The sequence below is a fragment of the Dryobates pubescens genome, chromosome 17, assembly GCF_014839835.1.
Source record: "Dryobates pubescens isolate bDryPub1 chromosome 17, bDryPub1.pri, whole genome shotgun sequence".
NCBI lineage: Eukaryota > Metazoa > Chordata > Aves > Piciformes > Picidae > Dryobates > Dryobates pubescens.
Window position 1 is genome coordinate 20,529,573 of NC_071628.1, and position 58,826 is coordinate 20,588,398.

The 58,826-nt window shown below is 65.1% G+C and overlaps 1 protein-coding gene across 3 annotated transcripts; it reads left to right on the forward strand.

Annotated features, from left to right (window-relative positions):
- Positions 1 to 2,016: 2,016 nt before the first annotated feature.
- On the forward strand, positions 2,017 to 55,706 carry ZNF609 (zinc finger protein 609). Of its 3 annotated transcripts, none has more exons than XM_054168910.1 (10): positions 2,017 to 2,177; positions 20,347 to 21,210; positions 44,323 to 44,548; positions 49,597 to 49,684; positions 50,373 to 52,725; positions 53,173 to 53,539; positions 53,624 to 53,799; positions 54,803 to 55,019; positions 55,116 to 55,194; positions 55,301 to 55,706. In XM_054168910.1, exons 2-9 carry the CDS (start codon positions 20,464 to 20,466, stop codon positions 55,187 to 55,189), a joined length of 4,248 nt encoding a protein of 1,415 aa, XP_054024885.1. In that variant the 5' UTR covers positions 2,017 to 2,177; positions 20,347 to 20,463; the 3' UTR covers positions 55,190 to 55,194; positions 55,301 to 55,706. The 3 variants fall into 3 exon arrangements, with proteins under 3 accessions (XP_054024885.1, XP_054024883.1, XP_054024884.1); XM_054168908.1 differs by having other exon boundaries at positions 55,116 to 55,185; XM_054168909.1 differs by having other exon boundaries at positions 20,350 to 21,210; positions 55,116 to 55,185.
- Positions 55,707 to 58,826: the final 3,120 nt, after the last annotated feature.

The following is a 58,826-nucleotide window of genomic DNA, read 5'->3' on the forward strand; positions in this document are numbered from 1 at the left end:
CCTGGCCAGCTTCTCTCCCACCAGCACCCCCAAGTCCTCCTCCTCAGGGCTGCTTTCTGTCTCCTCCTCCCCCAGTGTACTGACAATGAGGATTGTTCAGCCCAGGTGCAGGACCTGCACTTGCTCTTGTTGAACCTCATGAGGTCCCCCTGGGCCATCTCTGCAGCCTGTCCAGGATCTGACACCATATCCATGGGGCTCTTGTCCTCTCTGTCAGCAGACCCCTCTCTGGGGGGGGACAGGAAGCCCACCCCCTGCCTAAGCAGGGCATTAACCCCAGCCCATGATTTGGCTTCTTATTAAACCAGATCTGTCTCCTGCATGCACCCTGGTGAGAGTGGCAGCTGCTTTGTCAACTCCTTGTCCTTCACAGTGCTCCCAGCTGAAGATGTCTCATCCCCAAGGAGCTCACATTCTCTGCCATCATGGGTAAAATCCTACAGTCATGGAACTGGTAGGGTTGAACCTCAAGGCTCAGCCAGCTCCAACCCCTGCCATGGGCAGGGACACCTCACACCACAGCAGGTTGCTCACAGCCACCTCCAGCCTGGCTGCAAACACCTCCAGGCAGGAGGCTTCCACCACCTCCCTGGGCAACCTGTGCCAGGCTCTCACCACCCTCCTGGGCAACAACTTCTTCCTCACAGCCAAGCTGAATCTCCCCACTTCTAGTGCTGCTCCATCCCCCCGAGTCCTATCCCTCCCTGACACCCCAGAGCAGAGGGGCAGGAGCCTCTCCCTCCAGCTCTGGCAATGGGCACTGGCAGCCCAGAAGGCCAAGGGCAGCTGAGCTGCCCTTGGCCTTCTGGGCTGCCAGTGCCCATTGCTGGCTCCCTGTCCCAAACCTGATGCCTGCCCCCCTCAGAGGTGTCCCAGACCCCTATCCCTCCCTGACACCCTCCAAAGTCCCTCCCCAGCTTTCCTGGAGCCCCCTGCAGCTCCTGGAAGGCCACCAGAAGCTCTCCTGGGAGCCTTCTCCTCTCCAGCCTGCACAACCCCAACTCTCTCAGCCCGAGTCCAGTGGGGCTGAGGTTTCAGCAGCACTGGAACAAATGGGTGTCTCCTTCAGCGTCTTCCTGAAACCATGCTGGAGGAGGAGCCCTGCCGTGCCTAGGGACGCTGGCTCCTCTTGGGGCTGGGCCAGCCTGGGTGGGTGGATGGGGAAGGGGCTCCCTGCACCATCACCTTTGCTGCAGGACCGTGGCGGGTTCTGAACTCGGCGCTGCAGGGGTGTCTGCTTGGCTCACGCTTCCCCACCTTCCACCGGCAGCTTTGCCTCGCTCGGGGCTGGTTTTGGGGCGTCCCGAGGGAGGGCTGCGACACCCCTCCAGCCATGGGATGAGTATAGGTTTGTGGGGAGGACCTGTCGCCTCCCGCGGACAGGAGTGCTGGGCAGCTTTCGCGGGGGCAGAGACGGCCCACGGGCCAGCGCTGGCAAACCCTCTGGGGAGGCCGAATGACGGCGCGGGGCGCGACGCCACGGGGCGTGGAGGGGACGCGCAGGTCCTGGGTGCTGGCACCCCCCGCCCTCTGCCAGCAGTGCTTTCCGAGCGGTGCCAGCCCAGGGCGGGCCGTGCCGGCTCCGGGAGTTCAACCGGCGGCCGCAGCCCCTGTGCCGGGCGGCGGCTGTGGGGCTCACACGGCGCCCCCAGGGAGCTGACCCTCCCCTTCGCGAGGTGGCGCGGCGGCGGCTCCGGCTCGTCGCCCGGCCGCGGGCTCCCGATGCCGATCCGCTCTCCACGTTTTCCGGCGGCGGCGGCGGAGCCCCGGCGCCCCCTTTGTGCGCGCCGCGCCGCGCTCCGCGCCCGCCCGCCCGCGGCTCCGCCCTCCGCGTTTTGCGGCGCGCCCGCCCCGCCCCGCTCCCTCCCGCTCCGTGGGTTCCGGCTCCGGCCTGCCGAGGCCGAGCATTGCCGAGCGGAGCCGAGCCGCGCCGGGCCGAGCCGAGGGGTGCCGAGCGCAGCCGAGCGGAGCCGAGCGCCTGCCCCACGTCGCCCCGCCCCGCCCCGCCCCGCCAGGCGGACACCGGCGCGGCCTGCGCGGCGCGGCGCGGCCCACAGGCGCGGGTGGCATGGCGGCCCCGGCGGCCGGCCCGTAGCTGCCGGCGGAACGGAGCGGAACAGCGGCCAGGCGGCCCGATGGAGGAGACTTAGGGCCGCCCGGGACGGGAGCGGAGCCGGGTGAGTGCGGGCCGGGCCGGGCGCGCCGCCGCTGCGTGCGTGTGTGTGTGGGTGGCGGTGTGGGGGAGGCGTCGGTTAGGGATCCCCCGCGGCCGTTGGGCCTGGTCGCGGCCCCGCTTCGGTCGCCGTTGGGCCCGGGCTGTTTGGCCCGCCGCGGCCGTTGGGGGCCCGAGTTCCGCTCCCGGTGACCGTTGGGGCCTACCCCCGCGGTCGTTGGTGCTGGGACTCCCCCGAGCCCCCTTCCCCCTCCCCCCCTATCCCGCGGCCTTCGAGCCCCGGCGCCCGGGTTTGCTTCCCTGCCGTGGCTGTGCCCGTCGCCGCGGGCCAGGGACGTCCCTCCGTGAGCGCTGGGATGAGGGTGTGTGTCCCCCCTCCCTCCCCGGGGCCGTTGGGGATGGTCCTTCTTGGGGTGCCGGGGCTTGCGGGGGTGCGGGCCCCCCCTTTCCCGGGGGGCGAGGTCACCGCCCTGGCGGCCGCGGGGGTCACCTTCTCCGCGGCTGTGGCACCGGGAGGGACCCCCCCGGGGCGCTGGGGCCTGAAGGCTCCCCCCCCCCCCCCCCCGCGCCGGTGTTGGGATCGCCCCAGCTGCAGGGCGAGTTAGGGGCTGGCCGCCCGCGTGTCCTGGTGCCGCGGGGGCGTGGGGGGGGCGTCACGGATCGGGGCCGGGGTAGGGACCCCCGTGCGGGGGATTACCGCCGGGGCAGGCTCTGGGGTGAGGGTCGGGATTGGGGGGGGGGGGGGGCGGTGGGTCTAGGGTGGCGGCAGGATGCGGTTCCCGAGGGGCTGCCGTGTCCCTGGGAGGGGGGCGTGTGGTTTCTCGCCCTCCTGCCCCCCGGCTCTGCGCACGGAGGGCTGGGGGGACGCGAGGAGCGGAGGGCTGGCTCCTGTGGGACGCTGCCCCCCGGTTCCCGCGGGGGGGTTCCGGTGCGCCCAGGGGCGCGCAGCCAGCACGAGTTGCCTCGGTATGTTTATGAGTGGGGGACAAGCACCGAGCGCGGCTCCTCCTCCGGCCCCCCTCGCTGGAGGGGCTGCCCTCCGGATTCGGCCCCCCGGGCTCCTGGCGTGACGGTGCCCCGGTGCCACAGGCCGGGCGGCGGCTCCGCCGAGCCCCCCCGCCGCCGCTTTCGGAGCCCCCCGCTCCTGAGGGGCCGTGATGTCAGCGGGGGCGGGGGGGGGTGACACCGGCAGTGACAACGTGGCCGTGCCGGCGAGTGCCGCGGGTGGCTGCGGGGCGAGGGCAGGATGGCTGCTCCCTGGCGCGGAGCTCTCCCGCCCGTTGCGTGCACCGGGAAGGTCACAGGTTCAGGTCCGGTCTGCGAGGCTTGGCTCTCCTCCATCTCCCGGCAGCCCTCTTTTTTTTCCCCCTTTCTTCCTTTCTTTTTAATTTTAATGTATCCAGCGTTTCCTCCTCCCCGCTTTCTGGGAGGCCTTTTCCCCTCGGAGGAGGCGTTAGCCACGCGTGGCGTGCGGGGCGCACCGCGGAGCTCCCTGCTGCCCTTCCCCCCTCTTCCCCCGCTTCCCCCCGGCTGCAGGAGGATTGAGGTTGCTGGCATGCGGGGCCGGGGCGCGCAGCCTTCCTCGCCTGGACATCCTCAGGAAAGCCTGCTTCCACGCTTTGTGCCGCGGCTCCGGCGCTGGGCTGCGCCGCACGTTCCCAGCTCTTTGTTGGCGGTGCGCGGCCGCACGGGCACGGCGCTCGGCGGCCCCGGCCGCGCCGCTCCTATCGATCGGCTCTTCGCCGGCAGCGGTTGATAGGCTAGGGTTCGGAAGGCGTTGGGGTCCGCAGAGGAGCGGCGGCCCTCGCCCCTGTTCGGCCCCGGCTCCCGCAGCCGGGTTTTGTCCCCTGCCGGCGGCGGCAGGGCGAGGTGCGCGGCGGGGGCAGCGCGGCCGCCCCGGCGCTGCCAGGGGACGAGGATTTAATGTTTCACCTAACGTGGCCTCGTGCTCAGGACAAGGGCCGAGAGCCAGTCGGAGCCACCAGAGGGAATTAATTACCGGGCAAGTTGTAATGGTCTGTGATGGAGTGTGGCTGGCACACAGAGGGTGGGATTTCTGCTCTCCTTTCTCAGGCTGGGCCTTGGTTTCCCACGGAGGCTGGCCGTAGGTCGCCACGAGGCTGCTCCTTCGCTGGTGTGGGCACAGAGGTGTCCCTTAACACAGCTGTTGCTCCCTCCTTGGTGGTGTTCGAGGCCTTGAGCAGCCTGGGCTGGTGGGAGGTGTCCCTGCCCATGGCAGGGGGCTGGAGCTGGATGAGCTTTGAGGTCCCTTGCAACCCAACCCACTCTGTGAGTCCATGCTCACAACGTCCTCTGTGCCTGCTGAAAGTGTTGCTGTGGCTTTGGAGAGGAGGAGAAGCTGCTGTAAATGAGGGAGGTGGCCTGAGGTCTCCTTCTCTGGAGACATTGACACCCCACCTGGATGTGTTCCTGGGTGCCCCTGCTCTGGCAGGGGGTTGGACTGGGTGATCGCTGGAGGTCCCTTCCAGCCCCTGCCATTCTGTGACCTCCAGCTCCATGCTGTGAGCTGGGTGGCATCCACCAATGATCATCGAATCCCTGAACTGTCAGGGCTGGAAGGGACCTCAGGGATGATCCCCTTCCAACGCCCCTGCCCTGGGCAGGGACACCTCACACCACAGCAGGTTGCTCGCAGCCACATCCAGCCTGGCCTTACACCCCTCCCTGGGCAGCCTGTGCCAGTGTCTCCCTCCCAACCTCTAGAGCTGCAGGGCCACAGAGTCCCCCGGTGCTTGTGGCACCCAGCTGGTCGGACACCATGGCACCTGCTTCTGCTGCTTCCAACCCTTCTGCCCTTTCAACCTCTTCCTGGGGGGAGGAACAGGATTGCCAAGTGTGAAGGCAGTGGAGGGCTTCTCCCGCTGCGTTGGAGCTACCTGGCAGTTTGTCTGTCTTTGTTATGCGTGCAGAAGGAGGCAGGGCCCGAGCTGGCTCCCTCTGGTTTGTTCTCAGGGCCGCACTGGGCTGGGATTTGCCTACAGATGATATTGGCAGTGGCTCCTCCATTAAAGGCAGCCAGGAGCTGCCTCCCCTTCTTAGCCTTTCTGTGCCCTTTGCAAGGGCTTGTTGTGATAGGTTGAGAGGGAATGGATTGAAGCTGGAAGAGGAGAGGTTGAGGCTGGAGATGAGGAAGAAATTGTTGGCGGTGAGGGTGGGGAGGCACTGGCACAAGTTGCCCAGGGAGGCTGGGAATGTCCACTCCCTGGAAGTGTTGAAAGCCAGGCTGGATGAGGCTTTGAGCAACCTGTGCTGGTGGGAGGTGTCCCTGCCCATGGCAGAGGGTTGGAGCTGGCTGACCCTGGTGGTCCCTTCCAGGCCAACCCATTCTGTGATCCCTACCAGAACGTGGCTGGCAGTATGTCCATGCTGTGACAGGCTGGAGACCCCCAGCTGGGATCACACTTTGGGGCTCAGCACTGACAGGAAGGGGGTTGGGCACCAAAGAGGTGCTCAACGTTGTGATCAGTATCTCCTGAGTCCCTCCTTCCTCTTGCTCCTGCCCTGGAGTGGGGCTGCACCTGGGCTGGGTTGGGATTATGGCCCCTGGGCGCTGATGCAATGGCAGTCCCAGATGCCAGGCACTAAGCCTCTTTGTCCCCTTGATCCCCAGCATTATGTAAATGAGCTGGGCCCAGGTAGGCTGTCAGGGGGCTGTGGCAGGCTGCCTGCAGAGTTGCCTGTTGAGTATTGGCACTGCTGCTGCTGGGTGATGGCCCTGACCAGGGGCAGGGAGCTGCTGGCGGCAGGCAGGTGCTCAGGGGAGCACTTCAGGTGCCAGGTGCCCACTGAAAGGAGGTGAGGCTGCAGGGGACCTTGCCAGGGGCTGGTGGCAGCTCAGCCGTGCTCACTTGCTGCAGGCAGTGGATGCTGCAAGTGGCTCAGCAGGAGATGGGGCTGGCTTCCCACTGAGCTTGGGGTGAGGTGCATGGCGGTCCCTGCAGGCTTGTTGCAGAACGTGGGCTGAGTGGTTCCTTGGCCAGTCTCTCCAAGGGGTTGTTTAGAATGATCTTTGTTGTGTCCTTTTCATACCCAGCAGTGATTTGTTTACATTCTACTGCTTTTCTGTTCAGGAGCTGTGAAGAACGTTAAAGGCATAGCCAGGGATCAGTGCTGGGCCCCAGCCTCTTTAACATCTTCATTGCTGATCTGGATGAGGGGAGGGAGTCAGTCAGCAGCAAGTGTGCAGATGGCACCAAGCTGGGAGCAGAGGTTGGTCAGTTAGAGGGCAGAAGGGCTCTGCAGAGGGACCTTGCCAGGCTGGACAGATGGGCAGAGGCCAACAGGATGGCATTCAACAAGTCCAAGGGCCAGGGGCTGCACTTTGGCCACAGCAACCCCAGGCAGAGCTACAGGCTGGGGGCAGAGTGGCTGAGAGCTGCCAAACAGAGAGGGAGCTGGGGGTGCTGATTGACAGCTGCCTGAACATGAGCCAGCAGTGTGCCCAGGGGGCCAAGAAGGCCAAGGGCATCCTGGCCTGCATCAGGAAGAGTGTGGCCAGCAGGAGCAGGGAAGTCATTGTGCCCCTGGACTCTGCACTGGTTAGGCCACACCTTGAGTGCTGTGTCCAGTTCTGGGCCCCTCAGCTTAGGAAGGACATTGAGAGACTTGAAGGTGTCCAGAGAAGGGCAACAAGGCTGGGGAGAGGCCTTGAGCACAGCCCTGTGAGGAGAGGCTGAGGGAGCTGGGGTTGCTTAGCCTGGAGAAGAGGAGGCTCAGGGGAGACCTCATTGCCCTCTACAACTGCCTGAAGGGAGGTTGTAGCCAGGAGGGGGTTGGTCTCTTCTCCCAGGCACCCAGCACCAGAACAAGAGGACACAGTCTCAAGCTGTGCCAGGGAAAGTTAAGGCTGGAGGTGAGAAAGTTCTTCCCAGAGAGAGTTGTTGGCCATTGGGATGTGCTGCCCAGGGAGGTGGTGGAGTCCCCATCCCTGGAGGTGTTCAAGAGGGGATTGGATGTGGCCCTTGGTGCCATGGTCTAGCCATGAGGTCTGTGGTGCCAGGTTGGACTCTGTGATCCTTGGGGTCTCTTCCAACCTTAGTTATATTGTGATACTGTGAAAGCTACCACCAGAGCGCTGCATCTGCTCCCAAACCTGCCCTGTGCTGGCTTGTGGTGAAACTTCTGGGGGAGCACTGAAGCCCCCAGAGCCCCTGGGCTGCCTGCAGCTCTGCCCTGGGCACAGGTCAAGCGTGGGTGAGCTCTCCAGGTGCAGGGAGGGCTGCTCCTCTGCTCCTTTGGGAAAGCCATCCCTGGCTGCTTGGGCTGGGGTGCTGGAGGCCAGGGGCAGGATGCTGCTGCTGCGTGGGGCTGCCTGACTCCAGCAGGGCAGCAAAACTTGGGAAGGCTCTAGAGCACAAGTCTGGTGAGGAACATCTCAGGGACCTGGGGTTGTTCAGCCTGGAGAAGAGGAAGCTGAAGGGAGACCACATTGGGCTCTGCAGGTCCCTGAAAGGAGGCTGCAGTGAGGTGGGATTGGCCTCTTCTGAGGAGCAAGGACAAGAGAAGAGGAAACAGCCTCAAGTTGCACCAGGGGAGGTTTAAGTTGGCCATGGGGAACAATTTCTTCCCCAAAGGGTTGTCAAGGCCTGGCCCAGGCTGCCCAGGGCAGTGGTGGAGTCCCCAGCCCCGGAGGGGTTTCAGTGCCACGCCGATGTGGTGCTGAGGGCCAGGGTTCAGCGGTGCCCTGGCAGTGCTGGCTTAGCAGCTGGTGATCTTGCAGGTCTCTTCCAACCAAACCCATACTGTGATTCCCTGACTCCCCAGCAGAGTTTTGGGGGTGTTGGGAGTATCCTGAGGAGCTCCTCTGGGTGTGAAGGACCTGCTGTAAGGTCAAGGGTAGGCTGAAGAGCTGGCATGGCTGCCCGGGGAGCTCAGCAGTGGCCACATGCAGCTGCTGAAGCAGAGCTCTGCCCAGCATGGCAGCAGCTGCTCCACTGCATGAGCCTGACCTGGGCTGGCTCAGGTGAGCAAAGGCTGCTGCTTGGCTTTGGGGTGGAGAATGACACCAAAAAGATCCCAGTGGGATGTGACTCCTCCTGCCACTCCGTGGGGCCAGAGCCTGCTTTCCTGCCAGCGGGGGTCAGTGCCTGGAGCCCTGTCGTGGGTGGGGAGGGAGGGAGGGGTGAGCTCTGGAATCCTCCAGGAAAGAAGACATGGAATGGGAAACTTGCTGTGTGACTCCAGTTGCTTGTGTCTTGCCTTGGACTGCTGCCATTTCTGGAAAGGAAACTCCTCTCTCACTTCTGGGTTTGGGTGACAAACCAGCTTTGGAGATGAAACCCAGAGGGGGTTTTGCCTTTGCTGCAGCCTGCACACACAGAGGCTGCTGGAGCTGCCGGGGTGTCAGCTCATGGGCTGTGCACAGGGGGCTCTGCACGGTGCCACTCTGTGTGTACCTGAGAGGGGCCTGCAAGAGCTCTGGGGAGGAGCTCTTGCCAAGGGCTGGGAGGGCCAGGCTGAGGGCCAATGGCTTTGAGCTGGGAGGGGGGAGGCTGAGAGTGGAGAGGAGGAAGAAATTGTTGTCAGTGAGGCTGGGGAGACTCTGGCACAGGTTGCCCAGGGAGGCTGTGGCTGCCTCCTGCCTGGAGGTGTTTCAGGCCAGGCTGGATGAGGCCCTGAGCAGCCTGTGCTGGTGGGAGGTGTCCCTGCCCATGGCAGGGGGCTTGGAGCTGGCTGAACTCTGAGGTCCCTTCCAACTCAAACCCTTCTGTGAATCTGTGAACCTCTCTCACTGTCCCTCTTGAGCTGAGGAGCCCAGCACTGGACACAACCCTCCGGCTGTGGCCTCCCCGGGGTAGGGCAAGGAGAACCTCCCTGGACCTGCTGGCCACACTCTTCCCACTGCGCCCCAGCAGACCACTGGGCTTGGCCAGGAGGTCACAGTGCTGGTGCCGTGCTCAGGTTGCCTGTCCTGTGTGGTTGGAGCTTTCCCGTGGCCGCGGGGAGCAGGGCCCCGAGGGCAGCCCTTGCCGGCTGCTGCTGCTTCCCTTCCCTGCTGCCTGCCTTCCCCGGGCTCAGCAGTTTGCAGTGGCTCATCACCGTGAATTAGTGACTTTCTCGTCTCTACCCTGGCTCTGCAGAGGGCTTCATTGACCTGTGCAGCACACCTATTTGTTACTCCTCACAGGGAAAAGCCTTCCTTGGCTCCGCTCCTGCTGGGCCCGGGCCTGCCCCTGCTCCTCCTCTGCCTCCAGCCTGCCTGCTTTGTCCCAGGGAGTTCCCAGCCCGATGGGTTGGCAGCAAGGGAGATGAGAGCTGCGTGGAGGGTCCTCTGCTGCAGATGAAGCCTGAGCTACTGCAGCCAAGGTGCCCTAATTGCTCACTGAATGCAGGGAATTGAAGGCCTTAAGAGGCCAAGTGGCGGTTCCTTTGTTTCTGGAGCAGTGGAGAGATAGGAAGGCTCCCAGGGACCTGAGAGCTGCCTGCCAGTACCTGAAGGGATCCTACAGGAAGGCTGCAGAGGGACTTTTCCTGAGGGTGTCTGGAGACAGGACAAAGGGAGATGGTTTGAAGCTGAGGCAGAGCAGGGTTAAACTGGAGCTGAGGAACAAGTTCTGCAGTATAAAGGTGGTGAGAGCCTGGAACAGGCTGCCCAGGGAGGTTGTGGCTGCCTCCTTGCTGGAGGTGGTCAAGGCCAGGTTGGATGAGGCTTTGAACAGCTGAGGCTAGTTTAGAGGTGTCCCTGCCCATGGCAGGGGGTTGGAGCAGGTGATCTGTGAGGTCCCTTTCAACCTGAGCCTTTCTGTCATCTTCCCCTTTGTCTGAAGCCTGGGAAGGGGCCAAGGCTGCCTGTGTGCTGTTCTGCTACAAGAACAAATGAAGTTCGGAAGCTCTTCCTTCTCCAGGGGCAGCCTGAGAGCAAGTGAGCATCTGTCCAGGCTGTGCTGCTGGGCACCCCTCTGCTCATGAGGCAGGGTTGGGATTGGGAGGCACTGCTCAGCCGGGATCCCTCAGGTGCCCTTCCTTTGGGTGGGGAAGACAGAAGCGAGATGCTGCTTTGGGAATGGAGCCCTCCTGCACCTGCCTCTGGGAGGCTGCAGCCATGAGAGCCCCACCTGAGCACTGGGCCAGGCAGGGGCTTGGGAGACGGCTGGCAGCGAGGCGAGGGAGCCTTGCACCCCCAAAGGAAAGGCTCCAAACGGCTGGCTCCAAGGTGCCCACTCTGCCCCCACCGGTGCCCAGGAGCTGAGCTGCTGCCAGAGCTGCAGCTGCCTCTCTGCAGCCCTGCTGATGGCACTGAGCAAGCAGGGGGGAAAGGGTGAGCTCCAGCAGTTATTTATGCCCCTGGCTGCCTTTGGTCTTCAGCAGCTCTCCTTTCTTCCCGTGCCTGTGAGTGATGCTCCCAGGAGCTTCCCTGGCCACATCCATCTTGCTGCTTCCTCTGGCTGCTGACTTGCTCAGGCTGCTGGCAGCCTTCCAGCCCATGCGCAGCTCCAGCTGAGGTTTGCGACCTCCTGGGTTATTTTTGTGTGCTCTCTCCCCCCTCCCAGCCTGCTCATGAGGACAGGCCACCCATCCAGACACCTTCCAGCATCTTGGAGATCAGCTGAGCTCTGCACTGGGGTTAGCAGGGGGGTAGCCAGACAGGTTTGAGACCTGCAGGGCTGCTCTGGGTTCCTGGTGGAAAGCAGCTCTCTGCTCGAGGGATGATCAGCCCTCCGGGGCTGTCCCTGTGGGAAGCCTCCTGCTGCCAAACAGCTCTGCTCAGATGTCCTGGTTTGAGGCTTCAGCTTGTGTTTGGCAGCAGCAGCAGCCTGTCTGGGCTCTGGGTGGGCTTTGCAGGGGCAGCAGAGCACCGCTGCTGAGCCACACTGGCACTGCCTCACCTCAGCTGGACTCACCTGGAGCGCTTCCCCCTTAGACCTGGGTGGTCCTTGCTCACAGGGCTGCCTTTTGCCACCCTGTGGCTGCCAGCGGTCCATGGGTCAGCCTTTGGCAGCAGAATGCCATGAGCATGGCTCTCTGCTGCCCATTCTTGCCAGGCAGCTGGGGGGCTGTGTGAGCTGGCACTGTGGCTCCTGCAGCTGTGGGTCGTGCAGGGGATGCAGGTTTGGAGTGAAGGTGCAGCTGTGTCACTGCTTACTGATAAACCATCCTGTGTCTGAAGGGCTGGGCAGGGACTGCTCAGGAGGGGCTGTGGGGACAGGACCAAGGGGCAGTGGTTTGGAACTGGAGCAGGGCAGAGTTAGGTTGGACCCCAGGAGGGAGTTGTGCACAGTGAGGGAGGGGAGATACTGGCACAGGCTGCCCAGGGAGGTGCTTGAGGCTCTGTCCCTGCAGCCATTCAAGCTCAGCCTGGCTGTGTCCCTGGGCAGCCTGCTCCAGCTGGAGCTGTCCCTGCTGAGTGCAGGGCTTGGACAGGATGCCCTTTGGGGGTCCCTTCTAAGGCAGTGCAACTCTTGAAGCTGTATGATCATGACACAGTGGTGTCTTCCTGTGTGCAGTGAGGTCCCTGGTTCAGAGCAGCTCTGAGCTTGCAGTCAGCAAGCTGCTCCATTCTGTTCCCCACTAGATTCCTTTGCTTCCATGCATGGGGATATTCCAATTCCTCCTTTCCAGTACAGCCAAGTGTTACAAGATCTGGGCACCAGCTGATGTCAGTGGATGGGGATCTGAGTGCTGGGGTTGCTGAGAGACTTCTTGGCCATTGTCAGCTGTTGGAGATTTTGAAGTCATAGAATCATAGAGTCACAGAACTGCTTTGGTTGGAAGAGACCTTTAAAGTCATGGAGTCCAAACAGCAACCCAGCACTGCCAGCTCACCACTAAAGCCTGGCCCTCAGCACCCCATTCCCAGGGCCTTGAAATCCCTCCAGGGACAGGGACTCTGCCGCTGCCTTGGGCAGCCTGGGCCAGGCCTTGACAACCCTTCTGGGGAAGGTTTTGTTCCCATGGCAAACCTGACCCTCCCCTGGCACAATTTCAGGCCATTTTCTCTTCTGTCACCTGAGACTAGGGAGCAGAGCCCAACCCCAGCTCATTGCTGGGGGAGCTGGAGAGAGCAGTGAGGTCTCCCTCAGCCTCCTCCTCTCCACACCAACCCCCTCCCCAGCTCCCTCATCTGCTCCTCCCCAACCCTCTTCTGCAGACCCTTCCCCAGCTCTGGTGCCCTTCTCTGGCCCTGCTCCAGCCTCTCAATGTCCTTCTTGGAGTGAGGGGATGAAAGCTGACCCCGGATTCAAGGGTCAGGCTCAGCAGTGCTGAGTTCAGGGGGACAGTCGCTTCCTGGGCCCTGCTGGCCGCCCTGTGGCTGGCAGAAGTCTCCAAGGCCATGGATGCTGGAGAAGGCCTGCCCAGTGCTTTTGGATGAGCAGACTACAGTCTAGCCAGCGTCCAGAGGAGCAGCCAAGCCTGAGTCTTGCTGCTCCCTGCTGATGTCTGTGCCAGGAGCCTGGGCAGGGGACAGTGCCCTGGGATCTGCACCAAAGCGCCGGCTGTGTCTGTGCCGCCCGAGGCGTGCCTGAAGCTCTTCCAGGCCACGCTGCTGCTTTATCCCCCTGCTGGGACCTTTCCTGCACGTCTGGCTCCTGCCTGGCAGGAGGTCTCTCAGCTCTCCACAGGAGTGCTCCTAGTGCAGGCATGGTGCTGGACTTCAAGGGTGGCTACAAAGAGGATGAAGGTTCTCTCTTGACAAGGAGCCACGCGGAGAAGTCAAGGGGCAGCGGATGCGAGCTGCAGCAGGGGAAGTTTCATCCCAGCATTAGAAAGAGATTTTTTGATGGGAAGAACAATTGTTGAGTGGAACAACCTCTTCAGGGCTGTGGTGGAGTCCACAGCACTGGAGGTGTTCAAGATGTGACAGGACAGGCTGGGAGATCACAGAATCGTTTATGCTGGAAAAGGACCTTTAAGATGTTTGAGTCCAGCTGCTAGCTCAGCCCTGCCAAGTCCCCTGCTAGTCTCTCTGGGCCTTGTTTCCTGTGCAAGGTTGGACCAAGTGACTTTTCAAGGTCCCATGCAGCCTGGCCTGCTCAGCAGCTCTGTGAGTTGTATTGATGCTGGTGTGTGAGGGAGCTACCTGCTCAGCTGCACACCAGGGAAGTGACTCCAGCAGTGTGATTCAGTGGAAAGAGCTAAGTGCACCTGGGAGATGGTGAGCCTGGAGAAGAGAAGGCTCTGGGAAGACCTCAGAGCTGCAGTTCAGTATCTGAAGGGGACCTCCAGGCAGGCTGGGCAGGGACTGTTCAGAAGGGGCTGTGGGGATAGGAACAAGGTACAATGGTTTGGAACTGGAGCAGGGCAGAGTTAGGTTGGAGATCAGGAGGGAGCAAGGGTGAGGAGACACTGGCACAGGCTGCCCAGGGAGGTGCTTGAGGCTCTGTCCCTGCAGCCATTCAAGCTCAGCCTGGCTGTGTCCCTGGGCAGCCTGCTCCAGCTGGAGCTGTCCCTGCTGAGTGCAGGCCTTGGATAAGATGACCTTAGGGGGTCCCTTCCAACCCAGTGCCATGTCTGAAGGTGGTGTCTGCCTGCTGTCCTTCAGGGAAGCAGAGTGCTGTGTGCTGCCTTCCTGAGCCTCCTCCAGCTGAGCACCAGGCACTGGCTTGGTGATGTCTCTCCTGCTGTTGGCATTCTTGAAAGGGGATGCTCTGGCCTTGCCTGCCTGTGTGTGCAACAAGTGTCAGCTGTGTTTTGTTCAATACAGAGGTAGGGAGCTTGGGAGCCTGGGAGGGTTGAGAGCCAGCAGAATGGATTGCTGTGGGCTGCAGAACTGGGGGCTCTGTGGGCTGGGACTTTGCTGGGGACACTGCTGGGAGGATTGCAGGGGAGCTTGTTCCAGCTCTGCCCATTTTGCAGTGCAAAGGAAGGGCTGAAATGCTTCCTCCTTTCTGTGTGCCTGGCCTGCTGGTGGTGTGTTTGCCTTGCTGGGAGAGGAGGGGGGAGCAGGAGGGTCTTGCTAGGGGGGCGTTGCCATCGAGCCCTGTTGAAGGCTTTCACTGTGAGGGTGCAGGAGCCCTGGAGCAGGCTGCTTAGAGGGGTTGGGGAGTCTCCTTCTCTGGAGACGTTCAAGTCCCACCTGGATGTGTTCCTGTGTGACCTGCCCTGCTCTGCAGGTCCTTTCCAGGCCCTCCCACTCTGTTCTTTCCAGCCCTCGTCTGAGTGTCTGCTCAGTGGCTGTGATGGAAGCAGTGTCCGCAGGGAGCGAGCGCTGAGCTGCCGCTCTTCAGGTGCAGCCAGCCTGGGCTCTGCCCTCCCCAGCCCCAGGTTTGCTGTGGGCTTGCTGAGGGTGGGTGTGAAGGTCAGGAGGTTGAGTTTTGATGCAGCTGCACCCTTGGGCTGGTGATGGATGTGAAGCTGATGCTTGAGCAGCGTGTTGTCGGTAGCAGGTGGGTGTTGGGGGTGATAAATCTCCTGAGCTTTTCTCCAGGAGGGATGATAGCCTGGTCACACCTGCAGCACAGAGGCTTTTGCTCACCTCTCCCATCTTAGAGTCATGGGATTGGTTTGGTTGGAAGAGGCCTTTGAGACCACCAAGTCCAACCATTAGTCCAGCCCTGCCACATTGCTGCTGAACCATGGCCCTCCTTTCTCCAGGGCTTCTAAAGTCCTCCAGGGATGGAGACTCCCCCACCACCCTGGGCCAGGGTTTGACAACCCTTTCAGGGAAGAAATTGTTCCTCATGTCCAACCTAACCTCCCCTGGTGCAACTTGAAGCTGTTTCCTCTTGTCCTGTCCTTGTTCCTTGAGACCAGAGCCCAGCCCCAGCTCCCTGCAGCCTCCTCTCAGGGAGCTGGAGAGAGCAATGAGGTCTCCCTCAGCCTCCTCTGCTCCACACTAGCTCCCTTAGCTGCTCCTCTCCAGCCCCTTCCCCAGCTTCGTTGCCCTTCTTTTGAGCTGCTCCAGCCCCTCGGTGTCCTTCTGGGAGCGAGGCTCCCACAAGCGCCCCTAGGATGTGAGGAGCATCTTCCTCCACCTGCAGCCTCTGGCAGTGACCTCGGCTGTCCTGCTTGTGTAATGCCTGCCCTGAAACACTCCAGGCTGCTCTCCAGGCTGCCAGCGAATGACTCACGGCTCGAGTGCTGCCCTGCGTCAGGTTCATTTCCAGTGTCAAGGCTCAGGCTGCGGGAGCTTGGGAGCGGCGGCAGAAGTTGCGCGGGGCGGCGGCGCGGCCGCGGTGCACGCTGGGAGCTGTAGTCCCCGCGGGCGCCGCTCCATGTTCGCAAAAAGAAGGGTGGCTCCATTTTATTCAAATTGGGCTCGGCCATCTCCCTCCTGGCAGCTTGCTGGCGCCATCCCGCTCAGCCCCGGGAGCCCCCCGCGTTCTGGCGAGGAGGCGCTGCGAGAGCAGCTCCTCGGTCGCAGCCCCGCGGCGCAGCCGAGCCGGCAGCTCGCCCGCAAGCCCCGCGGCTGGCGGCGGCCGTGGGGGGACCCTGCCCCCGTCGGGTGGCAGTTCTGGAGGGTGTCGTGGTAAATCTCCTTTGTCTGCCGTGGCTTGACTGATGTATGGGGGAGAGCAAAGCCTCCTCCCCTGCGTGATTTCTTGAGCTGAAAGCAGCAAGTGAGTGAGGAAGCTCCTTTGTGCGGCTCTCTCCTCTCCTCTTGTGCGTGCCAGCTGGCTCGCGTTCAACCTTTCTCTTTTTTCCTCTCCTTCTCCCCCATCTCCAGAGAGAGGGGGCGGGGAGAGAGGGGGAACATCTTAGAAAGAAAGCTGCAGAAAAGGCATGGGAGTTACTGAACAACAACAAAAAAAACCCAACCCAAACAAGCCCAGCTGGGGGATTACAAACGCGGCGGTGGCGGTGGGAGCCGAGCGTGGCAGCTCGGGGAAGGCAGGAGTATTTTCCAGCCGCCCTCCACCCCAGCCCCGGCTCTCTGTAGTCGTAAAAGGAAACAAAAAGGGATCTTGTGCGGAGGCAGCGCATGGGGAGAGCGGCCGGCGGGCTGCCAGCCGCGGGAGGAAGGGCCCCGGAGCGAGCGGGGCCGGCGGCTCGGGGGGAGCCCTTCGGGGTCTTGGCGAAGCACGGGGGCCGGCGGCTCATCCATAGCTGCTCTGCCCTGGCTGCCTTTGCCTTCCCTGGGAGAGACCGCAGGGGTCTGTGTCCTCTCCAGCGTCACCCCCATCTCCCCAGACCCCTCTGCTGCCCTCCTCATGCCCCGCTGAGGGAAACGCAGCCGGGTCGTGGCGGTTTGCCCCCCCCCCATCTCTGCCGCTCCTTCTTGCGGGCATTCCTGAAAGTTAATCAGGGTGAAAATTGCAGTCGGTCGGGTTTGGAAGCTGCCAGAGGCTGATGGTGGAGCGCTGCAGGCTGGAGCACATGGCCGTGAGACAGTCTCCCTACGTGTGGGGCTGGCAGCTGCCAGGAGAAGAGCCTTTCTCCTGTGCCTCCCCACCCTTGGGCGCCGAGGTCCTTCCCCGCCTTGGGTTTCTCGGCCCGCGGTGGGGGCGGTGCGGGCCGGGCCGCCAGCACCCCGCACGTGTTGCAGCACAAAGAGCTGGGGGCTCGCCGCCGCCGCGCTGCCTTTTGAAGGCGAGCTCCTCTTGTTTGAGAGCCGTCTCTCTCTAGGTGTGCTTGCAGCTCCCGGAGTGAACTTTCAGGTCTGTCTCTTCATAGGCTTGGCTCCTTCCCAGCCCGTGGATGCGGATTGGAGAGGTCTCGGGCACCTAATGGAGCTGAATTATTCATGTCTGGTGCTGTGTGTGTGCAGCATTCCCAAGCAGAAAGCTGTCTCCTTGTAGGATCTGTGCTCCAGGACTGCTCTTAAAACGCTTTGTTGGCAGGTCTCCAGGCCAACAAGTGAGCACATGCTTTTCATGTTGCTCGGGGATCAATCCCAGGATGGCAGGAGGTAAGGGGAAGGACACGTTCAGAGCTGAATCAATCTCCTTGCCTGCTTTCGGAGACGCTGGGGCTTGTGGCTGAGGAGCAGGCAGGGGCTGCAGAGCACCTGGGGCTGCTCCAGCACGGGCAAAACAGGCCTTGGGAAAGGCACCTCTGGGGGCTGTGGGAGCCGAGGGTTCCCCCTCTGCCCAAAGCAGCAGCTGCGTGGCAGGGTGGCTGCCCCTCGGGGTCTTGCCTGGGAGAGGGACCCAAGACGCTGCTCCAGCTGCAGAGGTGGAGCCGGCCCTCGGGAGTGGGGAATGGGGGTGGGAGTCTCGGGGAGGGGGCGATGGAGCTGGGGGTGATATTCAAGGGGTACTCCACCCCCAGACTGCATAGTGGTGACCCAGCCTTCAGCTCTGGACCCCCCCAGTCCCACAGTGGTGCATCCTGAGCTGCCTATTCCCCCCCCCCCCCCCCCCCCCCCCCGCCCCCTGCACTGCTCTTGCAAGCCCAGCACGTTCTTGTCTGCCCTGTTTGCAGGTCCCTTCCTTCCGCCTTAGCAGCGCCCTGGCTCCCTTGACATCTCCTCTAGAGGGTGAACGTTGGTTGTTGTTTTTTTTTCCCCTCTTGTTTTGGAAGCCTTTGATTGTTGCTGGCTCTCTAATCAGCAGGGACCCAGCGGACTTCTGGGCTCCTTCTTCCTTTTGTTGTGGTAGGAACTGGCAAGCGCCGCTGCTGTTTGCATAGTTTCAGACCAAAGTCCTGCTCATCTGCTCTCCTTATTCCGTAGATACAAACGAGGTTCACGTCCCTGTGTGTGCACGTCCCTGTGCACGCTGCAGAACCAGCCAGGTGAGTTCCCAGGGCCAGCTGAGAGCAGGCACCGCTGGCACTGCTGCAATACAGCCCTTGCAGATTGCCTGGCGCCTTCCCCTGGCTGCCAGGCCAGCTCCACGGCTGTCTGCCTGCCTGTCTGTCCTTCTGACCCGAGCTGCCGGTGTCCCTTCACACGCTCCAGCCTTGGGGCTGGAGTCTGAGCCTCGTCCTGTCCCGGTCGCTCCCGTGGGGTCCTGTGCAGCAGCGCCACGTTCCCAGGCCCTGCCCCGTGGGCTTGTGGCTCACCTCGGGGCCGGGAAGGGCCTGTCGGCAGCGGCACATTTCGTTCTTCCACTTTCGTGCCGGCTTTGCCCACCCGGACAAAGGAGCCGCCGCGGATCCGCCGCACAAAGGGAGCCGGCTGCAGCGCTGCCGGCCGCGGGCTCCGTGCCGTGCCCGCCGGGGCTGCCCGCCGCTACCCGCCGCGGCGCTGCGGAGAGGGACAGGGCAATGGAGCCAGGCCGGAGAGCCCCAGCTCGGGGCTGAGCAGGAGGAGGCGGAGGCAAGCCGCAGGGCGGCTTTGGAAAGCTGTTAGCGGAGCCGGAGCACAAAGTGCTCTCCTGCTCCGGCACTTCCCTGCCGCGGCGAGGAGGAGAGGTCAGCGCCGTGCGATGCTGCCGGCCCCCGGCCCCGGGTTGAGGCGCTCGGTAACGGCCCTCGGCGCCGGGTGAAGGCGGTCGGTAATGGGAGGGCGTTAGGAGCTGCGCGGGGCTGGGATGCTGTGGGGAGCAGATGGAAAATGGTCTGGCTGCGGCAGGCTGGCTGATGAAAGAATCCCTGGCATTTTTACAGTGTTTGCATCTCTGGAAGCACACCATGGAGCTGCTTTCCAGGCTCCTGCCTGCTGGGGCTTGAAGAAATGTCTCTGTGTGTGGGTTGCTGGGTGGTGTTTTTTCGGTTGTTGTTGTTGGGTGGTTCTTTTTTTTCTTCTTCCCTTCTCATTTCTCTTTTAGTCACCTGGTTTTGAGGTGTTGCTTGTCAATAGTACGAGAAGCCAGCAGGCCCAGAGCACAGTGGGGATGGGGAGAGGACAGAGCTGCTGGAGGGGAGCTGCCTCCAAATGGGTGGTCAAGGATTCCTTCAGAGATGTAGTGATAGGGCCAGGGGCATTGGTTTGAAATGAGAGCAGAGCAGATTGACATTGGAGGTGAGGAACAAGTTCTGCCCCAGGAGGCTGCTGGAACACTGCAGCAGGTTGCCCAGGGAGGTGGTTGAGGCTCCATGCCTGGAGATATTCAAGGTGAGGCTGGATGAGGCCCTGGGCAACCTGATCTAGTTGGGGATGTCCCTGCTGGGTGCAGGGCTTGGACTGGGTGAGCTTTGGAGGTCCCTTCCAACTCAACCCATTCTCTGGTTCTGTGTGGAGAGTGGGCTGGGTGGGTGGCTGCTGGGCAGAAGCTGTGTCAAGTGGTAATTATCTGTCCTCTGTGTAGCTGCCTCCAGCTCACCTCAGCAACCTACTCAGGCGCTTCCACAGGTCACTGTGGCTGTCCTTTTTTGTTTGCCTCTCCCCATCAGGGACAAGGCAGCAGCATCATATGAAGACTTGCAGTTCTTTAGTCTGGGTGTGGGGAGGAAGTACTTCCCAGTGAGGGTGGGGAGAGACTGTCCCCAGCCTGCCCGGGGAGGCTGTGGATGCCCTCTCCCTGGAGGTGTTTCAGGCCAGGCTGGATGAGGCCTTGAGCAGCCTGGGCTGGTGGGAGGTGTCCCTGCCTGTGGCAGGGGGTTGGAACTGGGTGAGCTTTGAGGTCACTACCAACCATTCTGTGAGTCTCTGGATCTAAGGGCAGGGAAGATGAGGAGCTGGGAAGCCAGGAGGAGGAATTTTGGGCTAGCTGGGGTCAGCCATCGCATGGGCAGGCAGGGCTGATCCCATGCCTCCCAGTTAAGGCCAGGAACCTGTTCCTGGGTTTCCCAGTCCTCAGCTGTGGCCAGTTGTGTTGGAGGTGATGGTTTATGGTCCCACAGCTGGGCTGGGGCGTGGGATGGAAACCCTGCACTTGCCGCTGCCGTGCGGCCTTTGGCAGCCTCTGACGTGGCTCCAGTGTCACAGGCACTCTGGAGCCTGGGATTTATTTCCCACCCAGGCACTCGACTTCCCTGGCAAAGTGGCTCTTGTCCCTTGCAGCGAGGCTGGCGTGGAGAGGAGCCCTGCTGCAGGGTGACATCGGCAGGAGAGGAAGCGCCCTTCCCTCCCAGGGCCAGTCTGAGGGTGCACGGTGAGCAGGGCCACGTGTGAGTGATGTCTTGTTGGAGCCCGGAGCTGTGACCTGCCAGGGCTGCTATTGCTGCAGGGAGCGCTGCCAGATGGCTGCTGTGCTGGCTCACGGAGGAGCAGCCCCGGCCCGGGGCGCGGCTGGCAGGAGGCCGCCGCCTCGTGCTGCCTGACGGAGGGTTGGGGAGGCTGGGGGGTTCCGGCCTGCCCAGAGCCTCTCCTGCCCGGCTGCCGGCGAGGGCAGAGCTGCCCACCCAGGGCTCCTCCCGCCTAACCCCTCTCCTCTCTTCGCTCTTTCCAGCAGCGATGCCGTCACCTGGGCAGATCCCCACTGGAAGCCCCCCGAGGACGTAGGTAACCCCCAGGGCGCGGAGCGGCAGGGAAGAGCCTTGAACCGTGAGGGGTCGTTAACTCTAAGATGTCCTTGGGCAGCGGAGCTTCCGGAGGGAAAGGAATCGATGCGAACCCGGTGGAGACGTACGACAGCGGGGATGAATGGGACATTGGAGTAGGGAACCTCATCATTGACCTGGACGCCGATTTGGAGAAGGATCAGCAGAAGCTGGAGATGTCGGGCTCCAAGGACGTGGGGCTGCCGGCGCCCAACGCCGTGGCCACCCTGCCGGATAACATCAAGTTCGTCAGCCCGGTGCCGGCCCCGCAGGGCAAGGAGGGCAAATCCAAGTCGAAAAGGAGCAAGAGCGGCAAGGACAGTGGCAAGCCGACCCCGGGGACCTCCTTGTTTACCCCCGGCGAGGGAGGAGGTAGCAAGAAGGAGGCTCAAGGACGCTCTGGGGACGGCGCGAACTCGGGCGGCTTGGTGGCCGCCGTCGCCCCGAAGGGCTCGGAGAAGTCGGCCAAGGCGTCGCGCAGCGTGGCCGGCTCCAAGAAGGAGAAGGAGGGAGGCTCGTCCAAGAGCAAGAAGGAGAGGAGCGAGGGCGCGGGGGCTGCGGCCGAGAAGGAGCCCGGCGTGCTGCAGCCCCTGGCCCTGGCGGTGAGGGTGGGACAGTATGACGGGGGCCAGGGCCCGGAGCCTGCTGCTGCCGAGCAGCTTGGGAGTATAGCGATCGACGCGGGAGCGGCGCTCAACCCCCTGGGCGTGAAGGCGGAGCTGGAGGACGGGGACGGCGAGTGCCGGCAGCTGAAGAAGGTGAAGGCGGAGAAGGTAAGGCCGGTGCCGGGCTGGGGGCGTGACTGAGTTCGAGCCCTCGGGAGCGGAGGGGCCCTGCCTCCAGCCCCGGGGAGGAAAGGGAGAACGGAGACAGCAGGGTCTGTCGGGGTGCGTTTGTGCGACGGCAGCGGCCTCAGACCCCGGCGGGGGGGAGGTGGCTCTGCTGCTCCGCTCTGGAGGTCACCCCTGCGCAGGCACCGCCGGGCACTGGCACTGCTGAGCGGCCGGCGCCTCCCGCGCCTGGCGTGAAGACGGCTCGTGCTGGGAGGGCACTGGTCAGGCTGCGCCTGGCTTCTGGCAGCTGCGTGCCAGCAAGCTGCCCGGTGGCCGTGTGTCACAGCACCGTCCTGCCGTGCCCTCGGGGGGTCGGTTTCCGTGCCCAGCAGCTCCAAGTCCTTCCAGCTCCGTGCTCTGTGGGAGGAGGCAGGGCTGGCACCGGGGGTGACGCTCCAGTGCTGTGCCTGCCGCAGCTCCCAGGGGTGTCTGTTGGCTGCCGTGCTCTGCTCCCCAGTGGCTTCACCCGGAGCGCCAAAGCTCCCTGTGGCTCCCACGGGAATCTTCTTTCTCTCTGGTTGCATCATGTGCAGAGAAGGAGCCCTCAATGCGTTCCTGACCGAGGGCTCTGTGGGTGTGCAGCTGAGCACATGGTGCAGGGCTCCCAGGAGCTGCTTCCTCCTTCCTTGGTCTGCCATTGGTACATGGGCTTTGGCCCACTGCTGGTGACAGCCTCAGGCCAGCAGGTTGCTGTGGCTGGTCTGCTGCTCCTCCACGAGCGTGCAGCAGCTCGGAGCCCACCGAGCTGCTCCTCTGGGTCACCAGAGGGGCTGAAAGCTCTGCCAGCAGTCTGTCTGTCTGTCCATCTGAGTGGTGGTTGGCTCTGGGTGTGGCTCAGCTTGAGTCATGATCACCGTGGCTGCTGTCACTTCGGGGCTTGGCTGGGGGAAGCCTTGGAGTGCTTGGAGCAGAAGCTGCAGGTGTGCTGTGGCTGCTCTGTGCCCAGGGTGAGCCTCACCACCAGTGTGTGGCTGGTTGTGCTTGGGGCTGCTCAGCCCTGTTGCCATCAACACCTGCTGGGGTGTTGGGAGAACAGCTGGCAGCTGCTGGGGTGTGCATCCCCATGGCAGCAGCTGGTGAGCTGTTGGGGTGTGCATCCCCATGGCAGCAGCTGGTGAGCTGTTGGGGTGTGCAGCTGGGAGGTGTTGGGGTGTGCATCCCCATGGCTGCAGCTGGTGGGGTGTGCAGCTGGGAGCTGCTGGGGTGTGCATCCCCATGGCTGCAGCTGGGAGCTGTTGGGGTGTGCAGCTGGGAGCTGCTGGGGTGTGCATCCCCATGGCTGCAGCTGGGAGCTGTTGGGGTGTGCAGCTGGGAGGTGTTGGGGTGTGCATCCCCATGGCTGCAGCTGGTGAGCTGTTGGGATGTGCAGCTGGGAGGTGTTGGGGTGTGCATCCCCATGGCTGCAGCTGGTGGGGTGTGCAGCTGGGAGGTGTTGGGGTGTGCATCCCCATGGCTGCAGCTGGGAGCTGCTGGGGTGTGCATCCCCATGGCTGCAGCTGGGAGGTGTTGGGGTGTGCATCCCCATGGCTGCAGCTGGTGGGGTGTGCAGCTGGGAGGTGTTGGGGTGTGCATCCCCATGGCTGCAGCTGGCCCTAGGAGGGCTTCTGCTTGGCCCTGGGGATGGTGGTGCTGGGCACCAGGAAGGGCTGGGTGCATCTGGAGAGTGCTGAGGCCAGCTTGACGTTGAGATGTTTGGGGCTTTTCCACCTGCCAAAAGAGCAGGTTGAGCAGGAAGGGTGGGAGGAGAACTGCTAAGTAGGTTGGCACTTCCTGAGCTTGAGAGGAAGACTCCTGGGGCAGGTGGCTGAAGGAGAGAATGTGTGGTGTCCTTATTCCTTCTGGCAGCAGAAGCAGAGGGAAGGAATGCAGGGAGAGATGCTCCTGCTCTCTGCCACGATGGACTGAGTGCTGCTGCAGGAAGCTGTGGGTGCTGGAGGTTCATTGATGCTCTGGGGCACCTGAGTGGGTGTGTGGAGGGGGAACCCATGGCAAGGGTGTACAGGGCAATGTCTTTTGGCTTGGGAAAGGCCTGAGGAGGGCTGGAGCTTGGGAAGTGGGTTGGGCAATACCTCCACGTGTTGCCTGTTGTGTTCCTTCCTAGCCACCTGCTGCTGGCCTCTTTCAGCACTGGGGCTGGCTGACCTTAGCTGCTGCCCTGGGTGGCTTGGTTTTACTATTGAGTGTTGATTGGTGCACTGGGGGAGCTGCAGAAAGCTTTTGCAGGTGGGAGAGGCAGAGGGGGGATTACCAAGACAGGGACCAAACATCATGGACTTGGCAGGCTGAGAACCTCGGGGAGCCTGACCAAAGCCAGTTGTGAGGTCATGCTCTTGGGTTGGGCAGCCCCCAGGGTAAATGTGGCCTTGGGGGATGGAGGGCAGGGGAGCAGCCCTCAAGACCTGGGGATGCAAAGCTGGAGATGAGCCAGCACCAAGATCTGCCAGCCCAGGGCCAGCCCTGTGCTGATACTCAGCACCCTGGGCAGCAGGGGCAGGGAGGGCATTCTGCTGGGGCAGCTTTGGAGCCCACAGCACAGACAGGGACCTGGTGGAGCAGGGCCAGAGGAGGCCACAGCAGTGCTGGCAGCCCTCTGCTGTGAGGCCAGGCTGGAAGAGCTGGGAATAGCTCAGCCTGGAGAGGAGGAGGCTCCAGGGAGACCTTCTGGTGGCCTTTCAGTACATCACAAGGGCTGTTGAGGCAGATGAAACTGGAAGAGGGTGAGTTAACTGGGCACAGGTTTTAGCTTGGGGATGGGGAGATGCTGTGGGGGTGCCACCCCTGGAGAGGTTCCAGGTGAGGTGGTTTGGGGTTCTGAGCAACCCTGCAGGCTGGGAACCTGGGGGCTCTGGAACAAGGTCATCTTGGAAGCCACTTTCCAAGCAGTGTGTTTGATCATCTCTGTACAGGTGCCTGGGAGAATGGTTCTGCCCTTGCTCTTGTCCAGATTGATGAAGGCTCAATCTGGAGGCTTGGGCCTTGTTTTGAAGAGGGGATTTAGCATCCAGACCTGCAGGGAAGGGCTGTGCTTCTGCTCAGGAGGAAACAGCTGAGCTCTGTCAGCCTCCTGGGGGCAGACACATGGCCTCCTCTGAGGCAGGGAAGCTGTGGGCGAGGAGAAGAAAGGTCCCTGTGTGGTCATGAGGGGGAAAGGCAGCTGAACATCTTGAGGAGGAGCCTGAGCATGGTGTGGTGGCTGGGACAGGGTGGAGGGGATGAGGTGGAGTTATGCTGAGCTTTTCCTGTCTTCCTGAAAGCTGCAGAGATGCCCCCAGGCGGTGTGTGGGGTCTAAAGGGCGAGTGAAGACTGAAGAGCTCCTCCAAGGTGTGCCTCAGTGGGTGAAGGAGGGGCTGGAAGGTGTCCAGAGAAGGGCCAGGAGGAGGAGCAGAGGGCTGGAGCTGCTCTGCTCTGGAGACAGCCTGAGAGACTTGGGGTTGTGAAGGCTGGAGAGGAGAAGGCTCCCTTCCAGGGAGGGATAGGGGTCTGGGACACCTCTGAGGGGGGCAGGAATCAGGCTTGGGGCAGGGAGGCAGCAATGGGCACTGGCAGCCCAGAAGGCCAAGGGCAGCTGAGCTGAGCCTTCTGGGCTGCCAGTGCCCATTGCCAGAGGTGGAGGGAGAGGCTCCTGCCCCTCTGCTCTGGGGTGGCAGGGAGGGATAGGACTGGGGGGGATGGAGCAGCACTAGAAGTGAGGAGATTCAGCTTGGATGTGAGGAAGAAGTTGTTGCCCATGAGGGTGGTGAGAGCCTGGCACAGGCTGCCCAGGGAGGTGGTGGAAGCCTCCTGCCTGGAGGTGTTTCAGGCCAGGCTGGAGGTGGCTGTGGTGTGAGGTGTCCCTGCCCATGGCAGGGGGTTGGCACTGGCTGATCCTTGAGGTGCCCTCTGTGATGGGGTCCTGCAGGCCTGGGGGCAGAGCCTCCCTGGGAAGTGAGGAGCTCGCTCAGAGCGAAACAGGAACGGCCCCAGCGTGACTCAGCCCAGGCTCTGCTCTGCAGCAGCCTGGCCTCCCCATAACCCTGTCTGGCTCCTGCTTCCCTTTTGGGCAGGCAGGCAGGGCTCTGTCTGGGGCTGAAGGCAGAGCCCATCTCTTCCTCCCCGGGCTGCAGCCCAGGCTGGATGACCTCGCAGCGCCGAGCGGTCAGCCCGCAGCCAGGGGGTTGTGCTGCCTCTCCTTGGCTGCACGAAGCAGCTTTCAGCAGCCAGTGTTTGTCCCTTGTGAGGTGCTTCAGAGGCAGCCCAGCTGGCTCTGCGCCCCTCCTCCTGCTTTCTGCTCTTGAAACCTCTCTGTATGCTCTGCAGCCCTGGCTGGCTGCAGCAGAGAGCTTTGCTCAGGCCGCCGCTGTCAGCAGGTGCTGGGGCCGGGGCCGCCCTTGCTGCTGGGACACCCCTAAGGGGGGCAGGAATCAGGCTTGGGGCAGGGAGCCAGCAATGGGCACTGGCAGCCCAGTGCCCATTGCCAGAGGTGGAGGGAGAGGTGTGGGAGCCATCTCCAGGGGTGGGGACCCCACTGCTGCCCTGGGCAGCCTAGGCCAGGCCTTGGTGACCCTTACAGAGAAGAAATTGCTCCAAATGTCCAACTTAAACCTCCCCTTGGGGCACCTGCACGCTGTCTCTTCTTGTCCTATTACTTGATGTAACCCTGCTGAGCCCTGGCAGGTCTCTGGTGTGGGCTGAGCCCCTGGCAGGGGGCTGCCTGGGGCTGGTTGCCTTGGCAGCTCTTTGCCCCTGGAGCCCCAAAAGATATTTGGAGGGGGTGGGGAGGTGGCCACAGCAACCCCAGGCAGAGCTACAGGCTGGGGACAGAGTGGCTGAGAGCTGCCAAACAGAGAGGGACCTGGGGGTGCTGAGTGACAGCCGCCTGAACATGAGCCAGCAGTGTGCCCAGGTGGCCAAGAAGGCCAAGGGCATCCTGGCCTGCATCAGGAAGAGTGTGGCCAGCAGGAGCAGGGAAGTCATTGTGCCCCTGGACTCTGCACTGGTTAGGCCACACCTTGAGTGCTGTGTCCAGTTCTGGGCCCCTCAGCTTAGGAAGGACATTGAGAGACTTGAAGGTGTCCAGAGAAGGGCAACAAGGCTGGGGAGAGGCCTTGAGCACAGCCCTGTGAGGAGAGGCTGAGGGAGCTGGGGTTGCTTAGCCTGGAGAAGAGGAGGCTCAGGGGAGACCTCATTGCCCTCTCCAACTCCCTGAAGGGAGGTTGTAGCCAGGTGGGGGTTGGTCTCTTCTCCCAGGCACCCAGCACCAGAACAAGAGGACACAGTCTCAAGCTGTGCCAGGGGAGGTTTAGGCTGGTGGTGAAGAGAAAGTTCTTCCCTGAGAGAGTTGTTAGGCATTGGGATGTGCTGCCCAGGGAGGTGGTGGAGTCCCCATCCCTGGAGGTGTTCACGAGGGGATGGATGTGGCCCTTGGTGCCATGGTCTAGTCATGAGGTCTGTGGGGACAGGTTGGACTTGGTGATCCTCGAGGTCTCTTCTAACCTTGGTGATGCTGTGATAAAAGTAGGAGCTGGGTGTTTCTTACAGCAGGGAGGGAGCCGAGCCTGAGCTGGTGCCCCGCTGTATGCACCGGCAGCCCGGTGCTGCCCGCCGCGGTGGGCACACAGGCCTCGGCCTCTCGGGGGGGCTGGCACCTTCTGGGCTGCTGCTGCGAGGGAGCAAAATGGCCGTGAGCAGAGCTGCGGCGCCCTGCTCCCCGCGGGCGGCGGCGCCCTGCTCCCCGGCGCCCTGCTCCCCGCCGGCGGCGGCGCCCTGCTCCCCGGCGCCCTGCTCCCCGGCGCCCTGCTCCCCGCGGGCGGCGGCGCCCTGCTCCCCGGCGCCCTGCTCCCCGCCGGCGGCGGCGCCCTGCTCCCCGGCGCCCTGCTCCCCGCGGGCGGCGGCGCCCTGCTCCCCGGCGCCCTGCTCCCCGCGGGCGGCGGCGCCCTGCTCCCCGGCGCCCTGCTCCCCGCCGGCGGCGGCGCCCTGCTCCCCGGCGCCCTGCTCCCCGCGGGCGGCGGCGCCCTGCTCCCCGGCGCCCTGCTCCCCGGCGCCCTGCTCCCCGCCGGCGGCGGCGCCCTGCTCCCCGGCACCCTGCTCCCCGGCGCCCTGCTCCCCGCCGGCGGCGGCGCCCTGCTCCCCGGCGCCCTGCTCCCCGGCGCCCTGCTCCCCGCCGGCGGCGGCGCCCTGCTCCCCGGCGCCCTGCTCCCCGGCGCCCTGCTCCCCGCTGGCGGCGGCGCCCTGCTCCCCGGCGCCCTTCGCCCCCCCGCGCCGGGCACCCCGCGCCGGGCACCGGGCGCCGCAGCCGGCGGGCCCGGGGCTGGCAGCAGCGAACAAAAGGAGGCTCTCGGCTCTTGAGTGCCGCCCGGGCTTTGTTTTGATGGCGAGCGGCTGGGCGGGAGCAGGGCGCCTCAGCCGCCTCTCTGCCGGGGGGTGCTCTCCTCTCCTCTGCTGACGAGAGTCCAGATGCGACGCCGCCGCAGACGAGGCAGAGGCAAACAAGCTGCTGGAGCTCAGCTCTGCTCCAAAGCCTGCCTTGGGTCACGGCTTTGGACAGCCGGGAGGCTGGGATCAGCCCTGGAAGCCACTGGTGTGGTTTTTCAGCCCACTCGATGGATGTGGCAGATATCCTTCCTGCTCTGGCTGGCCCAGTGGGCAGGGGGTGCTGTAAGACCCCCTCGGCAGAGCAGCACCACGCCTGTGGGACGGGCTGCGAGAGCTGGGGCTGTGCAGCCTGGAGAGGAGAAGGCTCCAGGCAGACCTCAGAGCTGCATCTCAGTACCTGCAGGGGACCTGCAGGCAGGCTGGGCAGGGACTGCTCAGGAGGGCTGTGGGGACAGGAGCAGGGGCAGTGGTTTGGAACTAGAGCAGGGCAGAGTTAGGTTGGATCCCAGGAGGGAGTTGTGCAAAGTGAGGGAGGGGAGACACTGGCACAGGCTGCCCAGGGAGGTGTTTGAGGCTCTGTCCCTGCAGCCATTCAGGCTCAGCCTGGCTGTGTCCCTGGGCAGCCTGCTCCAGCTGGGGCTGTCCCTGCTGAGTGCAGGGCTTGGACAGGATGCCCTTGGAGGCTCCCTCCCAACCTGATGCCTTCAGTGATGGGGGATGTGGCAGAGGCCAGGCTCCAAATCTGGGCTGGAAATGCACTTCTGGCTGTGCTGGAGGACAATGTGGTGTGGGAGGTGGTGCTGGGGCAGTGGCTGTGAGGTCAGATGGTGGTGGAGGAAGTGGGGGAGCTGCCCTGGAGGGAAGGATGCCCCAAAACACATCCCTGCAGCCTGCCTGCTCCAAACAGGTTGTGGCATGGCCTTAGTGGCTTTGTCTGTGCAGACCTTGCCCTGAGTGCATGGCAGCAGAGCTGCAGTGTGGCTGTGCTGGCCTGGCCAGAATGTGGCCTGAGCCCCAGCTGCTGGCTGCCCCCCACCCATTCCTTCTCCCCCCTGCAGGCTTTCTGTAGCCTGTGTAGGTGGGAGGGGTGAGGTTTGGTAGTGGCTGGAGCAGTGAGGGCTGGGGTGGAGGGGTGCTGGGATGGCTCCAGCTTGAGGAGGTGAGGTCCTCCTGGAAGGCAGCACCTCTGCTAGGGCCAGGGCCGGCAGGAGCCAGCTGTAGTCTCCCTTGGGGCCATTCCTGCCTGCTGGGGGCTGTGTTTGCTCCCAGCTTCACACCTGAACACACCTGCTCCCTGCAGAGCCTGGAGCCCACCAGGGCTGGCTCCCAGTCTGCCTGTGGAGGTGTGGCTGCCAGCCCTGTGCTGCTGCTTGGCCTTGCCCTGCTGGAGGGTGGAAAGGACTCCGGCTCTGCGGCGCTGTCCCAGCCGTCGCCACCTTCTTGCTGGCCCTTGCTGCTTGTCCTCCTCTCCTTCACTGGCTGCTGGTGGCACCAGCACAGCTGGCTGACACTGCTCAGAGCTTCCAGCTTTGCTCCCCATGCTCAGGACTTGCTCTCATCCTGCCCCAAGCAGCTCTTTGTGTCTTGCTCCCATACGACACGTTCCAAGTGTGCTCTGACCCCCGAGCTCCTCAAAACCCTCTCAGTCCCTCAATTACTCTGGGAGCGGGGAGACTGTGACTGGAGAGGAGGAAGAAACTGTTGTGAGTGAGGGTGGGGAGACACTGGCACAGGTTGCCCAGGGAGGCTGTGGCTGCCTCCTGCCTGGAGGTGTTTCAGGCCAGGCTGGGTGAGGCCCTGAGCAGCCTGTGCTGGTGGGAGGTGTCTCTGCCCATGGCAGGGGTGTCCCTTCCAACCCAAGGTCCCATCCAACTCAACCATTCTGTGAATCTATGAAACCAGCTTTTGCCACCCCAAGTGTCCAGAGGTTGGGTGCAAGGTGTAGGCAAAACCTGAGGTGCTCTGCCCCAAGTTCCCCATGAAGGAAAGGATGAAGAGGGCTCTGAGATGGTGGCTTGGGAAGCCAAGTCCCAGAGTGGGAGGTAGGCAGGGTGAGGCTGCCCTCAGCCCCATGCTCCCCAGGTGAGGTGGTGACGTTGGCCTGGCTGTGCCAGGCGGTGCCCGGCAGGGGCTTCCCTGCCTTGGCCTTAGAGCTTCGGCACTTGGTGGTCTCCAGCCCCTCCAAAGCTTGCTCTTTCCATCCCTTTGGAGCTGCCTTGACTTGGCTTTCTCCAGGGCTGTTCAGGGGGTGTGGGCAGCCCAGCACCTGGGGGGTGGGGGCTGGTGCCGAGCCCCCGGGGCGGGAGCCGTTCGCCGGCCTGGGTCCGCAGGGCTGCGGCCGGGGCGGCGCTGGGGGTGGGCAGGCAGCTGCTGCCTCTGCCTGCTCCTCTTGCTGTGGCTTCTGTTCTGCAGGCATGCTGCAGTCAGCCACCTCCAGAGCTGCTGACAGGGCTGAGCTGGGAGGCCTTGGGAGTTGCACCGCTCCTTTCCTTATCGGCCTGGGAGCTGCTGCTGGGGGAGGGACGTGAGGGGGGCAGCCGAGATGGGGGGGCAGGCAGCCGAGATGGGGGGGCAGGCAGCCGAGATGGGGGGGCAGGCAGCCGAGGAGAGGGGGCAGGCAGCCGGGGGGAGGGGGCAGGCACCCGAGATGGGGGGGCAGGCACCCGAGGGGCGGGCAGGCAGCCGAGGAGAGGGGGCAGGCAGCCGAGGAGAGGGGGCAGGCAGCCGAGGGGGGGGGGACAGGCAGCCGAGATGGGGGGGCAGGCAGCCGAGGAGAGGGGGCAGGCAGCCGAGGAGAGGGGGGCAGGCAGCCGAGGAGAGGGGGGCAGGCAGCCGAGGAGAGGGGGGCAGGCAGCCGAGGAGAGGGGGCAGGCAGCCGAGATGGGGGGGGCAGGCAGCCGAGGGGCGGGCAGGCAGCCGAGGAGGGGGCAGGCAGCTGAGGGGGGGAGCAGGCAGCCGAGGAGGGGGCAGGCAGCCGAGGTGTCAAGAGCTGCAGAGGAGGAAATTGGCCTCCTTCACTTCAAACCATGGGGTTAGGCTCTGAGTTTTGGCTCCTGCTGAGAGGTTGTTTAGATGTGGGATTTCTTGTTGGGTTCTAAAGAGCAGCCAGGGGAGCAGGCTGGGATCTTCAGCTGCTCCCCTCCCAGGGGGCTCTGAAGCAGAGTCCCTCCCTGCCCAGCCAGGAGGGACCCCTGCAGGGCTGGCTTGGGTTGAAGGCCTGGCACATGGGCATGGCTGTATCCCATTGAACAGATTCACAGGAGGGTTGGGCTTGGGGGATCCTTGAGGCTCTTTTCCAACCTGAGTGTTTCTGTGGTTCTCTGATTCTGTTCATGTTGGAAGGGAGCTCAGAGCTCAGCCAGCTCCAGCCCCTGCTAGGGGCAGGGACACCTCCCACCAGCACAGGCTGCTCAGGGCCTCATCCAGCCTGGCCTGAAACACCTCCAGGCAGGAGGCAGCCACAGCCTCCCTGGGCAACCTGTGCCAGTGTCTCCCCAGCCTCTCTGACAACAATTTCTTCCTCCTCTCCACTCTCAGTCTCCCCTCTCCCAGCTCAAAGCCATTGGCCCTCAGCCTGGCCCTCCCAGCCCTTCTCCACAGTCCCTCCCCTGCTCTCCCGGAGCCCTTCAGCTGCTGGGAGGCTGCTCTGAGCTCTGCCTCCAGCCTTCTCTTCTGCAGGCTGCACAGCCCCAACCCTCCCAGCCTGGCCCCACAGGGGAGGCTCTGCAGCCTCTGCTCATCCTGGTGGCCTCCTCTGGAGCCTCTCCAGCAGCTCCAGGTCCTGCTTGTGCTGGGGGCCCCAGAGCTGGAGGCAGTGCTGCAGGTGGGCTCTGAGCAGAGGGCAGCACCTCCTTGATCCGCTGCCCTGCTGCTCTGAGGAGAGGTTTTGCCGGGCAGGTGAGGGGTGGTGAGCCTGCTGGCCCTGGCTGCCCCGTGGTGGGGGTGGGCACTGCTGGGGCTGGCTCAGCTCTGGGGGCTGCTGGGGCTGGCTGAGCCGGGGCAGCCGCTGGTGTTTGTGGCTTGGCTCCCGGGCTGCCTGTGGCTGCTCATTAGCCTAACGACCTCGGCTCCCCGGCACCATTTATCTGCCCCGCTGAGGCTTCTGTAAAGAGAGCTTCTCAGCTCTTCAGCGAGCCCCAGAGGCTTCAGAAGCTGTGAGCTGATGCAGGGGGAGGCTGCCAGGAGCCAGCTGCTAATGAGCAGAGCTGCAGAGCCGCTGCTGCAGCCGGCCTGGGGAGGCTGCGGAGCGCTGCCTGCTCTGCTCCTAGGCACTGCCTGCTCCCTGGGCAGGCACTGCCTGCTCCCTGGCCTCTGCAGCCAGGGCACCTCCTGTGCTGATGGTGGCTGCTGCATTGTCCTCAAGTCCATCCCTGTGAGTCCTCAGGTGTGTGCAGCCTGGTCCCCAGGGAGGCCTGGTGAGGTTGGTTGAGGCTCTCAGCAGCCTGCTCCAGCTGAGGAGGTCCCTGCTGGCTGCAGGGGCTCGGTCTAGACCAGAACACTCTGTGCTGGGTTAGGAACTGGCTGGAGGCTGAGCCCAGAGAGTGGTGGTGAATGGTGCCACAGCCAGCTGGCAGCCAGGCACCAGTGGTGTGCCCCAGGGATCAGTGCTGGGCCTCAGCCTCTTTAACATCTTCATTGCTGATCTGGATGAGGGGAGGGAGTCAGTCAGCAGCAAGTGTGCAGATGGCACCAAGCTGGGAGCAGAGGTTGGTCAGTTAGAGGGTAGGAGAGCTCTGCAGAGGGACCTTGCCAGGCTGGACAGATGGGCAGAGGCCAACAGGATGGCATTCAACAAGTCCAAGGGCCAGGGGCTGCACTTTGGCCACAGCAACCCCAGGCAGAGCTACAGGCTGGGGGCAGAGTGGCTGAGAGCTGCCAAACAGAGAGGGAGCTGGGGGTGCTGAGTGACAGCTGCCTGAACATGAGCCAGCAGTGTGCCCAGGGGGCCAAGAAGGCCAAGGGCATCCTGGCCTGCATCAGGAAGAGTGTGGCCAGCAGGAGCAGGGAAGTCATTGTGCCCTTGGACTCTGCACTGGTTAGGCCACACCTTGAGTGCTGTGTCCAGTTCTGGGCCCCTCAGCTTAGGAAGGACATTGAGAGACTTGAAGGTGTCCAGAGAAGGGCAACAAGGCTGGGGAGAGGCCTTGAGCACAGCCCTGTGAGGAGAGGCTGAGGGAGCTGGGGGTGCTTAGCCTGGAGAAGAGGAGGCTCAGGGGAGCAAGGGTGAAATTTCACAGTCACAGTATCACAAAGGTTGGAAGAGACCTCAAAGATCATCGAGTCCAACCTGTCACCACAGACCTCATGACTAGAATAGGGAGGACACTACTGCCCACTGCAGGCTTGAACTCACGATCTTCCCATTAAGGGTCTTACACCTCATTGCCCTCTACAACTCCCTGAAGGGAGGTTGTAGCCAGGAGGGGGTTGGTCTCTTCTCCCAGGCACCCAGCACCAGAACAAGAGGACACAGTCTTAAGCTGTGCCAGGGGAGGTTTAGGCTGGAGGTGAGGAGAAAGTTCTTCCCAGAGAGAGTTGTTAGCCATTGGGATGTGCTGCCCAGGGAGGTGGTGGAGTCCCCATCCCTGGAGGTGTTCAAGAGGGGATTGGATGTGGCACTTGGTGCCAGGGTCTAGCCAGGAGGTCTGTGGGGACAGGTTGGACTCGATGATCCTTGGGGTCTCTTCCAGCCTTGGTGACTCTGTGACACTGTGAGACTGTGACAACCCAGCAGGGCTGGAAGCAGCCCTGCCATCTGGGCCCCTCCTGGTGCACTGCTGCTGGCAGGCACTCGTCTGAGTGCCCACTGTGGCTCCTGCTGCTGGGGGGCATCCAGTGGGGCTGGCACCTTCTGGGCTGGAATGAAGACCTCAGCACAGGGTTGCTGGTTGGGTGAATTGGGGCTGTGCAGCCTGGAGAGGAGAAGGCTCCAGGCAGACCTCAGAGCTGCATCTCAGTACCTGCAGGGGACCTGCAGGCAGGCTGGGCAGGGACTGCTCAGGAGGGGCTGTGGGGACAGGAGCAGGGGCAGTGGTTTGGAACTGGAGCAGGGCAGAGTTAGGTTGGACCCTAGGAGGGAGTTGTGCAGAGTGAGGGAGGGGAGACACTGGCACAGGCTGCCCAGGGAGGTGCTTGAGGCTCTGTCCCTGCAGCCATTCAGGCTCAGCCTGGCTGTGTCCCTGGGCAGCCTGCTCCAGCTGGGGCTGTCCCTGCTGGGTGCAGGGCTTGGACAGGATGCCCTTGGAGGCTCCCTCCCAGCCTGCTGCCCTCTGGGAATCTGTGGGTCCTTGCTGCCTGCTGCTCGGTAGCAGTTTCCCTCCTCCCCCACCTCCAGACCAGGCCTCCCACCAGCCCCAGCACCTCCACCTCCTCCTCCTCCAGGCCTTCCACAGCCTTCTCTCTTTGGTCACCTTTGCTCCTGGCTGAGGTCTGCAATGTCCTCACCTGAGCTTCCCAGGGGCTGACTCCCACCCAGCATCTCCAGCATGCAGATCCCAGATGCAGATCCCTCCTCAGCTGAGCCCCAAGGTGAGCCAAGCCTGGCTCCTCCAGCTCCTTGGCTACTGCCCCTGGGGCTCCCCAGGCCCACAAAGGTGGCACTGCAGAGCTGTGCCCTCTGTGTGTGGGGTGAGGGTGGCACTGCAGAGCTGTGCCAGGTTTAGTGGGCACAGGGGTGGGCAGGGCAGCTGCTGGCTGAGGTGCCCATGCCATGCCAGCTGTCCCTGTTGCTTTGCTGCCTCCTTCCCCCCTCCTGTCTCTGTCCCCTGCAGCTTCTCTCCTTGCTGGGCTGCTGAGGGCTGCTGAGAGCTGCCCAGGGCTGCCCCAGCAGCAGCCCCTGCTTAATCCTTCCTCCAATCCCTTAAGCTGCCAGCAGCCATCCCCCTGCTGCCCTGGCTCCCCCAGCATGGCTGTGGAGCGGGGGGGATGTGCATGGACTGCCCTGGAGCCTCCTAGGAGTCTTGGCTCCCCCATGCCAGGCTCCTGCCAGGTGCGGGGGAAGAGTCCTTGCTGGGCCTCAAGGAGGCTGAGGTCTCAGCTTGCAGAGGAGCCTCCTGTCCCTGTCCCTGCTGTTGGCCTTGCTTCTGCTCTTCATGGGCTGGCCATGCAGCTGCTGACTCCAGAGTGGGTTGGGACACAAGAGTCAAGCTGTTGCTGTAGCCATGCTCACCTCTCAGCACCCAGCTGGGGGGGGCAGGTGGTGACAGAGTCCCCAGGAGCCAGCACTGGGCCCTGGCAGCCCAGAGCCAGCTGAGTGCTGAGCCGCAGCCAGAGCAGGGAGAGCAGCAGCACAGGGAGGGGATTCTGCCCCTCTGCTCTGCTCAGAGCCCACCTGCAGCACTGCCTCCAGCTCTGGGGCCCCCAGCACAAGCAGGACCTGGAGCTGCTGGAGAGGCTCCAGAGGAGGCCACCAGGATGAGCAGAGGCTGCAGAGCCTCCCCTGTGGGGCCAGGCTGGGAGAGTTGGGGCTGTGCAGCCGGCAGAAGAGAAGGCTCCAGGCAGAGCTCAGAGCAGCCTCCCAGCAGCTGAAGGGCTCCAGGAGAGCTGGGGAGGGACTGTGGAGAAGGGCTGGGAGGGCCAGGCTGAGGGCCAATGGCTTTGAGCTGGGAGAGGGGAGACTGAGAGTGCAGAGGGGGAAGAAATTGTTGTGAGTGAGGCTGGGGAGACACTGGCACAGGTTGCCCAGGGAGGCTGTGGCTGCCTCCTGCCTGGAGGTGATGAGGGCCTGGCTGGATGAGGCCCTGAGCAGCCTGTGCTGGTGGGAGGTGAGACAGAAACCATTCTGTGAATCTCTGAACTGTCACAGCTTGGTGTAGCTGGGGGTGGTGATGATGATGATGGTGATGGTACAGTCAGTGGCAGTTTGGCTCTTCCAGATTGGTTTTGCCCTGCAAGGCTCAGGGTGGTGGAGTTGCTTTGGGCTGGCTTTGGTGACTGGCTCAGGTTCATACAGCCATGGAATGGTTCAGGTTGGAAGGGACCCCAGAGCTCAGCCAGCTCCAGCCCCCTGCCATGGGCAGGGACACCTCCCACCAGCACAGGCTGCTCAGGGCCTCATCCAGCCTGGCCCTCAGCACCTCCAGGCAGGAGGCAGCCACAGCCTCCCTGGGCAACCTGTGCCAGTGTCTCCCCAGCCTCTCTTCCAGGAGCTCCTTCCTCCTCTCCAGTGCTCATAATGGTTTGGGGGCTTCAGCTGTTGCATGTGTGTTGGAGGCTCTCTGACTGTGCCCTCCTTGGCACATGGGCATCCTCTGAGGCATTTGGCACAGCCCAGGGGCTGGGAAAGTCTTCCTCCAAGTCTCAAGGCCTGCATGTCTGGAGGTTCTTCCCCCCTGGTTTGGTTTCCCAGCTGTGGGTGAAGCAGTTTCAGAGCTGAGGGGATTTGCATGGCTCTTGCCCTGCAGAGCTCTCAGACAAGCTCTGGAGCAGCCTTTGCCACCCCTGACCCCTGGGGAGCAGCAGGTGGCAGCTGCCTGTGGCTGGGAATCGCTGAGGAGAGCAGGAGGGAGGCAAAAGAAGTCGGTGAGGCCTTGGCAGCTGCAGAAGCTGCTGCTCCTCAAGCCCCCTGCAGCTGCCTGGGCTGCAGCTGCTGCTGCTCACAGAACTGCTGGGGCTGGGGCAGCTCCTCCAGGGCAGCTGGGAACCCAGCCCTGCCAGCTCAGCACCACAGCTCTGCCTCTTGGAAAGCTCTCCAGGGGTGGGCATTCAGCCACCTCCCTGGGCAGCCTGGGGCAGGGCTTGGGAACCCTTGCAGTGAAGGAGTTTCTGCTCATGTCCAGCCTAAACCTGCCCCGGTGTGCAGCTCAGAGCCATTTCCTCTGGTCCTATCACTTGGTCCTTGGGAGAAGAGACCAGCCCCAGCCTGGCTCCAGCCTTCTTACAGGGAGGTTGCTCATCGTGGCCTTGGGCAGCAGGAGCAGGGCAGGGACTGTGCCCTGTGCTGGGCACTGCTGAGGCTGCACCTTGAGCACTGGGTTCAGCTTTGGGGCCCTCACTGCAAGCAGGGTGACTGAGAGGGGGACACTGAGGGGCTGGAGCAGGGCAGCAGAGCTGGGGAAGGGTCTGGAGAAGAGGGCTGGGGAGTCCCTTCCAAGCCAAGCCACTGCAGGACTCTGTGAGGTCACACTCAGGCCCCTGGCTGCTGAGCTGCTCAGGACAGAGGCACAGAGGCCACAGCAGCAATGCCACCAGGCCTGGGCAGGCTGAGCTAACATCTTGGTGCTGCTGGCCCAGGGGAGTCACCACTCAGCCCCAGCTCAAGCTGAGAGCTCTGCAGGTCCCCAGCAGCAGTGCCTGGATGCTTTAGAGCTCCCTGCACTCAGCACTGCCTGTGCCAGGCCACACCTTGAGTGCTGGCTGCAGCTCTGGCTCCTCACTGCCAGCAGCACACTGAGAGGCTGGAGCAGGGCCAGGGAAGGGCAGCAGAGCTGGGGAAGGGGCTGGGGAGGAGCAGCTGAGGGAGCTGGGGGGGGATTGGTGTGGAGCAGAGGAGGCTGAGGGAGACCTCATTGCTCTCTGCAGCTCCCTGAGAGGAGGCTGCAGGGAGCTGGGCTTGGGCTCTGCTCCCTAGGCTCAGGTGAGAGCAGGAGAGGAACTGGCCTGGAGTTGTGCCAGGGGAGGCTTAGGCTGGAGAGGAGGAAGACTTCCTTTGGTGCCAGAGTGGTCAGGGGCTGGCAGAGGCTGCCCAGGGAGGTGGTGGAGTCCCCCTGGCTGGAGGTGCTGCAGAGCCCTGTGGCCATGGCAGCTGGGGCCATGGTGTGGTGGCCATGGTGGGGCTGGGCTGAGCTTGGCCTGGCTGAGCCTGGAGGCCTTCTCCAGCCCAAAGAGGTCTCTGGTTCTGTGGTTTGCTGCAGTTGTGATGAAGTGTCCCAGGGGCAGCCCTGTGCTGGCAGGGGGCTGTGTGCCTCTGGGCCTCCCTCTCCAGAGCTGTGCCCTCAAGGCAGGGAGCTGGTGTGGCATCTCCCCTTGGGTGCCAAGTGGACTCTTCCCGTGGGTATCCTGTGGGAGAAGCCTCTGCTGCCAGCTCCCTGCTGCCAGCTCCCTGCTGCCGCCGGCGGCTCTCTGGCACGGAACCCTCACTGCCTCTCCTCCAAGCCTTAGCTGGGGCTGCAGCCAGCCCCTTAGGGTGCAGAGGGCACCAGCAGGAGCAGGGCTTGGCCTCTGGCCCTGGGCTCTGCTTGGCCCCGGGCTCCAGGAGTCAGCAGCAGTGGCTGGGGGGTGGCCCAGGCCCTGGTGCAGAGTGATGGGGCTGGGATGGAGGCCCTGCTCCCCCCCCCAGCTGGGGGCATGCCAGGGTCCTGAGCTCTGCCAGGCCACAGCCCTCCCTGAACAGAGCACAGAACCACCCTGGAGCCTGACTGCAGAGCAGGAGCCCCTGCTGCTGCCCCTGCTGCTGCCCCATCCCTGCCCCATCCCTGCCGCCGCCCCTGCCGCCGCCCCACCTGCTGCCCTGTCCTGCAGCTCCAGGAGCCGCCAGGTGTGCTGCTGCTGCTGCTGAGGAGGAGGGCTGGGTGAGCAGGCTGCAGAGCTTTGGTTGGTGGCTGATGGCCATGGCTGCTTTCCTCAGGCTGCCTTCCTTCCCGGGCCTGCTGCTCCGGCTGGGGCTCAGCAGCTCCGGCTGGGCCTCAGCAGCCCCAGCTGGGTCCCAGCAGCTCCGGCTCGGCCTCAGCAGCCCCGGCTCGGGCTCAGCAGCCCCAGCTGGGTCCCAGCAGCTCCGGCTGGGCCTCAGCAGCTCCGGCTGGGCCTCAGCAGCCCCGGCTGGGGCTCAGCAGCCCCGGCTGGGGCTCAGCAGCCCCGGCTCGGGCTCAGCAGCCCCGGCTCGGGCTCAGCAGCCCCGGCTGGGCCTCAGCAGCTCCGGCTGGGCCTCAGCAGCTCCGGCTGGGCCTCAGCAGCCCCGGCTGGGGCTCAGCAGCCCCGGCTCGGGCTCAGCAGCTCCGGCTGGGCCTCAGCAGCCCCGGCTCGGGCTCAGCAGCTCCGGCTGGGCCTCAGCAGCTCCGGCTGGGCCTCAGCAGCCCCGGCTCGGGCTCAGCAGCTCCGGCTCGGGCTCAGCAGCCCCGGCTGGGGCTCAGCAGCCCCGGCTCGGGCTCAGCAGCTCCGGCTGGGCCTCAGCAGCTCCGGCTGGGCCTCAGCAGCCCCGGCTGGGGCTCAGCAGCTCCGGCTCGGCCTCAGCAGCCCCGGCTCGGGCTCAGCAGCCCCGGCTCGGGCTCAGCAGCCCCGGCTGGGCCTCAGCAGCCCCGGCTGGGGCTCAGCAGCCCCGGCTGGGGCTCAGCAGCTCCGGCTCGGCCTCAGCAGCCCCGGCTCGGGCTCAGCAGCCCCGGCTCGGGCTCAGCAGCTCCAGCTGGGTCTCAGCAGCTCCGGCTCGGGCTCAGCAGCTCCGGCTCGGGCTCAGCAGCTCCGGCTCGGGCTCAGCAGCTCCAGCTCGGGCTCAGCAGCTCCGGCTCGGGCTCAGCAGCCCCGGCTCGGGCTCAGCAGCCCCGGCTCGGGCTCAGCAGCTCCGGCTCGGGCTCAGCAGCTCCAGCTGGGTCCCAGCAGCCCCGGCTCGGGCTCAGCAGCCCCGGCTCGGGCTCAGCAGCCCCGGCTCGGGCTCAGCAGCCCCAGCTTGGGCTCAGCAGCTCCGGCTCGGGCTCAGCAGCTCCAGCTGGGTCCCAGCAGCCCCGGCTCGGGCTCAGCAGCCGCAGCTCGGGCTCAGCAGCTCCAGCTTGGGCTTCCCTCCTGCCGAGGTTTTGCTCAGCTGTGGCTGCCGCTGCCTTCTGGCCCTGCCCTAAGCAGCTGCTGCTGGGGGCTGAGGCCCTGGCAGTGCCAGCCACAGCCCCTGGCACTGGGGTGCTGCTCTGTGGCAGTGGCACTTTGCTGCCCTGCCAGGCTGCTGTGGGAGGCTGGCTCCCTGGGGGCATGCCCTGCAGGCTGGGAGGGATGGTGGCTGCCAGGGAGGAGCTGTGCTGGCTGCAGTGGGGGGCAGGGATGGGGGGTGGGAGCTGCAGGACCTTGGCAGGTGCTGGGGGAAGCTCCAGCTCTACCTCCAGGCCCTTGGGCAGTGGTGTTTGCCTCAGCCAGGGCTGGGCCCTTGGGGAGTGTGTGGGAGGGTCTGTGCCTGGGCAGGGGTCAGAGACCCCCACGTGGGGCTGAGGGGGACCCCGAAGGAGGCCGCAGCAGAGGCCTGGGGGCGGCAGGGGCGGTGCTGGAGGTGCAGGCCAGGGCAGCTGCAGCAGAGCCTGGGCTGGTGCCCCCCTCCTGGGGCACACAGCAAATGGTTCCCCTGGCTCCCTGCATCCCTTGCTCCCCAGTGCCCTGCTGCTCCTTGCTGAGTGCCTGCTGATGCAATGAAACAGGGATGTGTCTGCAGCCTCTGCTGCCCCTGGGAGCTGCAGCCCTGGGGACCAGCTTGGGTCCCCGCCCTGGCTGGCTGCAGCAGTGGGCCACAGCCCTGTGGTCCCTGGGGAGAGGGGCAGGTGAGTGAGGCAGGGCAGGAGCTGGGCTGTCTGCCCTGGCCTGGGCAGGTGGCTGCTGTTGGGCTGCTCCCCAGGGTGCAGGCAGGCTGGAGCAGAGGTGGCTGGCTTCTGGCAGCAGGTGTGTTTGCTTTTGCTTGAGGACCAGCCCTTGGTGTGCAGGCCTGGTGCTGTCTGCTTCAGCTGGGCCAAGGCTCACCAGGTTGGGGATGGTGGATGTGGAGGAAGCAGGAGGTGTTTAGCCCTCCCTGCTGGGTTCTTTGGCTGCTCTCCACGCTCCAGAGCATCCTCCTGCTCTCACCACCACAGAGCTCATCTACTCCAACCCCCTGCCATAGGCAGGGGCACCTCTCAGCCTTGCTTGCACAAGGCCTCATCCAGCCTGGCCTCCTCAGGGAGGAGGAGGAGGTCTTTCACACCTTGTGGAGTGCTGGAACTGAAAGCCCAAGCTGGGGCTGGCCTCTTGGCACTGCCTGTCCAGCATGGCCATAGCCAGCCTGGGAAGCAGCTGTAGTGCTGGGAGGGTGAGGCAGGGCTCTGGGCAGAGAACTGCTGAGAGAGTTCAAGAGAGAGCTGGGAGGATGCTGAAGGGCCTGGAGCAGCTCTCAGGGGGAAGGGCTTAGAGCCTTTGGATGCTTAGTTTGAGAGGAGAGGAGAAGGCTGAGAGGGATCTGATCAATGTCTCTTAATAGCTGAGGGCTGGCTGGCAGCAGGATGGGGCCAGGCTCTGCTCAGTGGTGCCCAGGGACAGGAGGAGGGGCTGTGGACACAAACTCAACCACAGGAGGCTCCAGCTCAGCATGGGGAGAAACTTCCTTGGTGTGAGGCTGCTGGAGGCCTGGAGCAGGCTGCCCAGGGAGGTTGTAGAGTCTCCTGCTGTGGAGATCCTCAAGCCCCACCTGGCTGTGTCCCTGTGTGAGCTGCCCCTTGCAGAGGCTTGGGCTGGATGATCTCTGGAGCATGCTGTGAGGGCTGTGTGCAGGGTGGGTGGTGGAAGGGTGCAGCTGGCTGGGCTGGTGGCTGGCAGCTGGGGCCCCTCTGTGCCTGCTGTCCCCAGCTCAGGAGCAGTGTTCCCCAGCCAGGAGCTGTGCCTGGGTCACTGCCTTCCTCCCTGCCTCTGCTGCAGGCTGTGCCAGAGCTGCCAGGCTGAGCCTGGGGTGACTGCTGGCGGGGACAGGCGTGGGGCTGACTGCTGCAGCAGCTGGGGCTGGGGGACAGATGAGATCCAGGCAAGGAGTGGCAGCCATGGGCTGCAGGAGATGCTCAGCCAGAGCAGCAGGCCCCTGGCTCAGTCATCTTGGAGGCTGCCTGCTGGCCTGGAGGCCACAGGGGGCACAGGAGGCATTTGCTTCAGCCTGGGGGGGCAGGGAGGTCGCTGATAGAATGGGGAAAGGCTTTTGTCCTCCACTGCTCTGCACCTCCCATCCCTCCCTGCTTGCCCCTGCAAGAGGCCGTCCCAAGGTGTCCCCTGCTGGGACTCTGCCTCTGGAGCCTTGGATGTCCTCACAGGCTGGCTCAGACTGGAAGGGACCTCAGGGATGGTCTGCTCCAGCCCCCTGCCAAGGGCTTGGGCACCTCTCATCTTGGCTTGGTTGCCCAGGGCCTCATCTTCTGACCTCTTCCCTTGCTGCTTTTGGAGGTGCTGCTGCTGCTGCTGCTCCTCCAGCGCTGCCTCTTGGCTTGGGGGTCAATTGGGGTCACTTTGGCTTCCTTGCATCCCTCTTTGTGGTCCCCTGGTTACACTCAGGTTCTTCAGGGGTGTTCTTCACAGGAGGTCAGGGGCTGGAAGGGAGCTCTGCAGAGCTGCCACTCCAAGCCCCCTGCCAGAGCAGGAGCAGAGAATCCAGCACAGGGCACACCCCTGCTGCTGCATCCCTGCTGCTGCTGCCCCTCCCCTGCTGCTGCTGCCCCTCTGCTGCTGCTGCTGCTGCCCCTCCCCTGCTGCTGCTGCTGCTGCCCCTCCCCTGCTGCTGCTGCTGCTGCCCCTCCCCTGCTGCTGCTGCTGCTGCCCCTCCCCTGCTGCTGCTGCTGCTGCCCCTCCCCTGCTGCTGCTGCTGCTGCCCCTCCCCTGCTGCTGCTGCTGCTGCCCCTCCCCTGCTGCTGCTGCTGCTGCCCCTCCCCTGCTGCTGCTGCTGCCCCTCCCCTGCTGCTGCTGCTGCCCCTCCCCTGCTGCTGCTGCTGCCCCTCCCCTGCTGCTGCTGCTGCTGCCCCTCCCCTGCTGCTGCTGCTGCTGCCCCTCCCCTGCTGCTGCTGCCCCTCCCCTGCTGCTGCTGCCCCTCCCCTGCTGCTGCTGCCCCTCCCCTGCTGCTGCTGCCCCTCCCCTGCTGCTGCTGCCCCTCCCCTGCTGCTGCTGCCCCTCCCCTGCTGCTGCTGCCCCTCCCCTGCTGCTGCTGCCCCTCCCCTGCTCCTGCTGCCCCTCCCCTGCTCCTGCTGCTGCTCCTCCCCTGCTGCTGCTGCACTCCTGCTGCTGCTGCAGGGAAGCTTCAGAGCAGTGTGGCAGAGGAGCTGCTGCTGCAGGCTCCCTCCAGCATCCAGGGTGGCTGTGGCTCTGCTATCTGCTGTGTCCCCAGCAAGGAAGGAGGAACATTTTCCTTCGGCAAGGGGCACTTGGGGCCTGCAGGCACAGAGGGATTTGCCTGGGGGTGGCATTCACAGCTCCACAGACTGCTCTGGGTTGGAAGGGGTCTTCAAAGGGCAGCTTTTCCAAACCCCCCCTGCAGGCAGCAGGGACAGCCCCAGCTGGAGCAGGCTGCCCAGGGGCACAGCCAGGCTGAGCCTGAATGGCTGCAGGGACAGAGCCTCAAGCACCTCCCTGGGCAGCCTGTGCCAGTGTCTCCCCTCCCTCACTCTGCACAACTCCCTCCTGGGGTCCAACCTAACTCTGCCCTGCTCCAGTTCCAAACCACTGCCCCTGGCTCCTGTCCCCACAGCCCCTCCTGAGCAGTCCCTGCCCAGCTGCTCCAGGAGATGCCTCCTGTGGGGGCACCTGTGCCTGTGGTCCGGAGCACTAGAAAGTGCCAGCTCCTCAGGGTGCCAGGCTGGGGGCCTGCCATGGGTGTGCCTAGGCTGGGGGTGTGCCGTGTCGGGGGTGTGCCATGCCGGGAGTGTGCCATGTCGGGGCTGTGCCATGAGTATGCCAGGCCGGGGGTGTGCCAGGCTGGGGGTGTGCCATGGGTGTGCCAGGCCGGGGGTGTGCCATGGATGTGCCAGGCTGGGGGTGTGCCATGCTAGGGATGTGCCAGGCCGGGGGTATGCCATGGGTGTGCCAGGCTGGGGGTGTGCCAGGCCGCGGGTGTGCCAGCCTGGGGGTGCGAGCCCTGAGCCATCTGTTGGCTGGTGGTGGGTTCCGCCGTGCCAGGGCTGGCAGTGGGCTCCGCGGTGCCGGCGGGGGGTTCCGTGGTGCCCGGGGTGCCAGTGGGTTCCGCGGTGTCCGGGGCCGGCAGGGGGTTCTGCGGTGCCCGGGGCTGGCAGGGGGTTCCGTGGTGCCCGGGCCGGCGGGGGGTTCTGTGGTGCCCGGGGCTGGCAGGGGGTTCCGTGGTGCCCAGGGTGCCGGTGGGTTCTGTGGTGCCCGGGGCTGGCAGGGGGTTCCGTGGTGCCCGGGGTGCCGGTGGGTTCTGCGGTGCCCGGGGTGCTGGTGGATTCTGCGGTGCCCGGGGTGCTGGTGGGTTCCGTGGTGCCCGGGGCTGGCAGGGGGTTCCGCGGTGCCCGGGGTGCCGGTGGGTTCTGCGGTGCCCGGCGCGGCGGGGGGTTCCGCGGTGCCCGGGGTGCCAGTGGGTTCTGCGGTGCCCGGGGTGCCGGTGGGTTCTGCGGTGCCCGGGGTGCCAGGGGGTTCTGCGGTGCCCGGGCCGGCGGGGGGTTCCGTGGTGCCCGGGGTGCCAGTGGGTTCCGCGGTGTCCGGGGCCGGCAGGGGGTTCTGCGGTGCCCGGGGTGCCGGTGGGTTCCGCGGTGCCCGGGCCGGCGGGGGGTTCTGTGGTGCCCAGGCCGGCGGGGGGTTCTGCGGTGCCCGGGGTGCCGGTGGGTTCCACGGTGCCCGGGGCTGGCAGGGGGTTCTGTGGTGCCCGGGGCCGGCGGGGGGTTCCGTGGTGCCCGGGGTGCCGGTGGGTTCCGCGGTGCCCGGGGTGCCGGTGGGTTCCGCGGTGCCCGGGGCCGGCGGGGGGGTTCTGCGGTGCCCGGGGTGCCGGTGGGTTCCGCGGTGCCCGGGCCGGCGGCGGGCGCGGCGGTGCCCGGTCTGAGCGGGCTGTGTGTGCTTGCCCGCAGGCGGAGGCGGCGGCGGCGGCGCCCGCGGTGCTGCCGCTGCACCTGCTGGTGCCGGTGGTGGGCAGCGACATCTCCTCGCCCTGCGAGCAGATCATGGTCCGCACGCGCTCCGTGGGCGTCAACACCTGCGACGTGGCCCTGGCCACCGAGCCCGAGTGCCTGGGCCCCTGCGAGCCGGGCACCAGCGTCAACCTGGAGGGCATCGTCTGGCAGGAGACGGAGGACGGTGAGTGCCCCCCGCGCAGCTCCCTGCCCCGCCGCGCCCGGGGGCGTGCGCCGCGTCGCCTCCGCGGGCCCCTTCCCACCCCCTGCCGGCCTGGGGGCCGCGGTCCTGCCTGCCCCTTTCCTCCCGTGCCCTGGTGGCAGCAGCCCTCGGGGTGCCCGGCAGAGCCAGCCGGGGGCCGAGCCCTGTGCCACACACTGCCTGAGCCCCTCACCCAGGCAGCGGCTGGGGCCTGTGCCGCCCCTCCTCTGCCCCTCTGCGAGAGCAGGCTTGCTGTGGCGGTGCCAGGGCAGGGCCGTGCCAGCCTGCATGGCTGAGTTGACTTCACCCCTGCTTGGCAACTTGCTGCAAACAGGCTCAGCCCCTGGGGATGGCAGAAGGCTCTGTCCCAGCAGAGCTCTGCCAGGCAGCCCAGCAGGAGCCCAGCTCTCATCCCTCCTGCCAAGCCCATCCAGGTCCTCTCTGCCCTCTCTCCCCTGGAGCTCCTCTCCTCTGGGCACAGCTGAGGTTGCTTTCCCAGCTCCTTTGGGGGCTGTTGTGGCTGCTGGGGCTCTGCCAAGCAGCTCAGGGGTCACCAGGGGCTCAGGGGACCACCTTGCTGGGGTGCCAGAGGTTCTGCTTTGGGAGGCTTGGGCTGACTCCTCCTGTTGGGGTCTGACTTCAGCTGGGGCCTGGGTGCAGGAGCAGAGCCCAGAGCAAAGGTGAGAGAGAGCAGGGGTGGTGGAGGGCAGCTGGTGCTTCATCTTGGCCAGGTACCCAAGAGCTCCCCTGGGACACCTGCTCCTGCTCCTCCATCCCCACTGTGTCTGGAGAGCAAAGCTGTTGGCCTTCATCCCCTGGCTGCTGCTGGCTTTGCTGTCTCTGCCCCTGGGGAGGAGCAGCCTCCTGCAGCAGGACAGCTGAGGGGGGACCTGCTGGAGAGCAGCTCTGCAGAGGAGGCCCTGGGAGTGCTGGGGGACAGCAGGAGCCCCACGAGTCAGCTATGTGCCCTTGTGGCCAAGAAGGTCAGGGGTCCCCTGGGGGGCAGTGAGAAGAGTGTGGCCAGCAGGGCAAGGGGGGTTCTCCTCCCACTCTGCTCTGCCCTGGTGAGGCCACATCTGGAGTGCTGGGCTCCCCAGTTCCAGAGGGACAGGGAAGGACTGCAGAGAGAAGCTGGGGGTGGGCCCAGTTTGCCCTCCCCACTGGGAAACTGGTTTGGAAACTGGTTTGCAGCCACTGATGCAGAGGTGATGAGCACTGAACTTGGCCCTGTTGGGAACAGCAAAGCTCGGTGAGCTGAGCAGGTGGGCAAGGGAGGAGGGCACTGACCATGGTGGAGGAGATATGCCAGCTTGGGCTGGGCACCTCCACACTCCTCTCCCCTCTGTCCTTCACTCTCCATTCTCTATGGAAAGATTGCCCTGGATGGAGGCAGCTGGGAGCTGTGCTGCTTCTCCTCTAAAACCAGGCCCAAGGATCCTCTTCTTCATGCTAAGCCTCCTGGTGGGGACAAGGAGGCACAGAGCAGCGGCAGTGCTGGAGAGCCCTGGGGCATCTGCTGGGCAGGATCTGCTCCAGGGCAAGCTGCTGAGCTCAGTGGCACTGCTGGTGAGGTGTGTGGGAGCAGCAGGGCTCTACAAGAGGCAGCACCTTCACTGAGGGAAACTGAGGCACAGCTGGGCTGAGTGCTGGGACAAGCAGCAGTGCAGAGGAGCATCAGAGGGCTGGAGCAGCTCTGCTGTGGGGCCAGAGCTGGGGCTGGGAGAGCTGGGGGTGCTCAGCCTGGAGAGGAGGAGGCTCCAGGGAAACCTTAGAGCAGCCTTCCAGTATCTGGAGGGGACCTGCAGGCAGGCTGGGCAGGGACTGCTCAGGAGGGGCTGTGGGGACAGGAGCCAGGGGCAGTGGTTTGGAACTGGAGCAGGGCAGAGTTAGGTTGGACCCCAGGAGGGAGTTGTGCAGAGTGAGGGAGGGGAGACACTGGCACAGGCTGCCCAGGGAGGTGCTTGAGGCTCTGTCCCTGCAGCCATTCAGGCTCAAACTTGATCACAGAAATCACAGAAAACATCCAGCTGGAAGAGAGCTCCAAGCTCAACCATGGCCAAGCCTGCTTTCTCAGCAGGATCTGAAGGTGTTCCAGGCTTCAGCTGTGCAAAGGAGGGAACTGTACCTGTGGATGTGATGGCTCCTGGTGGCCACGGCCCTGGGCTGCCGGCAGACACCGGCACCTGCCTGGCCGAGCTGCCCCCGGCAGGGCCCTTCCGTGCCAAAGGCTTAGCCCAGGCTGGTGCAGGGCCGGGAGGCTTCGTGCCCAGCCCCTGCCTCCAGCAGCCTCCAGCCCTGAGCCTCGGCTCTGCTGCTGCACGGCAGCCCTGTGGGGGGCGGGGCAGGCCCCGGCGGTGGGGGTTTGCATCCCCCTGCCCCCTTCATCCCTTGATCCCTTGGTGCAGGATTATCTCCTGCATCCCCTCCCCAGACGGCTCCGGCAGCCGGCCCCTGCCCTGCCGCCCAGCTGGCACCCACGCCTGGGGGTGGCCCTTGATGACGAGCTCCCAGGGTGGCAGCCCCCCCTGGAACCAGGCGGGACCCGAGCGGGATTCTTCCCCTGCAGGAGCAAGCTGCAGCCCGGGGGGTGCGAGGGCATGGCCTGCCCACCCTGCCCACTGCCTGCCCCGGCCCTGCCCGCCCCGGCCCTGCCCGCCCAGGCCCTGCCCACTGCCCGCCCCAGCTCTGCCCACCCCGGCCCTGCCCGCTGCCCACCCCACGCCCCGGCCCTGCCCGCCCAGGCCCTGCCCACTGCCCGCCCCAGCTCTGCCCACCCCGGCCCTGCCTGCTGCCCACTCCCCGCCCCGGCCCTGCCCGCCCCGGCCCTGCCCGCCCCGGCCCTGCCCGCCCAGGCCCTGTGCCTCAGCCGGGAGGGGCACCCGGTGGGGGAAGAAAGCTGCTTAGGATCTCTCCCGGGGTTTAAATTGCCCTGGGTTATTGTGGGAGGATTAGGAGGGGATTTGGTGTGATTGCTTGCAGCAGGTTAAATATAGGCTGGGGAGCGCTGGGTGCTCCAGCAGGGAGGGCAGGAGCAGCCATGTGCCAGCTCCCTCCTGCCCTCCCTCTGTCATCTGCCCCTCTGCCTGCGGTGCCAGGGAGCAGAACCACCCCAGCATGGCCCTCCTGATGTCACACACTGACCCCAGGCAGCTCTGGTGGCTCCTTGTCCCTCCTGATGTCACACACTGACCCCAGGCAGCTCCGGTGGCTCCTTGTGCAGCTAAGTGCCAGTGGTGCCTGTGGCCTTCACCATCATCAGGGACTGAGCCCAGCCAGGTGCCTGCTGGGGAGGGCACTGGGTGCCCAAGCACTGTGGCTGGGAGGGATGGGGTCTGGTGCCTCAGCAGCTGCTTTACAGACCCCGAGACCTGCTGGGGCTGGAGAAGGCCTCCAGGCTCAGCCAGGCCAAGCTCAGCCCAACCCTGCCATGGCCACAGGGTTCTGGAGCACCTCCAGCCAGGGGGACTCCACCACCTCCCTGGGCAGCCTCTGCCAGTCCCTGACCACTCTGGCACCAAAGGAATTCTTCCTCCTCTCCAGCCTAAGCCTCCCCTGGCACAACTCCAGGCCAGTTCCTCTCCTGCTCTCACCTGAGCCTAGGGAGCAGAGCCCAAGCCCAGCTCCCTGCAGCCTCCTCTCAGGGAGCTGCAGAGAGCAATGAGGTCTCCCTCAGCCTCCACTGCTCCACACCAACCCCCCCCAGCTCCCTCAGCTGCTCCTCTCCAGCCCTCTTCCCCAGCCCCTTCCCCAGCTCTGCTGCCCTTCCCTGGCCCTGCTCCAGCCTCTCAGTGTGCTGCTGGCAGTGAGGAGCCAGAGCTGAAGCCAGCACTCAAGGTGTGGCCTGGCACAGGCAGTGCTGAGTGCAGGGAGCTCTAAAGCATCCAGGCACTGCTGCTGGGGACCTGCAGAGCTCTCAGCTTGAGCTGGGGCTGAGTGGTGACTCCCCTGGGCCAGCAGCACCAAGATGTTAGCTCAGCCTGCCCAGGCCTGGTGGCATTGCTGCTGTGGCCTCTGTGCCTCTGTCCTGAGCAGCTCAGCAGCCAGGGGCCTGAGTGTGACCTCACAGAGTCCTGCAATGGGTTGCACCTCCCTCCAGGGGCAGCTCCCCAGCGCCTCCCTCCAGGGGCAGCTCCCCAGCAGCTCCCTCCAGGGGTACCCACAAGCTGAGCCATGCTGTGGGGGACCCCTCCACCTCGAGGGGGGATGCCAGGGAGCCACATCTGTGCTGCTTCTCTGCAGCTGGTGTGAGAAGCCAGCAGGTTTTCCTGCATGCCCAGTGCCTTTGCTCTCCCGTGGGAGGAGATGCTCCCGTGGGTGGCTCTCCAGGCTGAGGCCCGGGGCTGGGGGTGTCCCCAGGGCTGTGGGAGCAAAGGGATGCTGGGGGCCGAGGCTGCTGCTCCCTCAGGCTGGGTGTTTTGGTGTGGGGATGCTGGGCTCAGCTTGCCATCTAGTGGCAATAGCTGAGGGCCCTGGAGGGTCACAGTCCTGCTGGGAGTGGGGGCTGCAGCTCCACCCTCAGGCTCTGCAGCCTTGCTGGGGGCTGCCTGCGTCTCCCCCAGGGCTCCCAGGGGTTGCCTTCTGCACCCTCGCTGAGCCACAGGGCCAACATGAAGCCTCAGCAGCACCCCCAGATCCTGCAGCCCCTGGAGGACAGCTGGGTTAGCACCCCCAGGAAGGCAGGGAAGGAGGAGAGGATGGATGGACAATGGCCAGAGCTTGTCCCAGAGAGCAGCTGATAGGGGGATGTCCAGCAGCCCACAGCACAGACTCTCACAGTCACAGAATGGTTTGGGTTGGACAAGGCCTTCCAGCTCCTTCAGTCCAACCCTCCTCTAACTCTGCCCAGGCTGGTGCTAAGCTGCGGCCCTCAGCACCACAGCTCTGCCTCTTGGCAGCAGCCCCGGGGGTGGGCAAAGAGCCTTTGTCCACTTTCCTCCTGCCCTACAGCTGAGCTCTTCCTCCTGCCTGTGCCCAGGGAAGGGCATGGGAGCAGGCCTGGCACCCTCTGACCCTCTCCCCTCCCCCTGCAGGTATGCTGGTGGTCAATGTCACCTGGAGGAACAAGACTTATGTGGGGACACTGCTGGACTGCACGCAGCACGACTGGGCACCTCCCCGGTAAGGGCTGCCAGGCTCGGGCACTGCCACCTCAGCCCCACTGCCCCAGCTGCAGGGGGCAAACACAGCCACTTACAGCCCCTGTGGCACCCAGTGTGCCCTGCCCTCTGCCCATGGGGCGCTCTGTGGGGGTTGGCATCTCCTTGGCCAGCCACGCTGCTCCTTGCCCACATGGTCACAGGCTCCCTTGTGCTGGAGACCGGAGATGGCTGAGTGTTTGCCAGGGCACTTCTCTGGTTCCTCTGGGCAGTGTTGGGGTGGGACAGGCCTGCAGGATTCAGAGTCCTGGAATGGGTTGGGCTGGAAGGGACCCCAAAGCTCAGCCAGCCCCTGCCATGGGCAGGGACACCTCCCACCAGCACAGGCTGCTCAGGGCCTCATCCACCCTGGCCTGAAACACCTCCAGGCAGGAGGCAGCCACAGCCTCCCTGGGCAACCTGTGCCAGTGTCTCCCCAGCCTCACTGCTAAGGATTCCTTCCTCCTCTCCACTCTCAGTCTCCCCTCTCCCAGCTCAAAGCCATTGGCCCTCAGCCTGGCACTGCCAGCCCTTCTCCAGAGTCCCTCCCCAGCTTTCTTGCAGCCCCCTTCAGGTTGTGGGTGGACAGGGAGGGGAGGGAGGGGAGCTGCCCCGCGCGGCAGGGACGCCGTGGCCAGGGTCCTGACCCTGTGCCACCCTCCCGCCGCCAGGTTCTGCGACTCCCCCACCAGCGACCTGGAGATGCGGAACGGGCGGGGCCGCGGCAAGCGCGTGCGGCCCAACAGCAACACTCCGGTGAGCGAGGGCAGCGCCGCCGCCGACGGCAAGGGCGGCGGCGCCAGCAGCAAGACACGGGCCGGGGCCAGCAGCAAGGGGCGCCGCGGCAGCCAGAACTCCTCGGAGCACCGCACGCCGCCCGGCGGCGCCGCCGAGGACGTCAAGGCCAGCCCCTCGTCCGTCAGCAAGCGCAAGAGCAAGCCCCTCTCCGACATGGAGCTCAACTCCAGCTCCGAGGACTCCAAGGGTAGCAAGCGCATCCGCACCAACTCGCTGGGCTCGGCCGCCCCGCCCCCCGCCGCCGCCAAGCCGGAGCCGCCCGCGCCCGACCGCGGCTGCCCCTCGCCCGTCCTCATCGACTGCCCCCACCCCAACTGCAACAAGAAGTACAAGCACATCAACGGCCTCAAGTACCACCAGGCCCACGCGCACACGGACGACGACGGCAAGCTGGAGGCGGACGTGGACAGCGAGTACGGCGAGGAGCCCTCGCTGCACGCCGACGGCGGCGGCTGCAACGGCGCCGCCGCCCAGAAGGGCTCCCTCTCGCCCGCCCGCTCCGCCACCCCCAAGGTGCGCCTGATGGAGCCCCACAGCCCCTCCCCCTCCGGCAAGTTCGGCGCCAAGGTCCCCTGCAAAAAGAAGCTGGGTGGGGAGGGGGACACGGACCCGGGCGCCCTGTCCAACGACGGCTCCGAGGACGGCCCCTGCGTGGCGGACGAGACCAGCAACGACGGCTTTGAGCCGCTGGAGAAGCGCTGCGTGGAGAAGGACAAGGCGAAGAAGGCTTCGGGGGCCAAGGCCGAGAAGATCCCTTCCAAAAGCTTGAAGGCTGCCAGGCCCATCGCGCCGGCCCTCCCCCCGCAGCCCATCTACACCTTCCAGACCGCCACCCTCACCGCGGCCAGCCCCGGCCCCGCCGCCGGCCTCGCCGCCACCGTGGTCCAGACCATGCCCAACAGCCCTCAGCTCAAACCCATCCAGCCCAAGCCGACGGTGATGGGGGAGCCTTTCGCGGTCAACCCCGCTCTCACCCCTTCCAAGGAGAAGAAGAAGAAGGACAAGAAGAAGAAGGAGCCCAAGGAGCTGGAAAACCCTTTGACCCCCGGCAAGACCTGCCGGGCGGAGGAGGGCAAGAGCCCCTTCCGGGGGGAGTCCAGCGAGCTGGGGGGCAAAGGCGAGGGGCTGCTGAACGGCTCCTCCGACCCCCACCAGAGCCGGCTGGCCAGCATCAAGGCCGAGGCGGACAAAATCTACAGCTTCACGGACAACGCCCCCAGCCCTTCCATCGGCGGCGCCAGCAGGCTGGAGAGCGCCGCCCCGGCCCAGCCCCTGACCCCGCTGCACGTCGTCACCCAGAACGGGGCCGAGGCCAGCTCGGTGAAGACCAACAGCCCTGCCTACTCCGACATCTCCGACGCGGGGGAGGACGGGGAGGGCAAGCTGGAGGCCCTGAAGGGCAAGGACCCGGAGCAGCTGGTCAAGGAAGGTGCCAAGAAGGCTCTTTTCCCCCCCCAGCCGCAGAGCAAGGAGTCTCCCTACTACCAGGGCTTCGAAACCTACTACTCCCCCGGCTACCCCCAGGCCAGCCCCGGGCCCTTGAACCCCGGCAGCCAGGCGGCGGCCGAGACCCAGGCCCTGAAGCTGAAGAAGGACGAGGAGCAGGAGAGCCCCGAGGCGAAGGCGAAGAGCGAAGGCTGCGAGGAGAAGAAGGCTGAACTGGGGGGCTCCAGCCAGCAGCCCTCAGTCATCCAGCAGCGCCCCAACATGTACATGCAGTCCCTCTACTACAACCAGTACGCCTACGTGCCACCCTACGGCTACAGCGAGCAGGGCTACCACGCGCACCTGCTCAGCACCAACCCTGCCTACCGCCAGCAGTACGAGGAGCAGCAGAAGCAGCGGCAGAGCTTGGAGCAGCAGCAGCAGCAGCGAGGGGTGGAGAAGAAGGCAGAGCTGGGCTTGAAGGAGAGGGAGGCGGCGCTCAAAGAGGAGTGGAAGCAGAAGCCGCCCATGCCCCCGACGCTCACCAAGGCCCCGAGCCTCACGGACCTCGTCAAGTCGGGGCTGAGCAAGGCCAAGGAGCAGGCGGCTCCGGACATGGCCAAGTCGGTCATCATCCCCAAGCTGGAGGACTCCTCAAAGCTGTCCAGCAGCCAGGTGGCCGAGGGACTCAAGGTGAAGCTGAGCGAGGCCGGGCACCTGGGGAAGGAGGCCGCCGAGGCCAAGGCTGGCTCCGACTGTGGCCGGCAGGCAGAGGTGGACCCTGTGCTCTGGTACAGACAGGTAATGGCAGCCCTGCCCCAGAGCCTTCTCCTGCAGGAGGCCTCTCACCATGGCTTCACTGCAAGGGCCTTGCTGGGGCTGTCTCCTCAGAGAACATCTCTGTCCTCTGCTCGTGATGGGACTCCAGGAGGTCCCCTTGGGGGCCGGTACAGGGATGGGGCTGGGAGGCTACGGATGGGCCGAGGAGAGCCTGGGGAAAGGGAGAGGGGGTTGGCAGTCTCCAAATTCAGCCTGGGTTTGGATCAGGCAAACCAAGGGTCGGTCCTTGCAGGAAGCTGAGCTCTGCTCCTGATGGGACTCCACGAGGTCCCCCTGGGGGCCAGCAAAGGGATGGGGCCGGGAGGCCACGGATGGGCCGAGGAGAGCCCGGGGAAGGGGAGCGGGGCTTGGCAGAGTCCAAGTTCAGCCTGGGTTTGGGGCAGGCAAACCAAGGGTTGGTGCTTGCAGGAAGCTGAGCCCCGGATGTGGACCTACGTGTACCCAGCCAAGTACTCGGACATCAAGACGGAGGACGAGCGGTGGAAGGAGGAGAGGGACCGGAAGCTGAAGGAGGAGAGGACTCGAAGCAAGGAAGCTGCGTCCAAGGAGGACGGGAAGGAGAGCAGCAGCTCCGAGTGCAAGCTGACCCCCACCGAGGAGGCTCGGATGGTGGGCAAGGACCCCAGGCCCAGCGTCCACGTGCCGGTGTCCTCGCCCCTGACGCAGCACCAGTCCTACATCCCCTACATGCACGGCTACTCCTACAGCCAGTCCTACGACCCCAGCCACCCCAGCTACCGCCCCATGCCCACCGTCATGATGCAGAACTACCCAGGTGGGCAGCGCGGCGCGGGCCCTCTGCTCCCACCCTGCCCTGTGCCCGCCTCCTGCTCTCCTGACTGCCTCTTCTCCCCGCCAGGGTCATACCTCCCCTCCAGCTACTCCTTCTCCCCGTACGGGAGCAAAGCCTCGGGGAGCGAGGACGGCGACAAGTCGCGCGCCAGCCCCAGCGTCAGCTGCAAGCCCAGCTCCGAGTCCAAGGCCCTGGACATCCTGCAGCAGCATGCCAGCCACTACAAGAGCAAGTCACCCACGGTGAGCCTCAGGAGGGGGCTGGCTGTGCCCAGCTCTGCTCATCAGCTACGGGAGGCTCCCCGGGTCCTGGAGCCAGCCACAGCCGCTCTGCCTGCCCTGGGGTTTGGCTGCCCCGGGGCCGTGGGGCAGTCCCAGCACGTGGCCCCTTGGGGATGGAGAAGCCAAAGCTGTGGGCAGGGCTGGCCCAGAGAGCCGCTGGGGCTCCTCCAGGCCCCGCAGCTGGCAGGGGACTCGTATCTCAGCCCTGGAGCCAGTGGGTGGGTTGCAGGGGTTGTCTCCATCCCGCCACAGTGCAGGGGTGCAAAGTCCTCCTGGACTGAGCTGGGAGGTGGAACTTGGTGAGCAGAGAGCTGCCCTAGACAGGACCTGCATCCTCCCCACTGCTTCTAAGCTGCTCATCAGCTGTCATGGCCCAGCAGCACTGTGGGGAGACTGCAGGCAAAGAGGAAACAGAACCATAAAGTCCTTTTGGTCGGAAACCACCTCAAATCCTGGAGCCCAGCTGTTAGCACTGCCAGGGCACTGCTGAACCCTGGCCCTCAGCACCACATCTCCACGGCACTGAAACCCCTCCAGGGCTGGGGACTCCACCACTGCCCCGGGCAGCCTGGGCCTGGCCTGGACAAACCTTTCGGGGAAGAAATTGTTCCTCATGGTGAACCTAAACCTCCCTCGGAGCAACCTGATGCCATTGCCTCTTGTCCTGTCACTTGTTCCTCGGGAGAACTGCCCAAACCCCACCTGCCTCCAGCCTCTTCTCAGGTTGCTGTAGGGAGCAATGAGGTCTCCCCTCCATCTCCACCTGCCTCAGCTGCTCCTCCCCAGCCCTGTTCTGCAGACCCTTCCCCAGCTTGGTTGCCCTTCTCCAGCCCCTCAGTGTCCTTCCTGGAGTGAGGGGTGGAAGGGGTATGAGGGGATCCCGATGGGGCAGCCTCGTGTGGCTGGCACAGGGGCCCGGGGGGTGCTGGCAGCCTCCCTCAGTGCCTTTCTTTGTCCTCCCCAGATCAGCGAGAAGGCTCCCCAGGAGCGGGAGCGCGGCGGCTGCGGGGTGGTGGGGGGCGGCGGCGGCTGCAGCAGCGTGGGGGCGGCGGGCGGGGGGGAGCGGAGCGCCGAGCGGCCCCGCACCTCCCCCTCCCAGCGCCTGCTCTCCACGCACCACCACCACCACCACCTCGGCTACTCGCTGCTGCCCGCGCAGTACAACCTGCCCTATGCAACAGGTGAGCGACCCCCCGGCGCCGGCCCTGCCCGGCCCCCGGCACGCCTGGGTGCCCGCCGCGGGCGCGCCGCCTCCTGACGCCGCTTCTGCCCCGCAGGTCTCTCCTCCACAGCCATCGTTGCCAGCCAGCAGGGCTCTGCTCCCTCCCTCTACCCACCCCCCCGGAGGTGAGAATGGTAAGGCTGAGCCCCACGGGCACCCCGAGCCAGCCTGGGGCCGGGCCGGGCGCAGGGGGGAGGTTGGGGTTTGCCCAGGAGCTGACTTGGCCTTGGGTCGTGGCAGGACGTGAGGGCAGCGGACGCCCGGGCAGGACGAGACGTGTGACTGGCTCACATGGGGCCGCGCCGGAGACCCCCTCAGACATCAGCTGAACGGCGCTGGGCGTGGGCTGGAGCTGCTGCCGGGAGCCCGGGCAGGCTCTGTTCCCCCTGCACCACCCACCCACCCCTGCCGGACACACACGGACCCCCCCGGCCGCGGGCGCCGGGCAGCCGCTGCCCGCGGGGGTATTTATTGTGCCGGGCACCGGGGCCGGGGGCGACTCGCCCGCCTGGTGCACGTCAAGAGGAAACAGAAGCACTGAGCTTTCGCCACGGAGCTGGGGCCCGGCCGTGTCTCTGCGAGCTGCTGCTTCACCCTGGGACTGGCGGCAGGCAGGGGCTCGGCCTCCTGCCCGCTCCTCAGCGGGGCTGGCGGCGCGGGGCTCAGCCTGCCCCGAGGTCGCGGTCTCAGGAAAGGAAGGGTGGGCTGGGCCGGAGCCCAGGCGGGTGCTGGGGGCTGCTGCCAGCCCTGGGGGGTGGGTGTCAGCCTGGCTGGAGAGGGCAGGGACGTGCCCCACGTGGGGTGCCCCCCGTGCCAGGCCCACGGCGCTCCTGCACCCCGCGGCACCTGCTGCTCTCCGCCCATGTGGGCAGCAGCTGCCGGCGTGGGGCCGGAGCTGGCGTCAGGGGAGCTGGGGGCTGCTCTTGGCCCCTCCCTGCCCAGGCAGTTGGGCGTGGTGGGGCTGGGGGCGGCCGGGCGCAGGGCTGGGGGCTGCATGCCTCACCCAGCCGGCCGCCAGCGTTCCTCCTCCCCAGTGCCTTGCGCCGCCCTGCCCTGCCCGGGGCTCCCGAGCTGGTGTTTGAGCCGTGACTCTGGAACCCCCCCCCCGGCCCTGCCCCTACCCCCACCCCCGGCAAGTGTGCCCCCGACCCCGGGGCAGTGCCTGCTGCTCGGGGTGGGGGGGTGGGAGCGCTGCACCTCCCCTTCACAGCCACCTTCTGCTTTCAAGGAGCCTCCCCAGGCCGTGGGCAGAGCCCACCGAGGAACAAGCACACTTAGGCTCTGCCAGAGGCACTTGGTGCTATGCTGGGCCCCGCTCCGGCCTCCTGCCGCGGCTCGGGGCACCGGTCCCTGCAGGAAGCTGGTCCCTGCTCCCAGCTCTCCTCAGCGCCCCAGGACAGGGACTCTGCTCCTCTGGTCCCCAGGGCGGCTCTCTCCCCGTCCCCGGGCCGGTTCTACCTCGGCCCCGCGCAGCCCTCCCGCCCCAGCCGCCGCCGCTGCCCGGCCGGGGGGCGCGGGGGCCGCGGGGCTCGGTTGTGTGTCTGTCCGTGTCGCAGCCGGGGCTGCTGTACTGGGATCTCTGTACATACTGTAAAAAGCCATTGTTTGAAAGCTGTTGTTTTGGGTTTTGTTTTCTTTCCCCGCTCCCCTCCCCCGCTCCCGCTTTGCCCAGGTGGGAAGGAGGCGCTGGCCGGGGCCGGCCGCGGGGCTGGCGGCGGGGGGGGGCCGGCCCCGGCCTTCTCTCCTTGGCTCCTTTGGCTCTTCGCTGTCCTTGCAAGGAGACGAGGCCCTGCGGCCCGGGCTGTGCCCCTCGGCGACGCCCGGCGGGACCCCCGCCCCGTGCCTGTCGTGCAGCCGCCTGCGGGCACCGGGCTGGGCGCCGGAGGCGATGGGGGCAGCCCCGGACCCACCCGCGGAGGAGCATCCTGCCAGCATTTCCTGGCTCCCAGCGCGGCCAGGGCACCCCAGCGGCTGCAGGGGCGGGGAGGGAGGCGTCCGTGCTGGGCAGGGGGCGGTGGGGTGCCGGTGGCACCCGGAGCAGGGAGGGGCGGGGGCGGCTTCCCGGTTGAGTCCCTTTAGATGTTCGCCGCCTCCCCGGTTTGTGCAGAATAGGTTTGAGGTTCGATGTTCTCTGGGCTTCCCCGGCCGGGTCTCGCCCGTGGGGCTGGCACCCTGACTCTGCCACCCACCGACCCGCCCGGCCCCCGGGGGGCGAGGGAGCCCTCTCCCGGCCGCCGCCCGCCGTGCCCCGCAGGCGGCCGGCCGGGGCGCCCCCTGCTGGCGTCCTGCGGCTCCGCTCCCCTCGGCGCTGCTGGGTCGGGTTCGGGTGCAGTCCCCCCCGCGGCCCCTCTGTAAAGTGTACATTGAGCCCCCCGGGTTTTATATAAATATAAATATAAATATATACATAGCCAGTGTGCTCCTGCCCCCCCCGGGCGGGGACAGACAATAAATCTTTTTAAGAGACAATCACAAACCTGTGAGGGTGCCTTTGTTTCTTCCTGCCCCTCCCCCCCCAGAAGCTGTGGCGATGGTTTGGGTGGGGAAGAGCAGGGGCAGTCCCCACCTCTGGGGCTTCTGAGGGGCTGCCAAGGTCAAGAATCACAAAGGGGCTCCAGGAGAGCTGGGGAGGGACTGTGGAGAAGGGCTGGGAGGGCCAGACTGAGGGCCAATGGCTTTGAGCTGGGAGAGGGGAGACTGAGAGTGGAGAGGAGGAAGAAACTGTTGTGAGTGAGGGTGGGGAGACACTGGCACAGGTTGCCCAGGGAGGCTGTGGCTGCCTCCTGCCTGGAGGTGTTTCAGGCCAGGCTGGATGAGGCCCTGAGCAGCCTGTGCTGGTGGGAGGTGTCCCTGCCCCTGGCAGGGGCTGGAGCTGGCTGAGCTCTGAGCTCCCTTCCAGCCCAACCCATTCTGTGGCTCTGTGAACCGCAGCCATAGACCCAGGGCTTGGCTCAGTTGGAAAACACCTCCCAGGTCCTTGAGTCCAGCTGCTGACCACCCCCAGCTGTGCCACCCCCACAGCCCATGGCCCAGTGTGGCCCCACAGCCAGCTTGGGTCACAGCTCCTACCCAGGGTCCTGCCCTGCACCAGGCAGGTCTGCAGCACCCCAGGGAGCTCCCTTTGGGGAAGGGAGTGAGGGGCTGAGGGGCCACAGGGCAGAGCCTGGCTCCTCCAGTGGCACAGTGGGGCTGGGCTGTGCAGGAGGCAGCACTCAGACGTCAGAAGCACCTTCTGGCCTTCCAGGAGAGGCTTCCTGAGGACAGGGACCTGAGCCCTCCACATAAGGCCACACTTGCTTGAGCCAGGGCAGGAGAGGGCTTGGTGCTTCTCAGAGAAGCAGCCTCAGCAGTGCAGAGCTCAGGAGCTCCTCCTCACTCCCCCAGGCTCCTGGGATGAGAACCTTGCACTCTGCTGCTGAAGTTTACTGCTCAGGAAGGAGCAAACTGCTGCCCACCCCAGCACACGAGGGATGTGCCAGCAGAGCAGCACCATGGGGTGGCAGCAGGGCCCTGGGGCAGGCAGAGGCACCCTGCAGCCCAGACAAGGGTGGCAGCTCCAGCTCTGGGAAGGCCTCTCCCAAGGCAGCCTGGAGGTCGGGCAGGGAAGGCAATGCCTGGGCAGGGCTGAGCCAGAACTGGAGGAGCTGATGGCCCCACACTAACTGCAGGGCAGAGCTGTTCCCAGCAGCACAGCACAGCCCTCCTCCTGTCACCAGTGCTGGGACTCAGCACCCCCTGTCACCACTGCTGGGACTCAGCACCCCCC

Coding starts and splice junctions, on each gene's coding strand:
- ZNF609 (XM_054168908.1), top strand. CDS start 20,464: ATGTCCTTGGGCAGCGGAGCTTCCGGAGGGAAAGGAATCGATGCGAAC. Junction 49,685..50,372: donor CACGACTGGGCACCTCCCCG/GTAAGGGCTGCC, acceptor TCCCGCCGCCAG/GTTCTGCGACTCCCCCACCA. Junction 55,020..55,115: donor CAACCTGCCCTATGCAACAG/GTGAGCGACCCC, acceptor TCTGCCCCGCAG/GTCTCTCCTCCACAGCCATC.